Genomic DNA, 71718 nt, shown 5'->3' on the forward strand with positions numbered 1-71718 from the left:
CGTATGAATCAAAGCCCTCGAGTGAGGGAAGAACCACACTCATGGTTTATGCGCCTGCCATCATTTGGAAGGTGCTGGTCTTTTGTTGGTGTGGGCGGCTTTTGCCCCGACTGTGTTTCCTGACCATCAGTTTTCAAGACACGGCGAAAGAAGTCTTCGAACTGTTAGGGTAATTCAGCCGCACAAGTAGCAATGACCGCCATGTTAAGAGCAAAAAGGAGGCAATTCTCGCATGTCCGGACAGAGCTCTTAATTCGAAAGGCGCGCTGTACTGGAGCCGTGCCTCCAGGGAGTCACAGGGCCAGTTCCACGACCCCATGTTTAAAGTAATAGTCTTGTCTTTCTTCGTGAAATACACTTGAGCGAGCAGACGTAGTTTCGGAATGCTTCAACTATTCACTCGTGCGAAAACGTGAACTGAATTTTGATCGGGACAAAAAGTTTGAAAGGCAGGAACAGAAATAGAATATTTTGGCAGAACCAATGCCACTGACCCAGTCAGAATGGTTGAAGCTCCTTCACTGGGTCGCTTTGCAGAACGCTGCCATTGATTCTGGGCATGGAGGCTCAGTTAGCCACACAGAGCAACCCAGCGGCGGCGGGCGGCGTGTCTTAAAACATTTCAAAAAAATTACGCCCATCTTCCCGCGAGGGAACCCTGATGTGATGCGACGCATCAGGGTGGAGCGTTTGGACTGACGCTGGTATTGGGTTGCGTCAGTCCACTCGCTGAAGGGACTTTCGCTTCCATCACGTCTTCATCGGAAGATCTTGCACGGAGGTATCGTCAAGCAAAGTCAAGTCAAGTGCGAGAGCGAGCGCTGGACTGATCCGTCGCCGTGCGCTCCCCCGCTTATATTCCCGCTTTTGAAAGGAGAGGAGCCGGGAGGGAGAGTCGCGCGCATGCGCATACATGCGCGCACCCAGAGCAGCGAAGCGCACACGCGCAGCTGTTTTTATGATAATGAGACGGAGTGAGTGTGTTGCGCACAGCTGTCGGAGAGAAGAAGGGAGGAGAGTTGCGCATGTGCAGTGAGCGTTCGGACAACGCCGACGCCGGAGGGAGATACCCCCGAGCAAGAGATGCGTCGCATCTAATAATATTTAGGAATACATATACAATCGAAAATTATACAAATACGTTTGTTAAAAGGTTTTCAATCAGTGAAGAGTACGTTACAGCAGTCACAGTAGCTGCTAGGTTTGCAGGCCACGGGACCGGGACCCATATTGTAGTGTCACGTTTCGACATTACGAACCGCTACCACCCTTCGGATCGTATAAAGTTTGTTGCCAAAATAAAATTATTTCCGCCAATTTGTTTACAAATTGGTCGTGGTTACCGGGCTATATAAATGGCTGCCTTTCAATGAGCTAGCGAAAATATACGCGACAAATGTCGGTTTGTCCGTCCCTAAAAATAAAATCAGCCGAAGATCGTTTAGACGTACAGTTAAACAGAGATCGCCTCGAGCTGCTTCAAGCGCAACACAAACAAGATGTTCCAATGGACGGCGAGCGGGTAGTGCAAACGCGGGAAAATTCATTCGAATTAAGCAGACCTTCATTGACTCATGATGGGACGAGTGAGAAAGAGCATGACGGGTGGTTGGGGGAGACAGGACAGGGTTTTGCGTGGCAGGGAAGGAATGCGCACTCAAGGCAGCATATTTCCCTAGCGGCAATGGCACCGCAACAATTAACTGAACGCCGAAAGTAATGTACACGAAACATTCACGTATTGCGCCCTGAGTCGGGTAATATTGGTTTCCGTTTTCCATCCCGGTACCGCTGACGGCCCCAACGGCAAAATCAGGGGCCGAGGGCAAGACATGGTAAAGCAAGTAAAAGGCGCAATCACGCTCATGAGACCACACATGCTCCACGCTATCGATATGAAAACAGGCGCTATGAGGACGTGTTGTCCGCGCAGTCTAGTGCAAGCCAATTTCCTGCGTTCCGTGCGGATCGCGTACGGAAGTTGTTGCGTTGTGAATTTTTTAGGCCAAGGAATAACGGCAACACATTTGTTTTTTTGTACTCTCAGTGGCAACTATACCAAGCCCGTTATTAAACAGAAAGAAAGTGTGTGTGTGTGAGAGAGAGAGAGAGAGAGAGAGAGAGAGAGAGAGAGAGAGAGAGAGAGAGAGAGAGAGAGAGAGAGAGAGAGAGAGAGCGAGAGACGCTTTGTTCAGTCCGCGCACTTGTACGACACGGGTAGTATACACCATTCCATCCCCCTTTCCACATCAATCTATCATGGCAATTCTACGCGAATAGAATGCGTGCGCTTTCGCAGCTTATACACTGGGGGTTATTTTAAGACTAGAAGGGGGGAGGGGGTGCCCTCACTTATTTTGGGGGCAGGAAAATACTATGAAGGCGCCGGTGAAATGGTTAGGAGAAATCGGACGTGATACAGCCGGTTCTACGTATTGTCGGCCGCAAAAGTTTGATGGATGTGGAGTGCGTGGCGGAGCGTCGCTAATCTGGATTGCGGCGCAATCTGCCACCCCAGACCACCGGGTCGATTCGCAAGAAACTTGCGCGCCAGGCGCCCTTTGTGCCACAGAGTTTCATACGCTAGAGGGGACACTGGCGCTGCCATCGTTCAACCACCATGGGGCTGATTGAGTGAGGTAGACTGGTGATATTCGAACTTAGCTTAACTTCAGTCTTGGCGGTTATGTGCACTTGGATTCGGATTTTTCTGCGCCATCAGTTTCGGTTTCGGCGTCGAAAGCGTCGAGGGCTCGTTCCGGGTCAGAATTGCTGTTAGCGGCCGATTCCAGTGGCTGAAAGTATCAAATACTGCTCGACTGCAATGAAGTGGGGGTGGAAAGCAGTAGAATCGCCGTGTAGCCCCTAATCTATGTCTAGTCATGTTGTACAGCATTCCTGAAAACGGACGCGAACTCGAGATTTCGCACAATGCATATGGTACGAGCTCGCTGTTCCATCCAATGTCCCGTTCATGATGACGCTCGCGAGGACAACACGAGCATGGTAGCGGCTCCGCAAAAAAAAAACCTTTAGCAGCAGTAAGTAAAGCCTCATAAAGTTTTAAGAATGTAGCGGGGGCCACGACTGATCGGCATGTCAGCGCATTATCACGTTGTTCAGCAGCGAAATAGGCGAGAGTACGCGCACGCGCATAGGGCTATCGTCTGTATGAGTGTCGCCTGCTACACTGTTTTCTTGACAGTGGAACACCCCCTGCCGCTGCATGTGAATAACTTTGTTCACGCGAATCCGTGGTTATTTGACGCGAATGCGCATATCAAATGTGCGTGTGATTTTTTTTTTCGGTTCACTTGCCCCCTACCAGCGTGAGGAATGTCACGGAAACAATAAATATTAGTAGAACAGGATCAGTTTTATGGCCGGAATGCCCTTATGCCGCTGTGGTATATAATGTGATCAATAACAAATGTTATAACAATAATAACTTCTGTCCCACGGTGCTAAGCTACCTTTTGCGGTAGCGAAATGACCTTGCAAGATAAGAAGAAAACAGGGGGTGTGTTCTCCTGAGGAGAACAGCGGAGCAGACGACAGCCCAACACAGACAGTTATATGCGCATGCGCGTACTCTCGCCCATTTGGCCGGTGAACACCGTGATAAGGCGCTGGCATGCCGATCGGTCGTCGCTCCTGCTATATTATTAAAAATTTGGGAGGCTGTACATTTGTGCAGCCGTCTAATTCTTCTTCACAAAACAATATCGCGGGAGCTTCGTACGGCGGATGGCTCAGCACCAAGTTGATCGTGGTGAGCACCGCATCACGGTAGAAAGCAGCGGCGGAACAAACGAGGGTAGGTCGCATTCACAGAAAGATTTCGCCGGTGCAATCATCATCTGCTAGGCTGCCCTTTTCCGCCGGTAATCAGCTGCCCGCAATTATTGGAGTGAACAAGGTGCAAGCCCAATCGCTGTCACCACCCGCGGGACCATGCAAACTTGAGGAATACAGTGCAGCCGCCCTGCTTCAGCCGCATGGCATCGCCGACTTGCTCGCAAAAAAAAAAAGAAAATGCTTCCCCGCCTAATCTTCGGCTCCGGTAAGATCAGCCGTATATACAGTTTACGAATATCTTCCGGTCTGACAGAACAATTCTTCTAAACCTCAATATAAAATAAACGGGAAGATCAATTTGATTTCAGGATTATTAATTTATACAGTAATCAACATTACTTATATCTTCTGTATTAAAAAAAGTGCTTTTGTCAACGGCCTGGTCAAGCCAAGTTCGAAAATCACGCGTCCTCCACACCGGTCATGGCCACCTCCTGCGGGATTGAAGCCGCCATTCGGCGCCTCGCATAGACACTAGCGCCAGTGCCCCCTCTAGCGTATATTATTAGAAAACTCTACGCTTTGCGCATGCTTGTGCTCACTTCGTTATGAAGAATTTGTAATCACTCGGTTCCCGGGACATGGTTTTTATATTCAGGATAACCGCAGCGGCGCCGCGTGACCATGGCCGTGGGTTTGCTCTCCCTGGTGCAACAAAAATATGTAGTGTTCATCTTAAGCGCACAAAAAACACACCCGATCCCAATTTCTGTGCGTCAACGAATTCACATCGCCCCTATCCAGAGGCGCATGCACCAAAGTCACAACGGGGGCAGAAGACTAGCTAATGTCCGAACGCTACAAAGAAAACGAGACAGGGATCAACACGTGCGATATACAGATTGTGCGTGTACTCACCACGACCGGCGTATCATAGTTGTGGTTCTCGACTCCAGGGTACCACGATGAATTCTGCCACGAATCGCGGATACTCCTCGAATACCGCTGAATCCATTGCCATAGATCATTTCGCTACTACGCACCGCACTGAAAACCCCCTCACGATTGTTACGGACTCTCTGTAGGCATGCCTACACTGCCATCGTAGAGAAGCTCGCCTCGCAGCTATTCTCCCGAACGTTTTGAGCACTCTTCTCATAACCACCGAACCCTGACCACCACTGAAGCGATTCTCACCCACTCCAGGCACCTCCGCCATACACATCCCTCACGCACGCCCAAGCATACACATTGCGACACCTACAACACATGCTTACTACAACTGTACACGACTTCACCACATTGCTTCAATGCTCTGCCCGGACACTGGCCAGCCATGTAATACCCAACTAGACACTTTCTATCTTGTCAGTGAATGCGCGCACTCTCCACCCCTACTTCTCCGACTGGCCCCCACCCCTTCCCAAAAGCTTTGCGAAAAGGTTGCTGACCAGCTCCGACTGTGAAGATCAGGGTAGGCTGGTCGACCGGGCGCTGACGGCTACGTCCTCCCGCGGCCTCTCGTGGGGCGTCCTCTCGTGGGGTGTGGTCCTTTCGCGGACCACACCCCATTTCCTTACCTCTTTGCTCTATAATAAATATTAGTTCATCATCACCTCTACTAGCACTTGGTTTCCTAAGCGGAAGAGTAGGTTTGTGGTATGCTTATTGCTCAATACTTTAAATTTATTCATAATATTTTTTAGCCGCACGGCCGTGCATTCTGGTTGTAGTTCCTCAAGCATTGTTTGCAGGTGTTCTGCAGTCTTACTCATCAAGGCTATGTTGTTCGTAAACGTCAAATTATTCAAGTATTCCTCGTTTATTTTTATTCAAATATTGTCCCCGTCGATCTTTCTAGGTATTTCCTCCAGGCATGCTGTGAATAGTCTTAGGAATGATATCTTCCTTTCGGATCGGAAACATATTACTGTGCCTGTGAAGGGTTTTTCTGCCCGTACATTCTTATATATGTCTTGTAGGAGTCTTGTATCCTGGTTCTTTAGTAATTCTAGTATGGCTGCAGTACGTACGGAATCAAACGCTTTCTCATAACCTTTCAATGCATTGTACAGCGTTCGCGTATTCAGCAGATATTTCGATCACTTGATTGACGACATGTATGAGATTCGTGGTTGAGAACCGTTTCTGAAACTTAGCCTGCTCTCTGGATTTATGGGTATCCAGGCTGTCACCTTTACGGGTGGACTATAACTTTGGTACAGTCCAGTAGCTATAACTCTTGTCCAGTAGCGGTATGGAAGGTAACTAATACAATCTTTTGAATTCTTTTTCATGTAAAAGGCATCAGGTATCTCCTTTGTTCTCCTGCCTTTACGAGTCATCAAAACCGTGGTGCTATTACTCTACGGATAGCGGCCACAATTCAATTTTTCCAATCAGAGGATAAATGTGACGTGACCGCGCCCTTAAGGGTGTTTCGAGGCATCACCCTGTTTGCTCGATGTACTTTCTTGATTGATTGATTGATTGTAGGGTTTAACACGCCGACGCAATGCAGGTGATGAGGCGCGCCGTAGTGGAGGGCTGCGGAGTAATTTTGGCCACCTGGGGATCTTTAACGTGCGCCGAAATCTCATACACACGTGCGTTTTCGCTTTTCGCCTAATGACAAAAGCTGCCGCCGCGGCAGGGAATCAAACCCTTGACCTCGTGCACAGGAGCACAACGCCTTAGCCACTGAGCCACTATAAGCCTCACTAATTTGTTGTTCGCCGAGTATACCACATCCAAAGCCAAACTTCCGGCTATCATTTTTATTGTATGCGAAATTGCATGAACATAGGGTTTAGAATAAACGGTGGCAAAGGACCCGACCTTGCCGGGGTACAGAGCCCACGTTGACACGTCTGGTCGGTGAGGGGTGTGTACTGTGGTGAGGAAGGGCTTAACCGCCATTGAAAATCAACTACACAAAGGCAAGAAGTGCAAGTGGGAGCATCTGTGTGTCGAGATCGCGCGAGGTAAAGGCTGCAAGCGCGCCGTTTTTTTGGTGAGCGTATACAGTAACCCGAAAGACCACCGCCAGAAGTTCAAGACCCTGATGAGAGCGGCGCGCAACCAAACCAAGAAAGAGACACTGGTGGTGGCGGGAGCCTTCAGTGCCTCACATCAAGCGTGGGGCTACGTGTATGATACGGCCAAAGGCAAAGACCTGATGTAAGACTCAACCGAGCAGGGGTTCACCCTGATCGCTCACTCAGAGCAACCAATGCGGACGAGCGGCTCCTCGACTCAACGCGACACCACGCCGGACCTGACCTTCGTAAAGAGCGGGGGAGAGATGACGTGGCGTAACACCGGAGAGGACCTGGGAGCGACCACTACATCTTGGCGATCGAGTTGGTAGGCGGCGGCGGCCAGAAGATGGAGCAGTGTTGGACCAACTGGGACGCTTTTCGCAACCATAGGCGAGAAGACCCGGTGGCGGTAAAATACATTGTTAATATCGAAAAGTTGACGGCCGGCGTCAAGGAGGTGCGAGAGAGAGAGAGAGAGAGAGAGAACTTTACCGACACGCCTGCAGAGTGGTTAGGCTAACCCTTCAGGGGGTCCGTCACCGTGACGTGGCCTGGACGTCGTCGCGACTGCGTCCTGAGGGCCGCTTCCGAGTTCCGCCCATGTGTCCAGGGAGGCTTGCGCCCCCCTCCCCGGCGGCTTCTCCCGGTCGCTGCTTTTCGAGGCCCACCGCGACCTGCTGGACGGCCTGGAGTTGTAGTCCGTAGTGATAGCTCCTTGTTGCAGCCTACAGTTGCGGCGGGATCCTTGTCTTCTCGCTTGCATCACGTGGGTTCACCTCACAGTTCCACAGGATATGAGCTGCTGTAGCTCGCTCCTTTGCGCACAACCTACACATGTCGCTCTCATAAACACTGTGACAAATGTACTTGGCAAGCACCGGGGTTATCAGGGATCCAGTCCGCAGCTGTCGGTAAAGCACTTCCTCGGTGCGGGTTAGTCCCGGGTGCAGGAGTGGCATAGTTCTCCCGTCAAGCGAACTACAAAGTCGATCGAGACTCACGATGACATACCCAGTGTCAACAGCAAGCTGGCGCACTTGATCGAGGCAAAGACATCGATCAAAGAGCGGTGGAAGAAGCAGAAGTGGAACAAGAAGCTGCGGAAGAAGGTGACTGAACTGAACCGCGTGATTGCGAGGCACAGCGCGTTGCTCTGCAGACAGCATTGGGACGAGCTGTGCAACCGCATAGATGGTAGCTTGCATCAGGGCAAGCCCTGGTCGTTGATCCTCCATTTATTGGACGAGACCAAATCCAACTCGTTCAAGCCGAATCCCATGGCTCCGGTCATGCACGAGGCCGAAGAGAGCCTGGGCATTGACGAGCTGATTAAGAGGCTGAGTGCCAAGCACCTACCTGAAACGCAGGCCGAGCAACACGCAGCGTACGCAGAAGTCTCGAACGAGAAACTAGATTGCGACATCACCACGGCCGAGGTCAAGACCGTTCTGTGGGAGATGAACACCAGGTCGGCGGTAGGACCAGATGAAGTTTCGAACAAGGCCGTGCAAAATTTATATGATCTCTCAATCGAGGTGCTTACGAGATACTACAATGTGTGCTGGCGGAGCGGCAAACTACCGATGCAGTGGAAGAAGCCGAAGACGGTATTGATACCTTAACCGGGCAGGCCACCAGGCATCGAGAACTTACGCCCCATCTCGCTGACTTTGTGCGTGGGGAAGGTTCTCGAGCATGTGTTGGCGAACCGCTGGCAAGATTACCTAGAGCAAGAGCGGCTGTATCCTGACTCGATGATCGGGTTTCTGAGGGGCCTGAGCACCCAAGACGCGATGATACAACTGAAACAAGAGATCATCGAGAACGAGACGAGACACAGAAGGGTGATCCTAGGATTGGACCTGTACAGCGCCTTTGATCGGGTCAAGCACTCGGCCATCCTGGCGCATGTGACGAAGCTCAACATGGGCGAGAGAAGGTATGAATATATCAAGAACTTCCTCTCGGGGCGAAAGATCGAGCTGCACGCAGAAGAGATCGAGCTAGCAGAACGAGATATTGGCAGCGTAGGTGCGCCCCAGGGGTCTGTTATCTCACTGCTGCTGTTCCTCAATGCTGTTATCTCAACATCGCCATGATCCGGGTCGCCGAAGCGGTGGCTGGTGTCAAGGGCGTCCGGCCGACCATCTATACTGACGATATTACGTTGTGGACGACCGGCGGCACGGATGCGAGTATTGAGAGGAGGCTGCAGAGAGCAGTCTCGGCTATCGAAGAACGGCTTGACGGGACAGGCCTGCAGTGCTCGCCATCAAAATCAGAGCTCCTGGTGTACTTGCCTCGCAAGGCCGGGCGAGCTCGGTTTCCCACGAGATAGTGCTATCGCCTCATTCTGATCGCTAAGACCGGTCAGAGAACTTCGAGGTTCCTGAGATCCGGGAGCTGGGCATGCTGATCAGCGGCAACGGCAGCAAGGATACCGTGATGAAGATGTTGGCGATCAAGACAGCAAGTACACTGCGGCTGATCCAGCGCGTGTCGTCCAAGCAGGCGGGCATGCGTGAGGAAGGGCTCGCGAGGCTGGTGCAATCCTTCGCTGTCAGTCACACAGCGTACACGGCGGCTTACCACAAGTGGTCGAAGAGGTACAAGAACAAGATTGACACCATTATCAGAAGGTTGTACAACCGAGTGTTGGGGTTGATGGAGTCAACGAACACAGAGCGGCTGATGCAGTTGGGCGTTCACAACCCTCTGGATTAGCTCATTGAGGCGCAGCTGGCGGCACAGCGAGAGAGGCTGGCGGGAACCAAGACGGGCAGGGCCATACTCGAGACCTTGGGGTACGGCTATCAGGTAACGGAGAAGCAGCCTAACGAGCTCTGTGATAAACTTCGAGAAAACGTGCGGGTGAGTTCCATCCCGAAGAAAGTACATCCAGAGCACAACCGGGAGCGGAGGCGAGCTAGGGTCAAGTACCTCATCGAGCAGTACAGCGGTGATCCGAGAAGTAGATACATGGATGCAGCAGACTACGAAAAGGGCAAATACGCAGCGGTTATCATCAATGCCAGAACGGGGGAAGTGTCCACGTCAGCGAGTATGCGGTGTGTTAATGCAACAGAAGCAGAGGAGATTGCATCTGCCCTAGCAATGGCCGAGCCCTAGTGTGACACCGTCCTAAGCGATTCGCTAGAAGCTTCCCGAAACCTACCGAACGGCCGGATCAGTGACAAGGCAGCCCAGATCTTCGAACGAGTGGTTGCGCAGGAAGAATGATGTGTGGAAGTAAGGTGGATCCCTGCGCACGCGAGTGAATGCTCTCCGAGTGCACCCAACCACAACCAGACGGCCCACAGGGAGGCGCGCGCTATTACTCACCGCGCTCCGAATGTGGAGAGTCGTCCCGAGTGGGAATGGTGGTCGGAGACCAAGGACAGACCGAGAGGCTATGGCGAAATCTCAAGAACATGTGGCTTGCGACACGGGCGTAACCACCACCACATCGGTCGCTGGGTCGCGAGGAAGCGGTGTGGCTAAGACGGCTCCAGACAGCGTCGGCCACATCACCGAGAGTGTTACATGAGATGTTCCCAAACAAATACCCCGAGGCTCTGTGCAGTGTGCGCAAGAAGGGAACGGCCAACCGGTGGAACGTTATGTGAAACTGTGCCACCGAACCGGAGAGTGCCAGTTTCGGGATGTATCCAGCGAAACTTCAAGGAGCCATCGAGTCAGCCAGCAAGATAGATCACGAATGGGCCATCCAGCAGATCTTCACCGCGTTTGAAAGGCAAGAGCTCAAAAAAGAGCTAGTGCTCAGTAGGGATGCGAAAGGAGATGCAACGGTAGGCCGCGTTGAGGCGGGGCCGTAAATGGGCCCCCGCCTACTGCACGATCTTTGTCAATAAAGTCTTTTCCAATCCAGTTCAGGGTATAACAGCCCGCTGTTTCCGCAATTCTTTTTCAATTGCAGGTCATCCGTGATGCTTCAAATTTGTTATAACCTTTTTCGCAGTAAACACAAGGGTACGACCAGAGAAGTCACCTTTTTTCAAACTATCTGATGCGGAAAACTAGTAACCATGGTGTGGACGCAAGACTTCGTGAGAGACGAGTTCAGGCTATTGACAGCAATACCTGTTCTTACCATTTTTGAGGGGCAGGACGAATAACTCAATAGGGGTTTGTTAGACCTTGGGTCATACATCCAGCCGAAGCGCTTATCCTGGAAAGTCGGCTTCAAGTCCAAAAACTGGATAAATCCCGCTTGGGGAACCTCACTTGTAAACGCCCGACCACGACTATTTTCGTCAAACGCCTTCAAAACCTTATAGACATGTTGCTCAAAACTACATGTCCGTACAAGCAAGAAAATCATCAACGTACCTGAAAGTCTTGAAAACTAGGCGCTCCAGTTGTTTCTTAAAGGGCTGCTGAAGAGCTTTTCAAAAATATTTTTTTGGGGGCACTTTATTATTGTTTTCCTGACGCTGAAATAGGAAAACATCTTTATTTTATGCGTAAATACATCCAAACCATCTTTTTTTGTCAAAACAAACGACCCCTGCCCGCGGGGGCGGTGAGAGCCCTGGCTGCCTTTCACGATTAGCTGGTGGTAGATGACGTCATATTCGGAAGTGCTGGCGCTGCGGAGACCGCTCGGCCTGAAGATCTCATTCTGTTCCCGTTCAGATACGAGCAAGAGAGTCCTCTGGTTAATGGAGGGCTCACACAATCTTTCCTTAGAATAGGAGAGCCTGAGGGAAGTATTAACGCAACAGGTTCGCTTGCGGCGAGCTCTAGAAAGGGGTTCTCCCTCGACGACTCATGGCCGACTTGTTTCTCGGGTGCAGGGAAGCTGCTTTCACTACAAGCGGTAGTCACAGTTCCTAGCACAATTTTTTCAACCCACCATTATCTCCATTTTCGAATGTTGAACTTTGTTTTTACATTTGGACAGGCGGCAAGGAGCTCTGTGCAGTGGCCTGCGATGCGCACGGGCAGCGCGGCCGCCGCGTCGCGCAGACGTGCTGGTGCCGGGTCGCTGTTTGGCCGGTCAGCGGAACGTGGCATTGCTGCACACACGCATGCTTTAGAATAGGGGAGCCGAACATTGGCCGCCCCTCAAAAGGTAGAAGAACCCAAGCGCAGCACGCTGGTCCCTGACAAGCTTTAGAACGTCTTCCCCAACAGCGCCAGGCGGCTCACGTTGCAGGGGTCGCCGCTGATGTTGGAAACTTTAGGCTTAGCACCAAGGGAGATCTTTGGTCACTGCTATCTTTAAAGTTGCGAATGACTATCCTTAACACAGTTTTTCACCGCACCTTCATCCTCTTTCTCTCATGTGGATCCTTATTACTACGTTGATAGTCATTCTAGCGATCGGTGCTGTGCTCTTTCTTGCGCGCAGGTAACACCATCCGTCAGCCTCTCGCCGCATCTCGCGCTCGGGGAGGTCGGTTTGCTGCCGTCGACGAGCCTCCGGGACCGGTAGGCACTCCGCATCGCGATACAAATTCGTCACCTCTTTTGAAATCACCTTGGATGATAATCCCCACCCCAATGTTTCACTACACTATCATACTCTCTTACACGTTTACCTTGCTTTTCGCGACGGCCTTGATTCTGGACGGCAGCGAAGGGCGGTCGCTGCCGCGGCATGTCTGGTGGGAGCCGTTTCGACCGTACGGGCATGCGCGACCGGCGAGTGTGCGGAGCGCTTCCGCGCGCAGAAAACGCTTCAAGCTTTCAGCTTGCTTGATTTCTTCATAAAATCTAGCTATTCAGCTAAGCTGTCGTCACAGCCAACAACGTTGATTGGGAAAACGCGCAAGAAGTTCGGAAAGCCCAGAGCGCTGTGGTCCCACAAATTGTCTAATTCCCTTAAAATAATGGATCAGGAACTTGGGGTACCTCCGCATTTCTTTGAGCCCGTCGCTTCCCGTACGAAGCACAGAGCACCCGACGAGACAGAGCACCCGACGACGGCACCCCGCGACTACTTGTAAAGGCAATGTAGTAGCTAAGGGCGCTCGCGTAGGAAATCTCTGGTATCGAGGAGTCGCTTTAGGGAATCACGCAGTAGCATTACAGTTAAAAATTGACGCGGAAGCAACTCTAGACAATGATTATTAATAAAGTGCAGATTACACGTCTGCTTAATTCCGAACTTCGCCCAGAAATCTGGGACACAGCGACGCGGCAGTGCACGTTGCTGGCCGTCTTCCGAATATGACGCTACTTCCGGTCGCTACCGCTCAGTTTCTCGCTCTTCCGGCGTTGCGGCAGGGAGAAGTGGGCGGGGCGTAGGATCAACTTTGAGGACGAATACCGCTGTCCCCAAGCTAAAAATGACGAAAACACTTAACAGGCATAAGCTGACCAATGTAATCATTCTAAAAAAAAGTCTTGCCCAGTTTTAAAAGCACTTCAGTAGCCCTTTAGAGACAGTGTCAAGGCTGCTCAAAAATATTGCTAACTACAGGAGGCACACACGATCCAGTGTAAACCTTCTCCCCCAATAAACTAGGGTGGAGTTCAAAAAATATTCGACAGTTCCAGAAAGCTTCCAAGAGACATACTACAACTGTTAACAGACTTCTCTTCGTCATTGTGATCCGTAATACACTGTTTAGCACAAGTGAGTAAAGTGACATGGTGAATAGATTAAAAGTGGTCTATCACGTCAATACTAAACACAAAGCAATCACTAGGTGTTTCAGCAGACAAATATTCCACTACTTGCTCAGAGCCGGTCACAAGAAAGGATCTTCGATCGCCAAAAAACCCATTTGCATTTCAAGGAACGTAGAAACAGCGCCCTGCCAAGTACCCGGCTCCGTATGTAACACCCTGCAGTGAACATCTTGTTCGTGGGTATTGGCCGAGAAGAAAGCCTCGAGAATATCTTTTTTGGCCCCACACACCAGAGCTCCGAGGGCATCCAAATTCAGTCAGTGCAACGCGCTGTTTCTTCACGCTGGAAGGTTTGCGTGGGTACTGTTTGAAATTCTTATCAATTGCAGGAAGCGCCTTGTTCGACAGCACCTCCAGGATACCCGCACGCGACGAAATTAAGTGGTCGTACATCAAAAATACGTTAAGGATAGGTTTCCAGGGCGGGAAAACAAAACGTACAAACTACAGACAGACATCTGGCCGCTATAGAAACGCTACTTTTTGCGCACTGCCTGCCAAGAATCGTTGAATACATTCTAGTGTGTTTTAAGAGGTAATACAAAAGGCGAAAGTAGCAACTGTTTCTGATAAATAGCGATTATAAAAGTTTCCTCAGCTCTCTCACAGTTGTCAAACGTTCTAAAGTGCAGTAATCCCTCGTTATAACGAGGTCAGAAACACAGCTAGAATTTTCGTTATAAACGGTATTTCGATATAAGCGACCACTAGAGAAAAGCTGAACAGCTTTAATTAGACAAAAACTGCGAGGAACAAAAATACAACATTTTCACTGAAAGAAAACATTATTCACGTGGAAAAAAAGGCAGTGAGCGTTGGCTGTTTCTGGTTCTTGCGGGGACCGAACAACCGCTGCTCCAATTTGCCCGGGCATTTCATGAAGCTGTGGACACCGCACTTGCATTCAAAACTTTATTTCGCAGCTGCTGTAGGCACTCCCGCATCTGTACCATAGTTGGCACTTCATCTGGATCTTCGTCTGTGGGCTCTTCGTCCTCGTCGGGGCCACCAACAAGAGTGTCAATTATCCCCGCATTCGTCGCTGGGACGACGACAGGAGCGGCAGCATCAGCCAACGCAAACTCGAGCTCACCTTCTACCTATTAGCGAGAAATTCTACCTCTTTGCATGTCACGCAACGCTACGAGAGTTTCGCGCTGGAAAGTGACGCAAAATGCCATGGCCCGAGTCTGAGGTTGCTTTTGTTCAGCTCAAAAAACGATTAGCCCCATTGTGGGTACACAGCGCACTCATGAAAACTATGCGGATTTGCACTGGAGGCTTGGCAGTATTACCGGGTAATCAGTTCCCCAAGTGTGCAGCCTTTGAAGTTTGCAAAATAATAGTTTTTCGGTGCCCTGTTGTTAACGACGCTGCTGAGTCTACGGTTCGAGTTTCTGTGTTTGTGCACCATCACGACCATGCCATTGTCCAATGCCTAGGAACAAAATTTAATGGCTATACCTCGCATGGCTATACACCGTTCCTCAAAAGTCATTTTGCGTTAATCGAGCATAACCGACTGGATAAAATCACCGGGGTAACACCAGCTTGCGCTGACCCTCCATTGCGCTTGCGCGAGTCAGCCGGAGCCTGACTCGCGGCTGGGTCGCCGCCGCTCGGCGACGCCTCCACTCGCCACTTCGGTCTAAGCGGGTCAAGCTCTGTGCGCTTCGAGTAATGCGGCCAAAAATGCATGGGTTTGCGTTGCGACAAGAAGAAATTCCGAATGAAGCGATATTTAGAGCAAAGCGATTTTGTTATCAAGCGGGATTACTGTAGTTTAAAATGGCATCAATGGGAATCATATGATCACATGCCGATTTGTTTTTGTGTCTGCGCTTGCGTGGCGAGGCGGTGTAGCCCCAAGCTAGCACATCAGGATGGCTAGGTTCCGCTGTCTCACCCTTAAAAAGACGCTCCTCGGTTTTCTTTCACAGGACTCACGTCTGGGCTCCAGCGGCGCCTTCCGCCGCTCTAGCCAGGCTTTCGTCAATGCAGCTGCTGCTGCGTTCGGGACTGCGCCCACGCGTTTTTAGGTAATGGTTGGCAGAATATCTGATTTCAGTCTTTGTAAAGCCACGTGGGCGAATTCAAGTGACGTCCATGCGCAATTGTTGTGGTTGTCGGTTAAAGCTTTGCTTTCAAACCACCTTCAGAGCGTCGATTGGACCCCATTTTTTTCGGTGGTTTCCGGGGTATCGAGTTATTCAAATTTTAGCGATGCTACCTCTGTCACCCTCGGCCGCCTTCCTATTCCTAGCGCTGTAGGGGCACGACGTTGCCGACGTAGCTCCGAACCAATTTAAGTTCTTTCCTTTGTAACTCAGGATACGATGCTGCGGAAGGACTTCTTTTTTTCTCAAAAAATCATTGGCTTCTGCCAAGCGAGAGAGAGAGAATAACCTTTATTGAAATCAAGACAGTAATTAAGACAGCCGTCCACATTACATGATGCCTTGATCTCGGGCACCGCCGGCAACCCTTTAGATCAGGCGCAGCTAATCTCCGAGGCCGGAGCTGGACAACGCTCCCTCCCAAAGCTGCGTGGAAAGGGGGGTGTTAGGGGGGTCTAAGGTAGACGTATCGCAGCCGCCTACTGTGTGTCTGAGATTCCCAGGCTCTCCGCACAAGCGACAAAGTGTAGAAAAGTGTGTCCGGCCAAACAGGTGAAGTCTCGTGGGATGTGGTGAAGGTGTTGACCTGCAGAACACGCAATAATCTTTCCTGATCTCTTGGTAGTAATTGTGGGGTGAAGAGTACGTTTTACGGGACAGCTAGAGTACTGCACGATTTCCTGGTAGCTGACAAAAGGTTGCATGCACTCGGGCGCGGCTTAGGCTTCACAAGGGCTTGCTCGACAGGTCAAATCTCAAGCCACGAGGTTGACGATCATGTTGCCGGGGATTCCGCTGTGAGCTGGTGCCCATGCAATCCTGACTGGTCTCCTTGGTTGTGTCTGATTGATAACTCGAAGTGTTGGGACGTGCAAGCGACGGTTGGCAAAGTTGCGGAGCGCCTGCTGGTAGCCTGAGATTATAACTTTGGCGTCGCGTTGGCTAAGCGCAAGTGCTATCGCCACTTCTTCCGCTTGGCAAGGGTTGTTTCCGGGTATTGAGATGCTCCACCTGTGCTGCTTATTTAAAACGACTGGTGCTGCCATGGCTGCTCTTCTGGGGTAACAAGCTGTGTTTGTGTAGGTGGTAGATGGTGCATCTCAGTACAACCAAAATATAGTCAGCGCGGCGGCTTCTCTGCGATACTCATGTTGCACAGGGTACACATTGCGTGGTAAGACGGGCACTATAAAGAGTTTTCTAATGGAGTGGGGTACGTTTCCAGTAAAGAGAGGTGGTTGGCTGATTGGGGCCGACAGCGCCAGGCGGGAGAGGATGAACCTCCGCGTTTCGGTTGATCCCAACCTTAATCTTTGGCTAGACAGGTGCGCCTTTATTAACTCCTCGGCCGAGTTGTGGATGCCTAGTCGGATTAGTCGTTCGGTCGAGGTGCTTGCCGGGGGACCCATGGCTTGCTTGTACGCCTTCCTGATCACGATGCTAATTTTCTCGACCTCTGTGGCTTTAAGCAGGGCGTGAGGTATAGCTTACGTAATCCCAGACACGACTAAGGCCTGGACAAGGCGAAGCTGTCCGCGTACCCCATAGCCCTGGTTTTGGTCGTGATTCATCGTATCATAAGAGTAACCTCGTCTGTTATGGTTTTAAGCTTGCTGATCAGAAGGGTGTTGGAGCGATCCACCTGGAATATCATGCCGAGGATCTTCATGTTTGGAGATGGCGCAATGCTATGGCCCTCTAGGCGTAAGGTGATAGTGGGTGAACCTGGAGTGTGTGTTTTGCGCGGTGAAACCAGGAGTAGCTCAGTCTTCTGGGGAGCGCAGCTGAGACCACATGACTTTGCATAGCCAGCCACCAAAAGGGAGACAATGGGAAACAATACAACCCCCTGGGGTGGTACGCGCCCACCTAATAAGAAGGGGTCCTTACCTATTTTTCTGACTTTTAACACAGCTTTCTTTCGAGAGAGAAAATCTCTGATGTAGTTGTGTACCCTGGCTCCACATCCCAGTGTGTTCAACCTGTGCAAAATTTCTGTCTGCTGGACGTTTAACGTCTAATGCGTGGATGTCAGTGCGGGAGGCACGAGTCGCAGGGGGCATCACTTCCTTTTTAAGCTGAAGTAAGATATCCTGCATTTACAGTTGCGGACGAAATCCCACCATCGTTGGTGGAGTTTTACCTGCGTCTTCTAGATACGGTTGCAGTCTGTTGAGAACCACATGCGCTAGGAGTTCCCACACACGAAGAGAGAGAGGACTCAAGTTTTCAAATGCTGGAGGTTTGCCTGGTTTTGGTACGAGGCGGACCTCCACTGTTTTCCAATCGTCGGGTAGGGCGCCAGCCTTTCACATTTTGTTGAGGGGGGCGGTAAGTTCTAGCAGCGAACGGTCGTCGAGATTAATGCGTGCTTTGTTAGAAATTTGGTCAATTTCTTGAGCCGTGTGGCTCCTCAGATTTTTAATGGCCGCCAAAACTTCGTGAAGATGGAGATCCTCCTCGAGAAGCTCGTTTTGGCTGCCGGTGTATGGCCGGAATGGCTCCGAAGGTTGCGCAGGGAAGTACCGGGCATTTAGAAGCAAAAGGAGATCAGTTTCACTGCCTCGGGATTGGTGAATACTGTGGTCATGTTGCGGTGGAATTCCGTCCTACGGCTTGTCGGACTGATCAAACACCAGAGCAGTCTCAAAGTTTTAAGGTACTTAGTGTGCCTCGGAGCCCATCGCAGGGGGTCAGGAAATTTTCTCTCGCTAGCTTGCTCGCGTATTCTACCGCCTTGGCAGTGAGTGGAGCTATGCGATTTTTGTGTTTGTCATTCATACGCTGTTTTTATCACCGCTTCAACAGGCTTCGTCGGGCTTCACATAGGTTGAGAAAGGCGTCAATGCAAGGAGTAATAGTGGAAGTCTGTAATATTAGGGTATGGGTCTTCACATCCCGGGATAACTGCGCGATCCATTCTTGGATGGTCGAGAAATGGTCTTCCTTGCTTTGTTGACTTTCTGCTCGTGTTTCTCTTAGCTTCGTCCAGTCCGTTAGACAGTCTAAACCAGCACTGACTTTGTATTCCAACCCATGTAGAGTGGCGGCCAGAAGACCATGATCGATGCCATGGTATTCGTTCAAATTGGTGCCTGTAGCATGGGGGACGCTTTTTATGAAAGTGAGATCGGAATTGGTGTCTCTTGTCGAGCTCGTGCAGATTTTTGTACGCTTCGTGGTATCGATTGTAAGTGTGAGGTACATGTCTTCATTAAGTCTGTAGAGCAGGGTGCTTCTGGGGTTTGCCCATTTATAGCCCCATAAGTGGTGGGCTGCGTTTAAGTCACCCATTTAAGCAGTGGTTTGCTCTCTCCTTTGGAGCTGGCCTGCTCTATTGCATGTTTGAGGATGCCCCGCGGGCATCTTGGACGGCAGTAAACGTTTAGGAAAAACAAGGGACTCTTCTTTCTTTTAAGTTGTCGCGGTATCAGGTATATCAGGATAGCGACCGGCTCGGATTGCTGCAGTTGGTACTGTATAGCCACTAGTGTTTTATCCACGAGGGTGTGAAGACTGTCCCCTACTTCAGGGCTGTACGTGACATATTCGGGTAGGCGAGCACGTGTGTTCGTTTCCTGAAGCGCAACAATGTCTGGAGGGGGTATTCACGAAGATATGCTTTGAAGAAGAGAGCCGTACTTGTTTATAAACTTCGGCCGTTCCACTGCCTTACGGTGGTCTTTTCTGTATAGCCTTGGCGAGGGTGAGGCGTCTGTAGGGTAACAGTCAACCTCGTCATATACTGGAGGTAGCTCTTGGTGCATGTGGAGGTCGGTAGGCTCTGCTATGGTTACTTTCTGAAGCCAACGGAGGTGCCTGGCCCCAAGAGCAAAAAAGCGTTCCTCTAGCCTTGCATACCTTTCTTGAATGTAATTATCAGATTTGTGCTGCTGGGTTCCGATGTCTCGTTGAATAACTGGCAAGTGCTGCTGCATCGATCGCTGTATAGCCTCCTCTATAGTACCTTGTAGGGCTTGAATGGTCTAGGTTTCCATATTCGTTACATCTTGGACGGTAGCATAGGCCGTTGGAAGGAGACCCACCGGGTCGCCGGGTGTGTCACCTGCATGTTGAGTTGCCGCCTGTACGGTTTGGACAGTCTTGGTTTCCATAACCATTAGCTCTTGGACGGTTGCATAAGGCGCAGGAGGGAGACCCTCCTGGTATCTGGGTGTTACGCTTGCCTGTTGATGTGAGAGGTCTGGGGATGTTGTGGGTTCGTTTTTTTCTTTCTGTTTACGTTTGACGAGGGTTGGGGATTGGGGGTCTGCCTCGTAGAGTGTTTTATCTGTTTTACGAATTTCGATTCGAAGAGCCAAATGTTCGGCTCGCAAATTAGCTAGCTCCTTCTTAAGGGTGGCGTTTTCTTCGGCTACTCGTGCACTATAGGCGCGCACACTATCCCGTTCTGGAGTGACTGCTGCGTGTAGAGTTTTTAGACAGGTAACCTGTGCCCAGCTCACCTGTGGTAAGGTATACGAAACTGGCTTGCTTTTTCGCCCGCCACTCGTTGTCCGGCCTTCACTAGGAGTTCTGTCGCGGGAAGGCGTCCGTTTCTTTAATGAAGCCTTCTGCGTTGACCTGGAATGGTGCTTAGAGATGCTCCTTCCATGGTTGGCACTGCGCCTCGTTGATAAGCGAGAATGGCGTAAGTGCGAACCACCACCACGGATTTCACGGGATGGGAGAGCGGGTGTGTCGGTAGGACTGTTGCTGTTGGCGCTGAGGCTTTTGACGATTCCAAGGTGTGCAGGTTCAGTTTAGTGCAAGACTTGCCCGCCATCGGGTGGGAGCTCCAGCACAAGATACACTGAGGGTGGCACTTGTTAAGGTGAGCCCATATTTCCCGCACCTCGGCATTGTAGAGGGATGCGGGCACACATCCTCCCTGTCACCAGTCTCGTTGCATTTGCCGCAATAAGGTACCGCTCTCTTGTAGAAGCACCGAAGCGAGATGCCACTGTAGTTGACAAAATAGGTCACGCGCTTGCCATAGGTTGTTGTCACCATTGTTTCTGTATTTCCAAGCCTTCTGCAAGTCAAAACTTCATAACCTGGATCCTCGATGCGTTTAAGGACCGTGTCGAGGTTGTATCAAGGTCGATGTTATGAATTATTCATTTGCAGGAGTTGTCTGGAGATGGTGTGTAGGACGCTAACTCGTGAAACGTCCCACCAATGGTCTTGTTGATCTTGGCTAGCGTCGTAGCTGTTGTTTCAGAATGGGCACTCATGACAAGGAGGTTTTGTTCCCCGTCAATGCGCATCTAGACGTTGTCTGCTCGAACAGGTTGCTATAGGCATTAGTAATTTTTCGGCACTCACACTGGAAAGGCTGAGACCTTTGCGTGGCCGAAATGCCAGTTTTAGATGTTCGGCAGGTAGTGGAGGCTATCGGCGTTTGCGCTCTCTGGGCCGGCGTTTGCGGAGGGAGGGCTTCTCCGGCGTTTCAGCCAATTGCTGCTGTGCAGCAACGAGTCGCTGATCTCGGCGGTGCTTGGCGCGGCGCGTGACAAGAACCCAGGGCGCAGTAGTTCTTTCGTCTTCCTTCGAATGTGGAGAGGCGTCTTGGTTTTCGGGGGTTTCCATCTCCTGACCCTCCGAGCCACCGTTCGATGACTGGTGGGCTTCTCCACCGGCGGAGCGCGATTTCGCACTCGCCATCTGGAGCGTCATGACTGTCCAGGTACGGGATAGGCTGCACCGCTAACGTGCCAGGCTTAGCGAGGCGGCCGCCGCTTCGGTAGCCTAAACGTCCGCAAAGTGCAAAAAAAATGCACTTATGGCATAGCGCTTGGTATCAACGCTCCCCTGGTGACTTAAGGAACCCTACAGGAGCGTTGTTTTGGGTCACTGAAGGTGATTTCTGAGAGAGGTTGATCTTTAAACCAGAGCCAATGCAACGCAGTCGATCAGCTCGTCGTCTCGTCTTCTTCCTTTGCCAAGCGAATAATCTCTTTTTCCAAAGTTCACTACGCCCGGTGGTCCGGTTAGGCTTGTGGTTACTATGGTTAGTGCATATCGCGTTTCGACGAGTGATGTTATTATGCGGCTTTTCCTTGTTTCTAATTGCTTGTTTGATGCAGTGGAACTGTTTTAACCTGTGTCGAATAAATTTCTTGCCTATTCTGTTTTTGCACAGGTGGCTTAGCCGAATTTGGCTACGGTGATTTCAGCTTAATTACGTTTGAGCTCATGGCCTGACGTGCCTAGCAAGCTGATTTAACTTGCCATATTCTCGGAGCAGGCCCGTTATTATGCGTCTATGGCTTTGCATTTCTTCTAAAGGTGCTCTAGAACTTTTTGAAAGACGAGCGCGAAAGCATCAGAACTTACATGGCATATTTGGTGGCGAAAAGATTAAACTTGGTGAAGCTCCGTCTACACACGTCCGCTGTAGCCGGAAGAAATATTACAAGAACACATTGACACTAAGAAATAACAGAAAGGGGCTAGATATTTATTGTTTTGTTTACTGGGGGTGTATATAGACAACCGTCTCAATTTAGGTGTGAGCAAAGCAGAGAAGAGTGCTCAAAACTTTCGCGAAGATCATGGACCAGGGGAGCGCTCTGGTTTGGAGGGCGACGGTGGCGCAGGGGCGGGCACTGCGTTGGGGTTCACGGGCGTCTCACTTGGGCCTTGTTTTATTGTCTGGGCGAAGCTGCGGAGTTTGTAGATAACAACACCCTGCAAAAAAGTTTGTTATTAATGCCTGTTTTAACAAAGTATCGTGAACAAATGTAGGCATTACATTCAGGTAAAAGTGGCGTACAGTGGGATGCATTAAAATGCTTTGAATCATCACTTTCAAGTTCTTAACCATTATAACGTCATTCGAAAGAATTTTCAAAACAAATATTGGTTTCGAATTTATTGAATTTTTATTACTAAATTATTTTCAAGCCTTTTAATAAAAATATTACATTTTGTTACTACAGAGCATATCCACATGACGATATGCTTAGTAAACTGTTTCCGCTGGTGGAATTCCGCGAAACCTTGAGCAAAATCCGCTTTTTCATGTACTGTGTAATGCAGTTGACCACTACCACGGTTTTATCTGAACGCAACAGTGTCATTACTTTCAGGTTTCCCAATTTTACACATACAGTCACAGTGCGAAGAAGTACCGGCGGTACCAATAAACCCTAAATATCACCACTACTGAGTGAACGTGAAGGAAAATTGCTCATAATCAAAAAGGCGCCGACACGATCACCTAAATCATGCCCACAAAATGAACGAGTAAAACGGAGAGGTTGATCTATTGGGTCTGCACACAGTTAATACAAGGAAGGCTCAATTGAGCGAGTGCCCAAGAGCGGACTACAGTTTTTCGTGCAGAAAATTTACATAAAATATTTTCTTTCTTCTTGGCTGCCGTTGCACCTATGCCAAAGCCGATTACATTTGTTGACAGCTCGCCAAACTCGTACTGCAAAACGAACTACACATAGTGAGTCCTTTGTTATTGGTGCTTTCCGGATGCTGTTTTTTTTCAACGGTATACAGTTTTTGAGACGGAGTAAATCAAATACGCAGGCACAGGAGGTAGATTGTGTAACCGCCGTGCTGTGTAATTTACCATGCATAGTTTCGGAAACAGCCGAGAAAATATCTTTGAATTTGAAGCTATCGCTTGCGTCCCAGAAAAGACATTGGCGTTTTAATGACCTATGTGGTACACAATTATGCGTTCGCTTGTGTTTCTGGGCGGGTGACTGAGGATGGCCCACTCATGGCCCTTAATGCCCCTAGCATCTTCCCAGTAGCCTAGTTTTGGAGAACCATCTTAGTTGGAATATTTTATTCAGTAGTAGTTACCCAAATTATAGTGCGATATTTATGTTACAGCTCAGAAAACATTTGTGAATCACCAGATTACAAGAAGTTTAAAAACATCAAGAGTAAAAAGATATCGGTTCAGTGTTGTAGGATAATTTCTGATTTAACTAGTCAATGCGCTGATTGGATAGCATATAGGATTTGAAATATGCGAGGTTTTATCAAACTCCCGACAAATACAACTGGTTCAGATATTTATGACTGGAACATTTTTATTAAAAATTGGCTTCAGCAGCGGACATGCAGGTAAGAAACTTTAGACGACGCCCAGCTAGCCATCCACCGCAGCATGGAGAGACGTGTGAATGAAGTGACATGTTTTTTTTCGCGGCAAGCGGAGGCCAATGGCTACCACCTCCAAGTAACAGCGTTCAAGGAACCCCCACCAACGCCGTAAGTCACTGAGCGGCGCCGAGGGTAGCCAATGGTCGGCATGCACAGACTAAGCCCACGACAGGGGAGCACGCGAAGGCGGAGGAGGTGGCACTTGTGTGAAAAATACATGCGAGAAAGGTCGTACAGTTGTAGGAAAGGTCGTATAATGGCGTTTACAGCATCAGTAGAACTGACATCAGCGCCTCTCCTAAGGTTTTCTTTCTCCCAGGACTATGGAAGTGTCATATATAAAGCGTTACCTACACACATTCTGGTTTTCTCGTTATTCTCAAATTCAATGCAACGCATATAGTGGTAAATGTAGATTTGGAGATACATTTTTCAACCTAGTTGCAGTTGCTACGCTTCGTGAGGGACTGGTGTAGTGTTGAAAAGTACCCGGCAAGACTTTTTATACACGAGGGCTTTATTTGCGCTTACACCACGCGTAATTTTACGTCTTTCGGTAGCAACGCCGTTTCGAGAAGAGTACAATTGATTCCGCTAAACCTCATAGAAGACGGCGTTTAGAAGTCCGCAGCGAGGGTGTGCACAGAAAATAATAGTCAAGGATTCGACGAAGGTTCGTCTGGTCAGGCATTGTATGAAGAAACAGTAATGCAGTCTCTGACCAAGTCAAACAAAATTAGCCCCTTCTTTGGGAACGCTGAGTAGATGCGGAGCATCTCAGGTTTCTGTTGTGATTCCGTTGCGTTCGTAGAACGTCACCGAAGAACGGAGTGAAGTGGCACGGCCCCTCGATTTTGAAGCAGCAGGCTGCTGCTTCAAAATCGAGGGGCCGTGGAAGTGGCACGGCCCCTCGATTTTGAAGCAACGGCCCCTCGATTTTGAAGCAGCAGGCGCGGCCTGTCACGTCCCGGCGGCGCAGGCGGCTGGCGGCGTGATTGGATAGTTTACAGTTTCTGCCGTTTTCGTCGCGGGGGCGCCACCTCTACGGGAAAGATCGCGGGAGCGGCGGCGGAGACCGGAGTTTGTTTACACTGGCGGGACAACGTGTTGATGGTGTTGACTTCGGTAGCCGGCTTCGCCTGTATCTTCTTCGCCTCTGCATAACCGTGACCTATCGGTGAGGACATTTTGGCGCTGATTTTGTTATGCATCTTTGTGAGTGAAGGTTCTATAGTGGCAGAATGCCGCGCAACTGCTGTGTGCCGCTGTGCAGCACGAACGCGAAGAAAAACCCGTCCATCCGGTATCATGAGTTCCCGTCTGATTCGCAACGCCGAGAAGCATGGCTAAAAAACATTTCCCGGCAAGGAAATTGCAAAGGAAGCAAGTGGGAGCCGAATGATCGGTCTTTGGTGTGCTCTCTACACTTTACAGAAGATGATTACCGAAAAAATGTCACGTTGAGACTGCTGCTTCCGTCCGCAGTACCGACCGTCTTTCCAAACTATCCGCAGTACATGCGGAACGAAAATGGAGCGACAAGAACGAAACGACCACGAAAAAGTCGCTCCAGTGATTGTGGCGAAAGTGAGACAGGTCGTGAATGTGGAGGTTTCGATGTAAGCGTTGTCGCAAGCGAATCCCACGTGCTGTCCGACTGTGGCGCGGAGCAAGCGTTCGCTCCCCTAGCCTCGGCTTCCTGCGAAAGTGCTCCCTTCATTGAAAAGGCGTGCCAGACAACCATGGATTTGGGGGTCTTGATTGATGAAGCAAAAAAAACAGAGCGCCGGCTATCAGCAAAAGTTGCTCGACAGAAAGCTGCTCTGCAGAAACTGCAAAGCCAGTATGATGACTCGAGAGAGCAACTCCAACGATACGAAGCCAACGAATCCGTCCAAGCCTTCCTACAAGTAGTAGACGCAGCAGAAGAAGGCGACAAAACTGCTTTGTTCATTGCAAACCAAGTCAGCAACTACAGCAGAAAGAAGCCCTCGTACAGCGACAGTATTCTTCGGGAGTGCGTGCTGTGGAAGGCGTGCTCTAATAAAGGATATGAATACGCCAGGTCGAGGAACCTTCTGAAGCTTCCCTGCCGTGCCACACTGCAAAAGTACGTCGGTAAATCAACTGGAGAAATTGGAACAACCAGTTTGATCAAGGAACGCCTTCGCATCGAGTACAATGGAATCAGTGTGGAACAAGAGGCCTACTGTTCTCTCATTATCGATGAAATGGCAATTCAGCAGAAGGTGATTTACGACAAGCAAGTCGACAAGATATTCGGCCTTGTGGACATGGGAACAGCTGAGAATACAACCACGGTTCCCGAGGTTGCTAACCGCTTGTTATGCTTTGTCATGAGAGGCTTGTCAACGGCGTAAGTAATACCAGTAGGCTACTACTTTACTAGGGCTCTGAAGCATGACAAGCTGTTTTCCATGACAATGGAAGTTATGGAGGCAGCTGAACAAGCCGGTTTCCGAGTAGCAAGGGTTGTGACAGACAACCACCAGACAAATGTAGCTCTTTTTAAGGACCTTTCCGAGGATGGCGCACTTGCGCATGCAGTGCCTCATCCCCTGCGAGAAGGAGACCCTCTCTTCTTGTCGTTCGACCCAAACCACCTCATCAAGAATCTTCGCAACAACTTTCTTGAACGGGAACTCAAGTTTGATGAGCACCTTATTCGCGGTGGATTCTACTTGAAGACGTTGTTCGAAATGCAAAGCCAGCTTCTTGTAAAGCCGGTAAGGTTTTTGACGCGAGCTCATGTTGAGCCAAACAACCTCGAAAAAATGAAGGTGTCAAGAGCTACTCAAATATTTTCTGCTCCAGTAATAGCCACACTTGAATTCCTAGAGAAGAACCCACAATGCCATCCTGACGCTTCTAAATACCAAGACAGCACTGCCACAATCACTTTTATGAAGGTGGTGGCACAGTGGTATGCCCTCCACAACATTGGAGCCGTAAAGCCACGTGGACAGGACGAGCAGCCTTTCGTTCTGACAGAAGATGAACGCCTTTCTTGGTTGGAAGTTGACTTTGTCCGGTACGTTGAAGAGCTTCAAATGAATGCTGGCAAGTCCAACCAGAAGCTGACCAAGGAGACATACGAAGCAACACTCTTGACAACGAAGTCAACCGTCGCACTAATTGAGTACCTGCTTGATCACATCAAGTAAGTGTGTTCAAGTGGCAATATTTGTCTTAGTAATGTACAGAATATTGATGAGATACTCGTATTTTTTCAGCTTCCGTTACGTTCTGACACGTGGCCTCAACAGTGACCCTGTGGAGTCGCTCTTCAGCTGCCTGAGACAGTTTAATGGTGGAAATGACCGAGTCGATGCCAGGACTGCAGTCTTTACCGCGGAAAAGCTGCTCAAGGTAACTTTTTAAATACTTAGCGCTAAGTATGCTGACTTCATGGTATGCTAAAACACCAATTTGCAGGTTGGCATTTTGCAAGGCGCAAAGAGTGGAAATGCCCCCACAACGTCTGAGATGAGGGCATCTCTCAAGCTTGCCACACATGAGGAAACATCTGCCTGTCCAGCAGCTGTTGACCTTGCAGCCCGCTGGCTCTCAAGTGAGCTCGGGTTCGTCAAGCTTTGGTGTGAAAGGGGAGCGCATATGCACTTTGAGCTTGCGCCGGTTGCTTTTTTGGCCGGCTACCTTGCACGCGTATGCGAGGAAAAGGTAAAGATTTTCGTTTATTGGTGAGCTTGATTTTATTTTGAATGTTTTAGGGATTCTCGTGAATTTGGTGACGCTAAAGGTTTTCGTTATAATGTGCAATTCCTTCTGCTTATTTTTGTCAATACGCTTAATGCCATGGTTATTTCGTGTTGTTTCCAGGTGCCCTGCGAGTCTTGCCAAGTACTTCTGCAGACACTGAAGCCGACTGGGGACATTTATGCCCTAATCTCTAACCTTGACAACGGAGGTCTGAAGTACCCTTCAGCGGAAATGGTTGGCCTCTGCAAACTAACGTGCATTTTTGTAGAAAGAGTAATGAAGTCTCCGGAAGTTAGGCGGTGTGGCAACATTTGCAGACTGTTGCAGACAGCTCTTCTACCTCATTTAACGCAATGCCCTGCACTGATCTGCGAGAAAGGCGACCCCAGTCACACGGAAGACATGTGCAGAGTAATCCTGCAGAAACTGCTGCGTGTCTTGCTTGGCAGCTGGGCTGGCAACATTAATTTGACTGTGGAACGCCTTGCTAAGCTTGTGCATAAGCCCCTGTCAAGGAAAGTTCTGCGCATGTGAATACAGTTTTTTTTTTCTTTACGGAACTACTTTCAAAGTCTGCACGCAAGTCTGTCACAGAACGTTCTCCTGATGTAAAGGCTGTTTTTCTTTCTCCGAAAACAAAAAAATAAAAAATGTCAACAACTTTTGTGGTGCTTTATTAATGTACGTTTTAATCATCTTAGCCTTAGCCTGCTTTATGATTTGACGGCATGTTTATTTTTAATATTGTCTCGAAGTGAACCGGCAGCTTGTATATCAAGAGCAAAGGGTATCGAGAAAATATGCTGTTCAGGTATAAAAAACGAGAAACCTTTTTACTTGGCAATCGGGTTATCATTTGTGAACATGCACGCAACGTAAGCGCTTTGCGTAAATAGTCGCTAACTGATGGTATTGTGGGGCTCGGACGAATTACGGTCCCATTCGTGCGCTGTTTCGGACGAGTAAGGGGTGCGCTTAAAATTCACGGTTCTAACTTTTGCAAAACGGGGATACACCCACCAACTGCGAGTGCAGTGCCGCGACGCCGTGAAATGCAACGTCGAAGCTGCCGGCGGCTCGCCCCGGATCCGCCGCTCGCGTCCCGTAGCAGTAGCGCCACGGCGGCGGCGAAGTGAACTAGGCGCGTCACGCTGCTTTTACTCCACGTGACAGGCCGCGCCTGCTGCTTCAAAATCGAGGGGCCGTGGAAGTGGAGTCAACCGCTGCAAGCGCTGAACCGAACGCGCGCAGCGCGCTACCCGATTTACCTTCAAGGTTGAAGGAGAGGAGATGAGAGGAGGAGAGATGCGCAAGCGCCGAGCATTCGCGCCGACGAAGCTCAGGGTCCGGCGCTCGCTTCACGCGTTTGCGCTCAGCGCCGTGTGCCCTTCTCCGCGCAGCTTAGTCTTCAGTGGATGTAGCGTCGCTGTTTGTTTGTGCGGTGGTGCTGATGCTTGCTTGCGCCAACCCACTAACTGACGGAACTGTCGCTTCCATAACATTTATCGGAAGAACGGAGTGAAGTGGAGTCAACCGCAGCAAGCTCTGAAGTGAACGCGCGGAGCGCGCTACCCGATTTACATTCAAGGTTGATGGACAGGAGGCGAGATGAGGAAGATGCGCAAGCGCCGAGCATGCGCCGCGAAAGCAGAAGCGAGAACGCGGGAGAAGCGAAAGCAAACTGCACGCAGCTGGTTCAAGAGAAGAAGTGGCGGGAGTATCGCGCAGCTCTGGGAGAGAGTGAAGGAGGAGAGTTGCGCATGTGCAGTGTGAGTGCGGACACTCTCGCGGGACATGCCCTTACTATAAAATGCTACGCATCTAAAAAATAAAAAGACGTTTCGGAACCCCTACGGGTTCCTTGTTCACAATGAGGCAAAATGAACAAGTTTGGAATTTAAAGTTGCAGTTCGCGACGCAATGACTGCATGTATATCAAAGGTAATGTCCCTTTTATTTCGATTCATCGTGTCGGAGTGTGTTTGTATGAACGATCATTCTAGTACACGACGTGATGTCACGTTTCGTTCGTTGAACAAAATCGCACCGTTGTCTCAGTCAATATCGTTCTTGTGCTTGTACGTCTCGGTGTGTGTGTTGGCTTGCGGTGAGCTCTCCTTAACTGTGGGCCGGACCCACGGCGGTGTGCGCTTAGGCTCCGCCGTTTTTCGGCTGGAACCACGGGCAACTTCACTGGACCCCGTAAAGACCGACATCGATTGTTTAGGCAACTTACAGGGAAAACATGGACACCAGAATCATCCAGGTGGGCCGATGTTTAATAGCTTTACGGCCGACGGTCGCCCGACCACGTTGGCGCCACCGTTAAGCCAAACGGCGACGCTGACGCCGGGTCCGTGGCACAGGCCTCCCGAGGCAACATGGCAACCTCTACAATCAACCAGCGTGGATAAGACCCACATGCCATGGCGTAGGACACGGTTCCGATTTCCGAGACGCCAAATTCTGCTTTTATACCGAGATTTCAGAGCCAGGCTCTCAACGACGCGGTAGTACGCCTTTCGCAAGCCAACGCGAAGAAGCAGCGTTGGACGCGACCCCGGCGTCCGGCACGCCGGCAGAAAAAGACGCAGCGTCCCGCCTCGCCTGCCGCGGGACGCAAAGGCAAGCTTTTCACCAAATGGATGCCTCGACCCTTCCCAAAACCTAATCCGGACGACTATGTAATAGTCGTAAAGCCACGTGAGTGCATCTCGCTGCATGAAGCTTTCGCCGAGAACTGGTACGGAACCGCATTCAAGGCGTACGTCGGGCCCGAGCGACCTGAGTCTTTGACACTTCTTCCATCGAGAGAGAACAATCTGATCGTCATTCATACCTCGGACACCGACATGACGGACAAGATTATCGGGGTCTTCGCGCTAAACATCGAGAGCAGGGAGATCCTGCTACGCGGGTATCTAAGACAAGATGTAGGCAATGATTGCCATGGAGTCATCGTGGGCCGCAACACAGATACGATGGAGACGCTTCGCGAGAGCGTGCGTTGGACATCAGGCACGATTGTCGAGGTGCGCAAATTTGGAACATCGAAAAAGGCGCGCGTGACCTTCGCTGGCCCGAAGAAGCAGCACTTTGTTCACTACGACACAGTGTTGATCACAGTGCAACCCTACTACCGAACGATTCCTGCCTGCGGCAAGTGCGCTGTCGTCGGCCATCGGATGGATGCTTGTCCCAACCCAAGAATGAATACGTGTGGCATATGTGGACAGCAGGTGCAGCTGGTGGAAGAGGGAATGCGGGCCCCTCATGATTGTGTACCAGTGTGTTCTGTGTGTGGCGGAGCGAACGCCACTCTGTCACGCGCGTGTACGGCCAATTACCGTATCTCCAATGGGGCCGCCCAAAACGAAAGAAAATCGAGAATGGCGGCCATGAAATGTCGCCAGCCTCAGACTCGCGATGAGCCTGGTCGGTGAGGATGTTTGGTTGGAAAACCTTACATTAACCTAAACTTTTGCTACATTCGGTGCACATCCAACCACTTCCACGCATCCCAGCCTTGTACAGGGGTATGATGAAAGAACAATAGCTGCAACACTGCATATTCCACTTCCATTCAAACATTGCAGGTGTTTTTGTCTAGCTCCTTACCGCAAGACCAGCGTGAGCTGATTAGAAGCGGAATGGAAGCTGCTCCGTTGGGGCCACTGCGTTTTTTTTTCACTTTTGATATTTTTAATATTTTGTTACCCCCGTTCCCTGAACCAAAAATAATTTTTGCTATACAAATGTTTTCAGCGTCCACGTTCCAAGAAGCAAACATCATTCAGTCCAGCATCGACTTTAGAGTATAAAGGCTTTGAATCCCTTTCGCTGCAGCTTATCGCCCGAACTAACCAACACCCCGAATCAACGACCTGCCACAATGACATATAAAGCCACGGAAACACACAGAGTCTCTTTGTCTACTGAGCCACAGAGATTAAAGACCCTCCTGTTAGTGTTTCTCTCTTCGCAGACATTCAGTTCTCATGAAGCATATATCGTAAATGCAGCAATTATGATGTTCCGAAGTGTTCTCCACGAGTCAAAGCAACGCTATCCCATCGTACATCGTATGATCCGAACATAAATGTCATCTGCAACTTTATTTAGCCTTCTACAGTTTGGGCTCCCTTCTCCAAAGCTGAGCCGCCACAAAACTTACCATCGCTCTTTTCTTCTGTGCTTTATCGCTGGTTTGACGGGTCCAACGGTGGTAGAAGAGGTCACTTAATCAGCGTGTCGATTTTCATTACTCGCTGCATGCATCCCTCGGCTCCGCGAAATTGCTCCTCGCTGTTGTTTGCTATTACTTTTTTCCCCTTGGGTAGCAGGAATGCCCTGCAGAACCCCACCAAAAGTGGAATGTGTGCTACCAAGCATAACCAGCAGTCGTGGCCACCACGAATGTTCTTCGGCTTAACCGAAGAGTACGTGTAAGCCGGTTCGACTGATGGGTATTTCTATTGATTGGCTCTTTAAAAACCAAACAAACAAACAAGAAGGCTGGTAAACACAAACGCTTACAACTTATTCTGTATTGACAGTAGTAAACACGCCAACCCTGCACTCTTCATCTAGTGTCCTGAGGGTTACAATTGCACATGTTTATATATTACCTTAGAAGTTCCTCTTTGGGGTTGCTTATGTCGTTTACTGTAAAATATATACATGTCTTGGCAGCAATAATGATGTCGATAGCATTAGGCTGTTTCTCTTAAAACCTCTGAGAAAAGGAACGCAAGAATACGGTTTCAGCACACAGGCCTCACATAATATAAAAAATTCAATCTGCGGTTTGAGCCTTCCTATTCCGGTCCCGAAGGCACTAGAAACTCCTCGCCAAAGAACGACTTATACCATATGCAAGCTAAACCTTGAAACGTAAATACAGCTGACAAGTTTTTAATTCAGTCTCGGAGAATTATTCACAAGTACTTAATTGTTAATTAGCAACAAGGTTTTCGCGGTTCTGCCGAGGGTTGGATCGCGTTCCAACAAACGAACCGGCCTATTTAGGACGTGTCTGGCCGGTACCCCAAAACGTCTCGAAGACAGATAGATCTTGATGATGATGACAGCTGCTCTCTCGCGAGAATGGAAGACAACCCTCCCCCTCGCTAGTGCTGGATCGGGAGTGCCGCCATCAAAATTCCTCAACCTCGCCTACCTGTGCGGGAGCCCTGAACTTCGGAAATACGAGCAATCCACTACGGCCACCCCCATTCAAATCACCCAGTGGAATTGTCGGGGCTTTAAAGGGGTCCTGAAATACCTTCCGCCGATGCGTGGATGTACATGTAACCAAATAAAACAATGTATTAGCAATCTCCTCCCGCAAGAATTTTGTTGAAGCGATGAGTATTAGCTGAGAAACCGCAAATCAAAAACCGCGCATTATCGTCGCGCCGCGTTTCCTCCTCCTTTCAACTTACTCTCCGCTGTTGACGGTCAGCGAGCCTCCCCTCCCATGATGCTGCGCTCCTCGGCGGTGACGTACTTCCGCTATTGCGCTGCTGACACAGCCGTCTGCTACGGGCAAGCTTTGTTGACATCATGAATCCGGCACTCCGCTCAAGGCTGGAAAAGCGAACGAAAAATCTGGCCCCGTGTGTGCGTCGGCCTGGCCTTGCCCTTTCGCGGTGTACGTTGCTGCATAACTTTGCTATCGGCGGCACACGACTTTTTATCGGCGGCGAACTCGCAGCCGCACGGGGAGGATCCTGCGCTCGCTCCCTTGGATGCACAGTGCACTGTTTATCCAAAAAGCGCCCTATCAGATGTGGCCCCGCTGGTGCCGGGTCTTATTTTGTGGCGGTGGTAATTCTTGCCGGCGGCATGTGAAAAAGACATTTTAAACCGACACAGAACCCGAGCACAAAACGCCAGTTCAGCTTGGGGCGACGCGTGGTGGAGAGCGGCAACGTTGGCAAAACATGCTCCGCCACGGCTCTGAGCTTCCTCGCGCTGGAGCGAGCACCATTTCTTTGACAATATCAAACATCGGTTGCCCTGGCAACAAGGCACAAACCGCTCTAGAAGTCAGTTACGGTTGCGTGATCCCGGTTCAGCTTGGCGCCCCACCTCGCGGCATATGGGCACTGCAGGCATACTACTCACTCACATTTGGAAGTGCGAGATGCCTTTGGCATTACAGGAGGCGATGGTGTGTGTGTTGTGGACGCCTTTGTTTCGCGATGAAATGCGACGTTGTGCTTCTGCGGGTGGATAGTGCTTCCCATGGTCTGGATTATCTTTCTCAAGCGGCGTACGACTCAACCTCGCATGGAGTATGCGCAGTGTGCGTGGGTAAAAGCCATCTCGGCTTGTGCGCCAGAGTTAAGTGACTTGCTGTTCGTCCCCGCAAACCGCGCGCGAGGTGAGTCCGAATTTACGAGGGGCAGGAGGAGGCAACCCATCGTCTATCAATCGCGGTTCGGACTTGCAACGCATGTTGTGACGTTGTATTCGTTCGAAACGCATCTCAGGATTGTTTGGAAGTTGAATAAAATGTATGCGTCAAACCCGGGCATTCGGCTTCAGGGCGTTTTTTGCGATTGCAAGAAAAGTGCCACGGGGCTTCAACGCTTTCTTTATGGAACGTACTCAAGTAAGATAATATTCATGTCGTGTTATGGCCCTGTTGCATTCAATACAAACGGTTAAGCGTTTGTTTACACTTGTTTCGTTTGTCGTAAAATGTCCAAGCACTCCGGCACTCCGCTGGCAGATCAGCCGGCGAGCCGACACTGAGCAGACGACTCATCTCTTTGCCGGGAGTGCGTGAAAAAGCCGCCCAATAGCAGGATGTCTAGCTCATGACGAACATCTGGGGATCGATGATGTAGACATGTGAAGATGGCGGCGTCCAAAAACACGAAGGAAAGGGTGAGAAAAAAGCGACAAACTTTGCAACAAAAGTGTGAGCTTTCCGCTGCGCGTAAAAGAGTAATACTTGGCACAGATGATGTTGACGACCCAATCTAACGATTGCGCTAGTCAATTTAGGGTGCTCAAAACGCCTTTCAGGGCCCCTTTAAGTACAGCACAAAGCGGGCTGCCTTCCGACTTTTCCTCACGACGTTTGAAAGCCTTCCTGCTATGGTAGCCCTTCAAGAGCCAGGCAGTGGTGCCACGATCACAAACTATACTACGTTTCAGCAACACCCCTTATCCTGCATCTGCGTGCGTAAAAATAACACGGCCAACTTAGTTGACCTAAACCTTAAGCCCAAATTCTCGTACGTGATGGTAACACTTCTTCCGCTACGCCAACAGGACCCCCCACTACATGTGCTAAACATCTATTGCTTGCCGAGACTAGCCAACATTACCCGCCGCGGTGGCTCAGTGGCTAAGGCGTTGCGCTGCAGAGCACGAGGTCGCGGGTTCGATTCCCGGTCGCGGCGGCCGCTTTTCTGATGGAGGCGAAAAGCAAAAACGCCCGTGTGTACGAGATTTCGGTGCACGATAAAGATCCCCAGGTGGTCAAAATTAATCCGGAGCCCTCCACTACGGCGCGCCTCATCGCCTGCGTTGCGTCGGCGCGTTAAACCCCACAATCAATCAATCAATCAATCGACTAGCCAACATTACAGTCACTGACCTTTTAAACAGGGCCCTAAAGGCTGCGGGCAAGGACCTGCTGGTGAGTTCTGGGGATTTTAAGGCCCCCCCAAACACGTTGGGGATATGTCCGTGAAGAGCGGCATCGACGTAAGTTGGCGGCACTTATGTCCGTGCTAGGCCTAACTCTTCACACCGACCCTGCGTACCCAACTCACGTGGGTACTTCTGTCACCCGGAACACATGTCCGGACCTTACGCTCATTAAAAACAATCAATATGCACATTCCTCCAACCAGCGATTCACAGCTTCGATGGCGACACGACAAAACTGGCGTGCAAACTCCTAGGCCAATACCTATGCACACAGCAGGACCACCGAGGGTCCGCGTACTCGTATGCAGGTAGCCAGAAAGCGGAGCTGAATCAACCGTTCCAGTTATACGATCTGAAGGCGGCACTAGCAAAAATAAGGCGAGGAACGGCACCAGGACGGGATCACATCACAGTGAAACTACTTGCCAATCTTCCCGACTCTGCCTACACTATGCTCCTTGCTTACATGAATTATATTTGGCTAGGGGAAACACCCCTCTCGATTGATTGGAAGACGGCCCTCGTCACCTTCATACCCAAAGTGGGCAAAGCCATTGCACGGACAACCTCCGCCCCATCTCCCTTACCTCTTGCGTGGAAAACTTAATGAACATTATGGTGCGCGACAAACGGTCCTAGGTTTTGGAGAACAAAAATGCATTTTCAGACACTTTCAGACATTTTGAGACACTATCTTCGGGGTCCGCCCGCAGCGGTCCGCGTAGGATGTCTTGCTCCAGCTCGATCGTGAGATTCTCAATCCCGTCGAGTACCCTCTCAGTGACAAAGTTGTGCTCGCTTTGTATTTGAAGGGTGCCTTTGATAATGTGACTCACAAAATAATGCTTTACTGACCGACAATCATAGATTCGAATTCAGGACATGGAACACGGTCCTTACCAATCAGGCACGCGAGAGACCCCGCAGGGAGCTGGCCTCTCACCCCTCCTATTTAATGTGGCAATGTTAAGTCTACCTGCTCAGCTGGCGAAAGTCGAAGGCATCCGGCATGCGCTGTATGCAGACGACATCACCATCTGGACGTCACATGGTTCGTCAGGAGACATGGAGGCCAACCTGCAGCAAGCGGCGGACGTCGTGGATGACTACGCCCGTCGCTGTGGCCTTCAGTGCTCCCCGTCCAAATCGGAATTCGTGCACATACGCCCCTCACCAAAGTGCACCACCAAAATCCACCTGTCCCTTCACGGCAGACCCATACCCAAACGCGATGAGATCAGAGTACTGGGGCTCTTCGTTGACAATCATCGCAGAGCAGACACAACATTGGCCAAATTGCATAACGTGGGGGACCAGGTGGGCCGGATGATCCGCCGGGTTTCCAGTAAGCACGGGGGTTACGATGGAAAGATGCCTTGCGCCTGGGACATGCATTCGTAACCAGCCGAGTCATGCACTCGACTCCATACTTCCATTTACTCAGGTTTAACTAGGATGTATTCGAAGTCATTCTCCGTAAAATCTACAAGCGCGCTCTCGACCTTCCGATGAATACCTCCAACGAACGCCTTCTAGGCCTGGGAATGGTGAACACATTAGAGGAGCTGCGTGAGGCACACTTGACAAATCAATACACGAGACTCTCTAAAACGCCGACAGGTTGCCGCCTTCTTGCCCGACTACACAGCCATCACCCAATACATACGAAAAAGGCGTCCAGATTCCCGACGTCTGGAGATACGCCTTGCATATGCGTCCTCTTCCGGCCGACATGACACGCGATGACCACAGTGGCCGACGCGTAGTGCGGGGACCAGCATTGGATCGCCACTATGGTCGAAAAAGTGTTGTCTTTTACGTAGACGCCTCCGGCCCGCACCACGGGGGTTGGTACACGGCCGTGGTCGTCCCCCAAAACACGGCAGTGAACGGACTCACTTTCCTTCCACACAATATGACACCCACAGAGGAGATTGCCATCCCCCTAGCCGCCGAAGACCAGGACTCGTGGGTCATTATCACCGACTTAAAGTGTGCCTGCCGCAATATCGAACAAGGATGAATTCCGTACTTTGCTTACAAAATTCTGGAAAACAGTAACTACCTGGGTGCCCCCGAGAATCGAACGATCATATGGGCTCCGGCTCACACAAGGCGGCTGACGCCGCTGCCCGCGCTCACTTTCCGGGAACCATCCTCATCCCCTACCGATCCGGACCTAGAACCCAATGCCGATTGCACCTTTAAGGAGGTCCCACAGTTTTATCAATCCGGCCATTCCGTCTATCCAAAGCCCTGTAGGGGACTCACGAAGGCGGACGAGCGCATCCTCCTTCGCCTTTATAAGAAAACTCTCTTGTGCCCGGCAATATTAAAACAATTCGACCCCGCTTGCAGGGGGAAGTGCCCGCACTGCAAGGAAAATTTATCTGACATTTTCCGCATGCCGTGGGCGTACCGAAAAACCCCAAACCTACGCCCTCTACCTAACCCCTCCCGGAAAGACTGCGAGGCAGCCCTGCTCGGCTGCTCTGACCTGGCGGCCCAACGGGCCCAGTTCAGGTGGGCCCGCGCCACGGCCGAGGCCATTGGGCTCCCGTAAGGGGCAGCCCACCTAGTCATTGTACGGGGCGGTCTCTTAAGGACCACTCCCCACCCTCCTTGTACAAACTTCTGTAAATAAATATTTTTCAGTCAGTCAGCCAGTTCCTCAGTGTTCGCCGAAGGCCAGCACACACCGGGAAGTTCTTGGACTTCCAATCGAACGGGTGCACCCGGTCGCGTATTCCCAAACCATATCCCCTAGGGGCCCAGGGCGACCACACCACCTTCAAACGGTGACGTCACAACGTGACGTCACTTTCTCTTCGTGCGCGACTTCGATTTTTGTTTCTCGTTTTGGGCGGCGGCCGATGGTTTCGCTCTGGGCACAAGGCTGGGGCTGCGGCGCTGGGGAGCTGATGCACATTTAGTAGAAGTTCAAGGCCCAACCATATGCAGCGTACTTTCGGCGTTTTCTCGCGTGGCGACGCGAGCTGACGTGCGAGCAATGGGATGTCTACGAGTCTACGCTCGCCAGTTATGAACGTCGACGCAGCGCAAGAGAGCAGCGGAAAGCTGGCAGCAGCGGTCTGGTTTCACGTCCTTCTCGTGCTTTGGGGTCATTCCTTTCAGCAGAAGAGAATCAATATCTTTTTAACTTGCGGTTATCGGCTGCATTGAGACAAATTGCGAGCTATTTCTGTTGCAAAGCACTCATTCATTTCTGTCTTGTTTGGTTTTCATTGGGGTGATCAGGTATTTGCTATAGCTTTTTTGAGTTAAATTAGGGAGCTGTGGCTACGTCGCTTGTAGTATTAGCATGACGGGGCTTGGTTGCAAGATTGGTGCGTGACGACCAAGACTTATGAACGCCAGAATGCTAGCGGCGCATGCCTTTCCATTCGTTCCTACCGTGGATTGCGTAGGGAAAACCGAGGTTTTGCGACAGCTTTTCTCGACTCAAATAAGGGCGCTGTGGTTACATCGCTTGTAGTAATAGCATAACTGCACTCGGATCCAAGACGGGTGCGTAAGAAACGAGCGTTACCACGGCTCAAATCTCTGAAACATCACCAAAGGAAATCACTCGGCAATATTCGTTGGCAGACTCTGTTCGGGTACCAAATTCTTGGCAACCGCGTCTTCTCCTGGCGTGTTCGAGTGGTTGTGCGCTTGAGTGATGGCGTTTTGTTTTGAAAGTCCATGATTAGAATATTGGCAAAACATCGTTTTTTTTGCAATGAGGGTTTCACCGGCTTTTTTTTTTCAAGGCAAATAAAGGGAGCCAGAGTGCCCTGCCGTTTATCCTACAAGCGACGTTCGACGGTACCCCCAGTATCATGGCAGCCCCGAAATTCGCTTTGCTCACACTTTGAATTCATAAATCGAGTAATGAAGCGGAAAAGCAAGTTTGGTTTATTCGAACGATTTCGTGTTTTATAGTGCCCCCAGCGCTTGTCCGGATACAAACGATGGTTTATTCACTGAGAAATAAATTATTTTAAGTTGAAATTTTATTTTCCCGGTAAATCGCTTGTTTTCGGGGTGTGCAATGACATCACAGGAACCGACCACTCTGCAGTCTAGAGTACCTTGATTCACGTGTCCGCCGTACAGGGTAGAGACATGTATATGCTGGCGCCGCCATTTGGGGTCGCTCGCTCGCCGCCGAAGCAAGTCACTGTGTGAAAACCGCTCTATAATAGGTTGAATCAGCTTATCTTTTTCGCGTTTGTAGGTCTCGTGGGAAACGAAAAGAACAACGCGTTGAGCACGTTGGCCCGATTGCGGCGGCACGGGACCGTTCAAAGGGTGTCTCCAGCCTGTACGGCGGTGCTGATCGTCAGGTACACTACGGTTGCGTTCCTATGTTTCTTTACGTTACCTGAACCTAGATGGCGCCACCATATCGTGGCAAGCCTTTCGTTTGTCTCTGACCTAGCTTGTTTTTGTTCTGGGAGAAAATAATCGTTTCCTGTAACAGTGCTCGCTCGACAAATATGGTCACAGAAGACACCGTTGCTTGCGTCAATCGGCCAGTGTCGTCTGAGACAACCCCAAGGCTCGCAGCACTGCGCCGCTAAACCAAGCATAGTGCGCGCAGTACCAACAGCAGTACGCATCAGTACTTGTATGTTTACATGTGATTTCGTGCATCCCACTGTTTGTCCCACCATTCTTATTGCTTTGTAAACAATGTGCCCTGATGTTAAGCGCAAATCGCTCGTTCGGCTAGCTTCTAAGCTCTCTCTAATTTGCGTCTGCTTGTGCCGGCCTCCGCGAATCGCAGAGCTGGCGCGAATGACACCATAGGTGCCGTTGCCGGAAATGAGCTCGTGGGTCACATGGCCATACCCTTTTTTCCTAATTATGTAGCTGATTTGACTGAATTTTGCGTTAAAAGTGGTATCAGTACGATTCTATGTATGTCAGCTGCCCCCACAAAAGAGCTGTCGTGTCATCGCTGGGGACGCGTGCGAGAAGAATCTGCAAGGACGGGAACAATCTGAAAATAAAACTAAAAGTAGTACGCAGGAACATTTGTGGCAATGGCTACCCACAACATTTTGTGAAAGAATTGAGAAGCAAAAACTACAACCTAAAACTGCCAATCGAAGGGTCTTCACTGCTACTGGCGGTATTTCGTATGTACGGGGTATAGGCGAAGCTTTGGCACGTATTTTCGCGGAGTATAACCTAGGCATTGGACACGTGCCGGCCAGCTAGCTTCCGAATAAGCTGGTGAAAGCCAAGGACCCGCTGCCCGTTAATATTTCTTCCGGTGTTTTCTAACGTGTCGCCTGCGTTAATTGCAACCATGTTTACATCGGGAAAACCACAAAGTTTTCCAGAAGGATGAAAGAGCACCAACGCGATTGGAAAAACCATAAGGTGACCTCTAATGCGATTGCCGAGCATTTGCACAAGCACAAGAACGATATTGACTGGGATAACACTGCGTTTCTGTCCAAAGAACGAAAAGTGACATCGGTTCTTTTACAAGAATCATGGTTCAGGCAAACACACTCAGATACCATAAATAGAAATGAAGGGACGTGACCATTGATATACATGTGGTCATTGCGTCGCAAGCTGCACCTTTAAGTTCGAAACTTGTCCATTTTGCCTCATTGTGAACACGGAACCTGTGCGGGTTCCGAAACGACTTTTCATTTTGTCGCCTTGGACAGTGACTGAATTTCTGTTTATTCAAAGCACATTGCAGCACCAGCGATGTACCGAGCACTTGTTCAGAACTCACGACAGGCGGCGCAACCAGCGAAAAGTCTTGCGGTCCGGTGTTTACATAACAGGCCTTGTACGGTGGCGCAATTCTGGCATTTGCTCCACTTGGTAAGGTGATTGCTTACAAAGCCTACATGTTACTTTCTTCTCCAGGTAAATTGAAAAGGTTCCTCTCTGTTATACATTTCCCGTGCTTTCTTATAGCTCCTGCTGTGTTCGGCCGGGATTACTGCACTTGTGTCACGTCCTGCTCCGCTGTGCGTGCAAATAGGGCTCACAAACGTTTCGTAATTAATAATATTGCACACCGCATTTAGTTTTCTATTTCTGGTGTAAGTTAAATAGATAATTTCGGCAATTGCAATATTTCTTTTGGCGGGGAGTAATCACACCTGAAAGTTGCGTGAGAGAAGGCGAAATCTCTTTTGGAGGTGTCGGCAGGTGTCAGCGGAGCCAGTGCAGCTTGTTCGTAACATAGCTTGGTCGGTTGTAGAATAATCGTATTTTGAAGGTTAAACATGGCACGTCTCACGGCTGCTCAACATGCAATTTCTTTTTTATGGGGAGATATTGCTGTGGTTTCTCGTACTATCAAAATATTCGTGAGGTTTACTGCGGTTCTCGTTTAAGAGAAAGGCGTTTAGGCGGCGTATTGAGATTACGTTAGCCGAAAAATTAGGCGCAACAATGTCGTTAGATTTGGCTCGCGGCTGCGGCCATGCGGCCAGCCTGCTTGAGTGAGATGCTACGTTTGAATTACCCGCTGGGGCAATGTGGGCATATGAGTGATGTTTTTGAGGTCAGTTTGAAAACTTACAGTTAGCCTTTGCTTGTAAATCACGCTTTTGCACAATGCTATAGGGGAACATTCACTCTTTTTGCCTGTGTTACTGGTCCCACTCTACACCATGTAACTACGTTTTCGTGCAAGTTACAAAGATCGCTTCTTATTCACCCGTGTAATTCTAGTTCGGAGCTTCTTGTTAAGTTCAAATGCGTACAGGAGCTCAAAATCCTGTTGATGAATTCTTGCTAATCAGTTGTGACAAACCGCGCTTGTACACCGAAAACGGGACTTTCCCTAGCTCCCCAAACTGCTCCTTCAGCGGCGATGCAGCAGAAATATTTGTAGGAAAAGCCCTTTCAGATGCGCTATGCCAGCACAGTTTGGACATGTGAAATTTAACAATCTGTGGGTGGGGGTGGGGAGACACACTGAGCATCTGTTTCCGCATATTTCGCGGAAGCAGATTGAAATTGATAGATTGAAATTGATTCTCTTCTGCTGAAAGGAATGACCCCAAAGCACGAGAAGGACGTAAAACCCGACCGCTGCTTTCAGCTTTCCGCTGCTCTCTCGCGCTGCGTCGACGCCGATATCTGGCGACCGTAGACATCGGCGCTGCTCGCCCGTCAGCTCGCGTCGCCACGCGAGAAAACGCCGAAAGTACGCTGCGTGTGGTTGGGCCTTTAACTTCTACTAAATGTGGGTCAGCTCACCAGCGCCGCAGCCCCAGCCTTGCGCACAGAGCAAAACCATCGGCCACCGCCCAAAACAGGAAACAAAAATTGAAGTCGTGCACGTAGGGAAAGTGACGTCACGTTGTGACGTCACCGTTTGAAGGTGGTGTGGTCGGCCTGGGCCCCTATGGGATATGGTTTTTGAATACGCGACCGGGTGCACCCGTTCGATTGGAAGTCTACGAACTTCCCGGTGTGTGTTGGCTTGCGGCACAAACTGAAGGACTGACTGACTGACTGAAAAATATTTATTTACAGAAGTTTGTACAAGGAGGGTGGGGAGCAGTCTTTAAGAGGCCGCCCCGTACAAAGACTAGGTGGGCTGCCCCTTACGGGTGCCCAATGGCGTCGGCCGCGGCGCGGACCCACCCGACCTGGGCCCATTGGGCCACCAGGTCAGAGCCGCCGAGCAGGGCTGCCTAGCAGTCTTTCCGGGAGGGGTTAGGTAGAGGGCGTAGGTTTGGGGTTTTTCGGCACGCCCACACCATGCGGAAAATGTAACATAAATCTTCCTTACAGTGCGGTCACTTCCCCGTGCAAGCGGGATCGAAGTGTTTTAATATTGCCGGGCAAAACAGAGTTTTCCTATAAAGGCGATGGAGGATGCGCTCGTCCGCCTTCGTGAGTCCCCTACAGGGCTTTGGATAGACGGAATGGCTGGATTGATAAAACTGTGTGACTTCCTTAAAGGTGCAAGCGGCATTGGGTTCTAGGTCCGGATCGGTAGGGGATGAGGATGGTGCCTGGAAAGTGAGAACAAGGGCCGCGGCGTCAGCCGCATCGTGTGAGCCGGAGCCCATATGATCGTTCGATTCTCGGGGGCACCCAGGTAGTTACTGTTTTGCAGAATTTTGTAAGCAAAGTACGGAATGCATCCTTGTTCGATATTCCGGCAGGCACCCCTGGAGTCGGTGATAATGACCCGCGAGTCCTGATCTTCGGCGGCCAGGGCGATGGCAATCTCCTCCGCTGGTGTAATATTGTGTGCAAGGAAAGTGAGTCCGTTCACTGCCGTGTTTTGGGGGACGACCACGGCCGTGTACCAACCCCCGTGGTGCGGGTCGGAGGCGCTTACGTAGAAGAGTCATCTTTTTCGACCATAGTGGCGATCCAATGCTGGTTCTCGCACGACGCGTCGGCCCCTGTGGTCATCTCGTCTCATGTTGGCCGGAAGAGGACGCACATGCAAGGCGTATCTCCTGACGTCGGGAATCTGTACGCCTTTTTTGTATGTATTGGGTGATGGCTGTGTAGTCGAGCAAGAAGGCGGCAACCTGTCGGCGTTTTAGAGAGTCTCGTGTAGTGATTTGTCAAGTGCGCCTCACGCAGCTCCTCTAATGTGTTCACCATTCCCATGCCTAGAAGGCGCTGGTTGGAGGTGTTGATCGGAAGGTCGAGAGCGCGCTTGTATATTTTACGGAGAATGACTTCGAGTACATTCTTGTCAAACCTGCGTAAGTGGAGGCATGGAGCCGAGTACATGACTCGGCTGGTTACGAATGCATGTCCCAGCCGCAAGGCATCTTTGCGTCGTAACCCCCCGTGCTTACTGGAAACCCGGCGGATCATCCGGCCCACCTGGTCCCCCACATTACGCCATTTGGCCAATGTTGTCATTGCTCTGTGATGTTTGTCAACGAAGAGCCCCAGTACTCTGATCTCATCGCGTTTGGGTATGGGTCCGCTGTGAAGGGACAGGTCGATTTTGGTGGTGCACTTTGGTGAGGGGCGTATGTGCACGAATTCCGATTTGTACGGGGAGCACTGAAGGCCACAGCGACGGGCGTAGTCATCCACGACGTCCGCCGCTCGCTGCAGGTTGGCCTCCATGTCTCCTGACGAACCTTGTGACGTCCAGATGGTGATATCGTCGGCATACAGCACATGCCGGATGCCTTCGACTTTCGCCAGCTGAGCAGGTAGACTTAACATTGCCACATTAAATAGGAGGGGTGAGAGGCCAGCTCCCTGCGGGGTCCCTCGCATTCCTAATTGGTAAGGACCGTGTTCCATGTCTTGAATTCGAATATATGATTGTCGGTCAGTAAGGAATTGCTTAATATAGTTGAAGGCATTTTGGCCACAGTCTACTTGTGAGAGATGTTAGGATAATTTCGTGAGTCACGTTATCAAAGGCCTCCTTCAAATCTAAAGCGACCACAACTTTGTCACTGAGAGGGTACTCGACGGGATTGAGGATCACACGATCGAGCTGGAGCAAGACATCCTGCGCGGACCGGTGCGGGCGGACCCCGAAGATGATGTCTGAAAATACATTTTTCTTCTCCAAAACCTAGGACAGCCTGTCACGCACCATCGTGTTCATTAAGTTTCCCAGACAAGAGGTAAGGGAGATGGGGCGGAGGTTGTCCGTGCAATGGCTTTGCCCGCTTTGGGTATGAAGGTGACGAGGGCCGTCTTCCAATCAATCGAGAGGGGTGTTTCCCCTAGCCAAATATAATTCATGTAAGCAAGGAGCATAGTGTAGTCAGAGTCCGGAAGATTGGCAAGTAGTTTCACTGTGATGTGATCCCGTCCTGGTGCCGTTCCTCGCCTAGTTTTTGCTAGTGCCGCCTTCCGATCGTATAGCTGGAACGGTTGATCCAACTCCCATTTCTAGCTACCTGCATACGAGTACGCGGACCCTCGGTGGTCCTGCTGTTTGCATAGGTATTGGCCTCAGAGTTTGCACGCCAGTGTTGTCGTGTCGCCATCGAAGCTGTGAATCGCTCGTTGGATGTGCTTTTGTGTCTCTATTCGAGTGTTGGTCGGATCAATCAAGGCGTGGAAGAGGCGCCAGGTACTCCTGCTGGACATTTGTCGCGCGGGCGTGTCGCATCGGTCCACCCAGTTAGAGTCAGCGAGCTGGGACACGTACTACGACGCTCACCGGGTGAGCTCGGGGATGCGAAATTTCTGTTTTCGGTTGTGTTTTTGTCGCCGCCAACGGCGGACGAGGCTGTGCCGAGCATCCCATATGTGAAGGAGGTAGTTATCCACCTCCTAAATTGTATCCGACAGCTTAATGTGTGTTTCCGTGGAGCGAAGGGTCGAAACCAATTACTGGGACCAAGCGTGGTACCCTTTCTCCTTAATGGGGGTGGAGGTAGTGTATATTTGTCGAAATGTATTCCAATCGGGTAATTTTAATTCTGTTTAAGCTCTTGCCAAGGGGCGGGTGCGAATGGTGGTGTTGAGTATGCACTGGTCGCTGCCGAAGGTCGCCTCGGTGTTGACCCAATCTGCATATTTGATGTTTTTAATGAGCGTAAGGTCCGGAGATGTGTCCCGGGTGACGGAAGTACCCACGCGAGTTGGGTACGCAGGGTCGCTTTAAAGAGTTAGGCCAGCGCGGACATAAGTGCCGCCAACTGACGTCCACGGCGCTCTTCACGGACATATCCCCAAAGTGTTTGGGGGGTGCTAAAATCGCCCAAAATCACCGGCAGGTCCTTGCCGCAGCCTTTAGTGCCCGGCTAAAAAGGTCTGTGAATGTAATGTTGGCTAGTCTCGACGAGCAATAGATGTTTAGCACGTGTAGGGGCGGGTCCTGTTGGCGTAGCGGAAGAAGTGTTACCATCACGTACGAGAATTTTCGCTTAAGGTTAAGGTCAACTAAGTTGGCCGTGTTATTTTTACGCACGCAGATGCAGGATAAGCCGTGTTGCTGAAACGTAGTATAGTTTGTCACCGTGGCACCACTGCCTGGCTCTTAACGGGCTACCATAGCAGGAAGGTTTTAAAACGTCGTGAGGAAAAGTCGGAAGGCCGCTTTGTGCTGCACTTAAAGCCCGGCAGTTCCACAGGGTGATTTGAATGGGGGTGGCCGAATCGGTTTGCTCGTATTTCCGAATTTTAGGGCTGCCCGCACAGGTCGGCGAGGTTGAAGAATTGTGATGGCGGCACTCCCGATCCAGCACTATCGATATGGGGGTTGTCTTCCATTCCCGCGAGAGAGCAGCTGTCATCATCATCAAGATCGATCTGTCTTCGAGACCTTTTGGTGTACCGGCCGGACATGTTCTAAATAGGCCGGTTCGTATGTTGGAACGCGATCCAACCCTCGGCAGAACCGCGAAAACCTTGTTGCTAATTAAGAACTAAGTACTTGTGAATACTTCTCCGAGACTCTGAATTAGAAACTTGTCAGCTGTATTTACGTTTCAAGGTTTAGCTTGCATATGGTATAAGTAGTTCTTTGGCGAGGAGTTTCAAGTGCCTTCTTGACCAGATTAGGAAGGCTGAAACCGCAGATTTAATTTTTTATATTATATGAGGCCTGTGTGCTGAAACCGTATTCTTGCGTTCCTTTTCTCAGAGGTTTTAAGAGAAACAGCCTAATGCTATCGACATCATTATTGCTGCCAAGACATGCATATATTTCACAGTAAACGACATAAGCAACACCAAAGAGGAACTTCTGAAATAATATATAAACATGTGCAATTGTAACCCTCAGGACACTAGATGAAGAGGAATTTTCTACGGTGCAGGGTTGGCGTGTCTACTACTGTCAATACATAATAAGTTGTGAGCGTTTGTATTTACCAGCCTTCTTGCTTGTTTGTTTGGTTTTTAAAGAGCCAATCAATAGAAATACGCCTCCATCAAACCGCCTTACACGTACTCTTCGGTTAAGCCGAAGAACACTCGTGGTGGCCACGACTGCTGGCTATGCTTGGTAGCCCACATTGCACTGTTGGTGAGGTTCGGGAGGGCATTACTGCTACACAAGGGGAAAAAAGTAATAGAAAACAACAGCGCAGAGCAATTTCGCGGAACGGAGGGATGCATGCAGCGAGTAATGAAAATCGACGCGCTGATAAAGTGACATCTTCTACAACCATTGCACCCGTCAAGCCAGCGATAAAGCAGAGAAGAAAAGAGGGATGGTAAGTTTTGTGGCGGCTCAGCTTTGGAGGACGGAGCCCAAACTGTAGAAGGGTAATTAAAGTTGGGTATGACATTTATGTTGGGATCATACGATGTACGATGGGATAGCGATGCTTTGACTCCCGGGGAACACTTTGGAACATAATTGGTACATTTACGATATATGCTTCATGAGAACTGAATGTCTGCGAAGAGAGAAACACTAACAGGAGGGTCATTAATCCCTGTGGCCCAGGAGAGAAAGAGACTCTGTGTGTTTCCGTGGCTTTAAATGTCATTGTGGCAGGTCGTGGATTCGGGGTGTTGGTTAGTTCGGGCAATAAGCTGGCAGCGAAAGGGATTCAAAGGGTTTATACTCTAAAGTCGATGCTGGACTGAATGATTTTGCTTCTTGAAACATGGACAAGGAAAACATTTCTATAGCGAAAATTATTTTTGGTTCAGGGAAAGGGGGTGACAAAATATTATAAATATCAAAAGTGGAAAAAAAAACGCAGGAGCCCCAACGGAGCAGCTTCCCTTCCGCTTCTAATCAGCTCACACTGATCTTGCGGTAAGGACCTTGACAAAATCACCTAAAATGTTTTAATGGAAGTGGAATATGCAGTGTTGGAGCTATTGTTCTTTCGTCATACTCCTTTGCAAGGCTGGGATGCATGGAAGTGGTTTAATGTGCACCGAATGGAGCAAAAGTTTAGGTTAATGTAAGGTTTTCCCAGCAAACATCCCCGCCAACATTAATTTTAGATTTATTTGTTGTTTTCCCTCCGCGTAGTCTGCAACTGTTCGGTAGTGAGACCCCCTTGCAGGACAAGACAGGTCGTGTTATTAGGCATAAACTTACGAGACGTTATTAACATTTTTTGGGTAGGAGAGTGCGAGCGTCGTTGCTTCAAGGTGCACGTAATCTGGGTTTGCGTGCTTCCTAGTTGGTGCCTCGTTCTCTTCGAGACCTCTGTTTGCGAGTGTCCAGGGGTTGTAAACGTTCTTTACTTTGGGAGAGAGTATATTACCGAAGCGTTTAAGCAATGTACCGCCAGCAACAATGTCCAGTGGTGTTTACGCCTCTTTTTATCCGATGCTTCCGATAGTCAGATTGCCAAGGGGATGGCTCCAGCTTCTACTGTTTAGTTCATGTATGTAGAAGGGTCCTGCACACACACGAAGATTGCAAGAGTAGTCAACTGCGACGATTTCTGCCTCCTACTTTTATAATTCCGGATTTGGTGTAGACTTTTTTTTATGGTAATGCAAGTTCATCCGATGAACTTGATCATTCCATATCACCTGAACTTCGGCAGGTTTGGATCCTTGTTTTTGATTCAGGAGGCTAATTTTGATGTGGTGTCGCTGGTATAGTTAACACATTCGCGATGTAGGCGGGTCGCCTGTCTTCCATATAAAGCCACGTACCGAATTTGTCTTCCAAGAAACAATTTGTGCCAATAGAGCGATTTCTCTACTGAATTTCTTCAAAAGCCTTTACAAATATAAAGTCGTGAATATATTCACCATCGTCGTCTTCATAATCACCATCAAGAGCCAGTTTAGGTCCATCGCAAGACAAGGGCCTCAGCCACTTCACCTGCCTTCTATGCTTAGCTCCCCAAGTCTATCCGTTGCCAACAGTTTCTCATTTCACCCCTACCTGAACGTAAAGGCCTTCACCTCCTCGTAAACCCTCCCCGGGGCGTCGATTTTGTAGCCCTGGTCGTCCATAGTTTGTTAGTTCGCAATGCGATAAAAATTGCGAGATGGAGATCTGCCTTATCTCCTATCCTGATGAAGGTGCTCGTTTTTCTTCCGTGCGGGTAATTTTGTGGTATGGTAGGCAGTCGGATATCCGGCTCATGGTCAGTGGCTGAATGATCATTATCGTTTCTTCTTCCATTCCTCTTCTTCAGTTTGGCCAATTCATAAAAAGAGGAACTGGTTCAATATTTCGTCTTTCTGGCGATTCTGAAATCTTCTCTATGACTTGACCCTATCACCACGCCGAGCATTTTTTAGAGAAAACAGCAGCACAAAATTAGGCCCAAGGAGTCCGACTTACGTAACGGTTCTATGAAGGACCCCTATACCTACTTTCGGAGGTGACGTTTACCTTGGCCACGTCGCGCCTTTTGTTGTTTGCCCCACAGAATTTGAGGAGGAAGCAGAAAAGCGGAAATAATGAAACGTGGTTCGCAAATTTATGTAATTAGATTCATTAAGGTGTTTATATGTCAGTTTGTTTCTCCTTATTAGGTATGGCTTTCTTGGTTTTTGAGAGACTCCAGTTAGTCATTTGCACCTTGGTCTAGTTTTGCTAACAAATGCTGGTGCGCAGTTTGTTCTGGTACTAAACATGCTGCGGTTTCTCACTGGTTAGGGCGTTGTGATGCTGAGCCAAAAATGGGGGTCCGGATCTCGTCCCCGGCCGTCCTTTTTCGTAATGGGGCATATATAAAAATGCGTTTGTGTCCTCTTTTCGGCAAATATTGAAAATTTTGAGGTGATCGAAATTAATCCGGAACGCTCCACTACTACGCCCCTCATAGCGCAAGTGTGACTTCTGAAAGTGAAGCACCAAAAAGTGGATTTTTAACACGCTAGCGTTATTAGGCTCATTTTTGATTTCCCCGTGCTTCGTAGCCATCCGCTATCAGCAGTGCTCCTCATGCGTCCGCGAAGTACGTCATAGGTGGTTACAGGAAACTACAAGAGAGGCAGCCTGATAAGACGGCTCACCGGAATCGGGAAAGACGAGCGGCGGCAATTCAATTGTGGAAAGGAGGACAATGTTCCTACGCCGGAGGCAAAGGGAAAGACAAGCGATCTGAGCTGCCACCACGCCTGCGCACTGAAGTTACTGAGCAGGCACGTTCGTCACCCATGCCCAAAACTTACGCCCCCACCAGAGTTTCTCTCCGACCACCTAAAATGAAGCCAGCTAGGGTCCCGCTATGCCAGCGTTGCCGTACATCCACAGACTCGCGTGCATCTGGGCACCCAAATGGCTGCGCGAACATTGTGTGAACTATCTTTAAAAGGTGGCAGCAGATTAACGTTGAGCTCTCAAAAACCAAGGAAAGCGGACATTGTACCCAGGAACGAAATATATGTGTCCTAATACGATATAAACCCTGGTATATATGGCGTCATACTACACAAAATTAAATAAACTTCACCATTTTTGTGGCCATTTTCACCGCCAACTCCGTTCGGAAAATTATGAATGGCGCCATGCGGCAAACTAAAAAATTCCCTAAAATTCGGTCAGTATGAGATCCTCTAAACAATTCACGTAAGGTTCGCCGGCGTGGCCCTACAGAGAACTGACGGGGCAAATCTCACAACCGTCAAAAGTAAACTAGCTCTAACCATTTAGCCCACAAAGTAAAACGCCTGCAAAAGGAAAGTGTTGGAATGGCCTAAAGAAATTATGTAACTTATGAAGCACTGATCATAGGCCATGTATCGTACAGCCTGCAGCACCAGACACAAGTTACGCGCACTGAAGAAGGCAACATAAACACTAATAATCAGGCAGCATATAGGGCAGCCCTTAAACTTCACATTTTCACAACCATGGCAAAGGCCTTTAAATTGTCCCTTATTTTAACTGTGTAGAAATCGGAGAGGTCCTACTCGTAGCACAAAAGGAGTGTCTGGGAAAATCGAGATGGGGACTGGTCATCCTATAAATATAGGCACATGTAAAAAAAAATCTGGATGCCCCGATGGAGAAGTCAGTGATCACAGCCCTTTCCCTAGTGAAAAACATAGGTCCAAACCTACACGATCACAGGTGACAATCTAAGATCCAATTTCTTTTAGGATAGTTTCAAAACCATGAAAACAGTTTAGGCCAAGGGCGGGACGCCGGAAGTACGAGGCAACGATTGTCATACTGGAGTAATGTGGCAATCGCTGTGATTACTTTCCCTTCGTACACACGGGAATTGAATCTTCTCTGCGATTCCCCCAGCAGAACAATCGAAAGATGCTTAGTCATCATTACATACGCTCAAAAGGCTAATAAATGTTTGGCATCAGGCAGCGTACCTAAACACTTGAAAATGATTCTCCAATGCACAATGATTGAAGTTCACACTACATAAATTAACACACGGAAACAAGGGTCTGGGAGGGGGTGACACAGAGGACAAAATACACTGAAACTCTCATTCCGTAATGCCCGGTTGACCAGGACTATCATGCTCACCCCTCCGAAAAATATAAAAACGACTTCTCATCCTACGCCTACGAACACCATCCTTCCGGCGCCACACGGGGATAGCTCCACTTAAGAATATCAAACACTGGTCAGGATACAAACCAACAAATGTGTTCACAAATCTAGATGGGCGAGGTTGTGTGCAAAGAAATACCCGGCATGGAATTAAAGCTGTGCTAAATACGGGCAGACATTCACTTACTTCTGTATATACCTTTTCCCGAAGGTTCTATAAATCTTACACAACAGACACTTCTCTCTCCCTACCTCACTCCCTCATCGCACCCCCCCTCTAACTCTCGCTCTCTCTGTTTGTCTTATCAGAAAGCCAAGCTTCAGTCAGGCCAGCACGATAAACACTTTTGACACTGTTGCTGTCTGTCTCGAACAGACCAACACCCCGACGCCGTGACTTTTCACGCACATACATTAAACCATTCAAGCTTAGACGGCCTCTGAGTTTCCTGTGCCGCGGTGATTAAACCTATTGCGGCTATCCTAGCTCTCATTCCTGAACTTTAGTGCGTAGACAGCATCAATTGCGAATGCAGCAACTCCGTTCTAAAATGCTCACTCGACGCCGGAGTAACGCTTGCGCGTCATACATCCTAATGCCTAAACGTAAATGCCATTTGCAACTTTTTTTATTTTGCGGTGGAGAGACACTTTGTTGTGACGGCATCAGTTGCGGACACAGCAGGCGACCGTGTCTGCCTCTAGTATCGTACCGCCGATAAGGCATTGCACGAACTTCGCTCCACTGGCGCGGCCTCTCCTGATAATGCATGTCTCCTTCCCTCTCAGCAGTAGTATTGTTGTTCTGCTTTCAAAAAATCTGTTGCCGCGCAGCTGCATTACAGATTTTACCGACCCTCGCATCTTGCCGTGTCAGTCGTGGCTTCCGGGGGCCAGTGGTAACGTATTTTGGGATGGCTGTAGCAACCGGCCAGCACCAAGAAATTTCTTGGTGACTTGTCCTTGCTAAATTGCATAAAATACAGGTCAAATGACACCGGGCGGAGACAGAAGGGTGGAATGGAATCAATGATTTGTATCTTGTGGATGCCTGAAAACGAGACTGCTAGCTCAGAAGCTTCTCGCAATCTGAGAGGAAATGGCATAGAGATGGATGGATTGATGGATGCAGTGAGGATGCATCATTATTGGTAGGAGTTAAAGCATGATTTGTCATAGACACGAATTCCGAGGCATATAAACGTCCATGTACACCCTCTCGCCATCGAGGGATTATTTATTGCAATATACATACAGACTTTGGACTGGGCTAGTGCTAACAGCGCTACATGCAAGGCTAGCCCCATATGCATCACCGGGTACAGCATTTATAGTGCCGTTTTTGTTGCACACCCATATACGACACTGCTCTGGTCCAAGCCAGATCGAACGAGGGCGCTATAAACACGCAGAGAGAGTTTCTTGTCTGCACTATACGATTGGTGGGAGAGAACTCTAAGAATATTATATATTAAGCATTTTTTCCTAAGATGTTTCAAGTGTGGAACAAATGTTAATTTGTTATCGAAGAATATGGTAAAAAAATTGTACTAATTTTTTACAGGAATCGAGAAGCCATTAAGTGTAATATCTGGGCACAGATGTATCCCGCGCTTCCTGGAGAACACTACACAATATTTTTTTTACATTGAGTTTAAAACCACTCTTTAAAACCACTCTGTCTGCACAGCTTGCAAGCTTTTTAACACCAAGATGGACCTCACGTTCAAAAATTGACATATTAAATTATTTAAAAGATATTTGTATGTCGTATACGTACAATGAGTAAGGAATGGTAGGTGATAATGCCTAACCAAGAGAGTTCATTTTTAATTATAAACAGAGTACAGCTTAGAACTCCAGCTGGCGGCACGCCGTTTTCTGGCAGATGAATCCTGAACAGTGCGTTACTCACTCTCACGCGAAACGTTCTTTCAGACATGTAGCTAGCAAGGGTGTTTAGCATATGGGCCGAAACGCCGAAAGATTTCAGGTCACTCAGGATCCCGTAACTTCAAGCGGTATCATGGGACTTCTCAAGGTCGAAAAGCACCATTGTACAAAACTGTTTGTGAATGAAAGCGTCGTTCATGTATTACTCAAGGGCGACAAGTTGGTCTTATGTGGATCGCCCGGCCCTAAAGCCTGGCTGGCAGCCCTCGAGAAGACCGTTGTACTCACGAAAGTACACAAGTCTCCTGTTTATGATCTTCTCGAGGAGCTTGCACAGGCAGCTTGTAAGAGCGATGGGCCGATAGCTAGCGGGCAAGGAACGGTCCTTCCCTTCTTTCAGGAAAACCACTAATATGGCCTCCCCCCAAAAGGGTAGAATGTGCCCCGAAAGCCATATTTTATTGTATAGATGTAGAAGTATTTCAAGTGTGTCTGCATGTAGGTGTTGTACCATAGTGTATGTGATTTTGTCTGAACTTGAAATTGAAGGCTTACATGTGGTCCGAGTGGCCTTCAGCTCATGACGTGAAAAAGAATTGTAGGAAGTGGCCGACTTGTCGCTATAACGCAAGGACTTTTTCCTGTAAATGTTTTGTGTTTGATGAAAATGTTTGTGCAGTGCGCTGAACTAGACTGCTGAACTGTTTGAAGTGCTGTGCAAGTGTGTTGCGCCAGGTCTTTGAGTGTGTTCCCTGTTGTGCTAAACAGGGGCAGCCTGTGTGCCTGTTGTCCTTCTTGCTTACGTATATGTTTCCAGACTTTGGTGTGTCCGCGTATGAATTAGTGGATGTCAAGGTGTGCCAACTCTCTCCTTTTGCCTCACGACGCACACGTTTCCCAAAACACCTGGCCCCTTTGAACAAAACGAGTTTAACCGACGTGGGGTACCGATGAAGGGCACCCCACGCGTTGTTCAAGCCTCTCGCGCCAGCATACAATTCTCATTCAACCACGGTCTACTCTGGTTGTGCGGGGCACCAGAGGCGTAGGGAACGGACTTTTCGGCGGGTCGTGGATGTGAGCTTTGAGGAGTTGGGAAGCTTCTTTAATGTGTGGGAGTCTTGTGGTTGTATAGTGTAGGTTGTATGTCTGTAAATGCATTCCAGTTAGCTCGTGCTTCATTGAACCTGATCTTGGAAGATAGACTGCGTGGGTGGTTACCTATATATGTTAGTGAGGTGGGGAAGTGGTCACTACCATATGGGTCAGTGCCCGCGCCCCACTCGATAGGATAAAAGCCAACTGCGGAGCTAATAGCCAATTCAAGAAATGAGGGTGTGTTGTGTCTTATAATAACGTATGTGGGCTTATTTGTGTTGAAAAGGCATGCTCCTGAAGATGTAAGGATATTCTGTATCAGCCTACCTCAGGCATCCCTGCGAGAAGAGTCCCAAAGAGAATTGTGTACATTAAGGACGCATGTTCGGATGTATGTTTCGGGCAGCTGGGCGACAAGCGCCTCGAAGACAGAGCTCGAAAGTGCAATATCAGGAGGAATGTGGATGGAGCATACCGTTATCAACCTATTCAGCATTATTGTGCGAATTGCTACAGTCTCAATGACAATGTTAAAAGTGACAGAGTGGGATACTAGGAATTTCCGGGAAATTATTGCCACACCGCCAGAAGAGTGTGTGCAGCCATCCCTGCCCTTTCTAACGAATATGTAACTACTCAAGAACTTTGTGTGATTGGAATTCAATTGTTTTTTTTTAATACACATTACACTTGGCTGATTAGCATGCAGATATTCGTCTACATCGTATAGGTGTTTGAGAAGGCCTCTACAGTTCCACTGAATTATGTTTTCTCATCCCATTATGAAGTGTTCAGAGCTACTGGAGTGTGTTGATGTATCGTCTTTCGGGGCTTGGAATCTCCGAGGGGGCGCTTTCGGGCTCTCCACAGGTTCGGGACCGTTCCTGCTGCGACGCAAGCAGGAACGGTCCCACGTCCATGTCATCCTCGAATGTGCTAGGGGTGCCTGATGGACCAGGCCCCTTGGACTTGGCATCCATTCGGATTCCTTTTGTTTTCTAAGCAGCTACCGGCAAAGATATGGGGAGCACCACAGGTGGCACGGCCGCTGCGGAGGAATGGTGATGGTTGATAGGAATGGGAAGGAAACTTCGGTGCGGCCCCTTTTCAGTGACCGATCACATTTTGAGGGGTTTTTTTATTTATCCATACGGCATAGGAAAAATCAGGTGACAGGGGTACTTTCTTCGTCAGCCTCACCCTGATAGCACAAGAGGTCTCAGAGCTCCCTGCCTGGTAAACAGTCCGGGAGTCTATCCGCCGGTTACTCGCCCTATACCTATAAGCACATCGCCACGGTTAGATACAGCTCATGTTGGGGGCTCGGGGTCCGGGGTGCTGCCATTGCCGTAACGAAGATTACTCAAGGTGCCCCGTGAGTGGGGAAGGGACCCTCGTAGCTATTCTGAAGTTTGTTAATAGGGCCTGTGGAGGTCAATGGTAGCCACAGCCTGATAGGTCGCCAGCATCGTAAGTTGGGGTTTCTGTAGTAGCGTGGTGGAACACGTGTGACGACCTTGATCTGCCGTACGCGATCGGTCAGTTTGGTGGCACTCTTCTGAAGCGTGGCGCGTTCTTAGTTTGGTAAACTCTCCATGAGGTTAGGGCGGTATTTCAGGATGGTAAAACATGTACAGAAAAGTTCTCGTTCTCACAGAAAAAAAGGAACGGTAAGAAGCCTGCGCTACTCTCCGTCGACCTACTATACGCGTAGATATGCAAAGAACTCACTTCCAGTTTCAATGGTTCCGTTAAACGTAGACAATGAGTTTGTCGCCCAAGGTATGATTAAATCTTCCAGTTAACCCTGACATTTTTGGATGGTATAATAGATTTTCGCTGTGAACGACTGGAATTAGGTGAGCAGATCTTCCACAATGCAAGAAAAGAAGACTGGTTCCCGGTAGCTCAACGGTTCCATGGGTGCAGAGTGCCACAGAATAGCACGTTTGAAGAAGGGAGAGTGCGCTAATACGTTCAGTGGCAGTGGCCAGGGCACCTCTTTCGGCATACCTGTGAGATGGCTGGCAGCGACAACAAATCAACGATTCCCTTTGGCCGTGTTCGGAAGTGGACCGTCAATGTCAATTTCAACACGCCGAAAACGCGGAAGTGGTCTTCAATGGTCTGTGCTAGGTGTGCAGAGGTTAGCGAACCTGGCACTCTGCGCACGAGCGTACGTATTTCATAACTTATGTTTCTAGAGTTTATTTGCGTAGAAATAGCAGGAAACTTCACAAAGCTTATCTTCTGTGTGTTCTATCGAGCACCTTCAACACCAATGGGATTTTGTACTGACCTCTACGACACTTTAAGCACCATTCATACCAAATTTCCTGATACTCCCATCTTTCTTTTTGGGGACTTTTACTTTCCTGATGTTACTTTCTGCTGCCCCTCCATCACTACCAAAAACTCCTGTGAATCGGCTAACTTCTCAGACCTTTGCGCAAATATTTTTTAACGCAAGATATTAAAAACCCAACAAGAGTGAGATCTTCTACGTGTAATATTTTCGACCTGCTTTTAACTACCACGCCAGATTTTGTTTGACACATACCTTACCTACCGTGTATCAGCGATCAAAGCCTACCTAATATTTATTTGAACTTACCATGCCGTAAGTCCCGTTATAAAACTAAGTTTAAGTGTAAATATGCTAAGACAAATTTCCGCACTATTAACGACGGCTGAGAACTTTTGCTGGATACTTTTTTGTTGGCTTCGATAAACGGTCAGTTAATGATAACTGGTGCATGTATCTAAATGTCCTTCACAGACTAATTGAATCGCATGTGCCACGCAAAGGTATTACCACTAATCGCCATTTTCCTTAGTATACACGCGCTATAAAACGGCTTGCCCTAAAGAAAAGACAAACACTTCAAAAAACAAGTTTTCCTAAAGTTCTGAGCACTGGTTAGCCCTAGGAACGGCCTGTGAGACATACAAAAACTCCATAAAAGATGCGAAGAAACAATTCATTAATGTCACATTAGCATCGCTATTATAAAACGACCCCAAAAGATTTTAGAACACTGTGAACTATACGGACCGCTCAAGTTTATCTATTTTTGATACTCACTGTAACCTATCGCTGAAAGTGCTTGGGCTGAAGCGCTGAACAATGTATTTATGAAGGCCTTTTCCAGCACTTCTAACCGACCATTTCGCAAGTACAGCATTGATGCAAGATTTCCAATGGATTCTATTAGTTTTGACTTTGATGGCATAGTACGTATTATTGATTGTCTACAATTATCTCCTACGAGTGGTCCGGGCAATATTAATGCTAAAATTCTTAAAAACACAAAGGCCTATTCAGCCTTTATATTAACTAAAATATTTAACCAATCACTGGAACACTGAAATCTGCCGGAGGACTGGAAGATCGGTAAAGTGGTTCCACTACATAAAGTCCGGTCACCATCATTCATTAGGCAATTACCGCCCAATTTCATTAACCAGCATCTGCTACAAGATCATGCAACATGTCACATTTTCCCACCTTGCAATCTTTCTTGAACCATTGTTTTTTCACTCCTATTCAACATGGGTTTCGAAAAGGCTTTTCCTGCGAAACTAAACTCTTAACATTTACAAACGACATTCATAGTTTGCTTGCTCGGGCTTCTGAAGTTGATTGTATATTTCTAGGTTTTGGCAAGGTGTTCCACAGTTGCTCAGCAATTGCTTTTGTAAAAATTGTGTTGTCCTAATGTTGACCCTTATTTATTAATTCGGATTCAGTGTTTTTTTACTCATCTTTGCCACTATGTGCATGCAAACTGCCATACCTCTTCAACAGTTCGTATTACCTCCGGTGTTCGCGAATGCTCTGTGCTTGGCTCATTAAACTTTCTAATTTTTTTTTGATCTGCCTATAAACCTAGCATCTGCAATAAAACTTTTTGCGTATGATGGTGTACAATGACGTGAAGTAAGAAACCCCAACGATGTTTTGGTGCTGCAGAAAAACATTAATGCGGTGTCTATTTGGTGCTCGCAGTGGTAAATGAAGCTCACTTTGGGTAAATTTAACGTAACAGGCTTTTCTAGCCGTCAATTCTCTTGCCGTTCTTCCTGTAGTATTACAAATTTCCTTTTGCAATCGGTAACGTCGTATAGATAGCTTGGCGTCATTTTCAGGGGGAACTTGTCATGGAGCATGCACGCCACTACTATAACGGCCAGTGCTAACCGCATGCTTGGGTATATCGAAAGGAAATTTTTCAAAAGTTCTGCATCCAATAAACTTTCTTTGTATACGTCACTAATCCGTACCAAACTCGAATACGGTGCCGCAGTTTGGGACCCTTTTTCTAAAGTGGTCATCGACAACCTTGAAGCAATGCAACACCGGGTAGCCCGTTTTATTCTTTCGAACAACGACCTGTCTTCCAGCGTAACGCTCAAGAAAAACACCTTATCTCTTCCGCCCCTTTCATTGCAGAGGAACATTTCGCGCATGTGCCTTTGTTTTATATACAGGAGCTCAATACCTAACTTAGGAACACATTATTCACGCCACCAAGTTCTATATCATCCCGCATAGATCATTTCTGAAAAGTTATCGTGCCTCAATGTCGTACTGCTTCATACTTCCATTCATTCATTCCTAAAATATCAGCGGAGTGGAACCAACTGCCATCTTCCTTGATGCTTGTATCCAAAGTTGAACAATATTGTGTATTTTTTAGCTTTGTTTAATGGAGTCAAATTGTATTATACAAAAGTGCTACATTTTAAACACGTGGAAATCAATATTCCGTGCACGTTTGTTTTACTCTCGTTACATAAGTGGGTTGTATATTTCTGCCAGTTTTATTTTGCCATTTGCCGAGATTGTTTCTGCGAGTTTTGTAGCTTTTTACCTATTTATTTTGTACCACACCCCCAATGAGTCGTGAGAATATCTGAAATAAAAATAAATAAATATTCCTCGCCAGTAGCAGAGCGAACGGACCGTTGATTCGTTTTTAAAAGTCTGGCGCAGGCATACTGTGCGTCCGCTTAGTAGTACCTGCACACGCTGCAACGTAATTCGGCAGGGCTGTACAGTAACATCTTCCTACCTTCGGACAAGCAGTTGCATGATAGAGCAGGTCGTCATGTATTGTGCTGTGTGAAGACTAACGGTGCTGTGCCCGAGACGCTAGAAATGTCGAGGGAATGATAGGTATTGCAAGGTAAAGGCAGTCTACGAAATCTTGCGCTGTTTTGTGCGCATATCATGCACTTCTAGTGAGGCCACGGTACAGTCTGCTGTGGACAGGCTACCAGTGTGCGTGAAGACGGATTCTCGATACCGGAGGGAGGGCGCTGCGATAGCCGAAGCGAGCAGAAGTGCTTACCCCAGCTGCGGCTTTTCTGATCACTACGCAGTGTAATGAACGACAAATGGAGCTTTATTTGTATGAATGTGTCCGTAAAGGTGCGGTGAATTGATCTGTACCAGTTGTTACCAAAAGGTACGGTTTTTTTGCCATATTCTTGGCACTTTTACACCGCGGGGATGCAGTGGCTTCACTAAGCCTAAGCGTTAAGCTTGTTAAACCTGCCTCCGACGCCGAGGAATTGTCACCCATGGCTGTGCCTACTCATATGTAGTCCGAGTCCGTTATCAGCGGGATGTGTGTAGAGGTGGAAAGAGAAGGTATTACGCCAGAAGAGTTCTACGCAGACTCGGGATGGTGGAATATTGGCCTGGGTGTAAAGGCCCTAACCGGCGAGGGTTATTTCATTCAGCAGTCGAGATCCGCAGCGAAGAAGTATGCCAGGAACGCGAGGGGTTTGGCAATGAAGGCAGCAAGGTCACGCGACGTTCTACTGAAGGAGGACATCAAGATCCGGGTGCAGCCCCGGGTGCGCCTGAATATTGCGAAGACCGGCATGACTGCAATGGCGTCGGCCATAACGGCGGCGGCGAAGGTCCCTAACTGGAGGGAGCGGCGGTGTCGTTCTGCCCGAACGTAGAGCGGAACATTTTAGTGATGAATACACTCGATGACAGTCGAGCAAGATTGTACAATCACATTAAGTCCATTTGCATAAGCGTCCAGGAGCACGAGGTCGGCACGTATCGAAAAGCGCCACACGGAACCGTGAAAGGAGTGATCAGAGGTATACCAGTATAAGATACGCGGCAGGACATTGAGCAGAACATCGTAAACTCAAAAAATACTTTGGCCCTGAGCGCGCAGAGGAGCGCGAACTCGATCTCCATCATCGTAGCATTCCGAGGTCAGAAGTTTCCGAAAAACGTGTGCTATGGTCTGGTAATAACCAAATGCATCCTTCACAAGAAGCACTTTGACGTGTGCAGACAGTGCGAAAAGGTAGGGCAACGTCGTTACATCTGCTTGACGCCAAACGCGAAAGGGCCCTTCGCCTGCGGATATACTTACCCAGGGAAGACCACGACTGTACGCCGAAATGCACGCTGTGCGGGGGAGCACACGTGACCAGAGACAAAACGTGCAAGAAGAAGTGAAAGACCCCGCATGTCATGCGGAGGAGACAAAGGGAGCGCAAGATGGCTAAAGAGCGATTGCAGTGCGGGCGCAGCTCGGATCGGGTGATTTTCCGTCGCTGACGTCATCGCTCACGTCATCTGTGGAGGCCGCCGCAGCTGGCCGGCGCGCGTCGCGCACCCCATTGAAGCGTGGGAGCAGCGCCTGCACACAGCGCAGCGCAAGGAGAAGGCGGTCGCAGTCACAAGACTTTCTGAGCTGGGCCAACATTGCCAAGAAAAAAACCAAGACGATTGATGGCAACAACAATAAGAACGAATACGAGGGAACGAGAGCCATAAGGGAAGCCTATGAAGCGCTAAGGCGCGAGAACGCCGAGCTGAAAGGACCGTCAACAAGATGTCGGAAGAGATAGAGGATATCAAGAGGAAGGTATGGAGACTTACCAGCACCGGTACCGAAACGGCGTTAACGGCACCTTGCGCGACCGGCGTGGGCACTGGAGACGGTACGTCAACGACCCCCGAGACGAAGGGGCCGGCAGCCAAGAAAAGGGCGATCGAGAGCCCACTGGACAGGAGACTTAGCAAGCAGATCGACACCATCGAGGATCGTTTGAATAAAATCGAGGCACGCTTTGGCAGTTTTAAGGCACCCATGGGTACGCACTTCACCGAGCTGGAAGAGTTCATCAAGGCAACGATCCCTATAACGGAGACCGATAACGCTAAAAGGCTTACCTTCTTTGAACAAATGCTACGACCGATGGCGACTAACTTTACGTCTGCGTCAGGGATGGCGCAGTACCCTACAAACAAGAGACGACGCAACGATGCACGCTGATGCAATCATGGCTTTCCCAGCAGCAGACTGACCGTGTGACAGTAGAACTGCGGAGGGTCCGCGAGGAAGAGGGCAGTGAGCAGCACATCTCAAAAGTTAACGTGGAAATCAGACGTCATAATGCTACAGGAGACGTTCCTCTACGAGCCATCGCTCGTCCCGTATCGAGTCTATACCGAGGCTCCGGCGGCGGACAATGGGAGCAGGGGGATCTGCACGGTTGTCCGGAAGTTACTCACGTTCATGGAGCACGAGATCGCCGCATGCAACATCGAACACCCGTTCGTCGAGATAATCCCGGGGAAAAAACGCAAGGGCAGCCTGTTCTCCTCAATGGCTATAGTAACCTGTCTCAACGGAAGCGTAAGTTCAAGATGCCCTGCCCAAGGCGTGCACATCTCCAGGAAGCCACACGATGTTAGCCTCCAGCGACTTCAAGGCGATGCACCCGGCGAGGGGATACAGCAAGCACACAGCCAAAGGCCGAGATGTGTTTGAAGACGCGATGGACCTCGACTTTACACTGATACGGATAGGCTGCATCCGACTTGACTCGAAAACTCGGTGTCCGGGGATACGATCCCGGACCTAACGTTCGTGAAGGACGACGAGATGGGCGCAGACTACCTGGCGCAACACAGAGGGCGATCTCGGTAGCGATTACGCCATCGTGGAGATCATAATTGTAGAGATCATAACATGTAGAACTCCTCCGCCACTGTCACTCTTTTATCCCTATTTGGGATGACATTGCCTTGCTTATCTTTAAGTGCATACATCTATACCTGTACGGAAGGGTGTCAGACAAGGAGACACAATCTCTCCAATCTTATTGAAAGCATTTTTACAAGAAATGTTCAGAACAATAAATTGGGACAAGGTGTAAGTGTTATTGGAGAATACCCAAGTAACCTCTGATTTGCTGATCACGTTGCCTTGTTAATTAAGTATGCGGAGGAATCGCAAAGCATGCTTACCGCGCGAGACACACAGAGTAGAACCGTGGGCCTGAAAATTAATATGTCGAAAACTAAAGTAATGCTGAATAACCTCGGGACAGCACAGCGGTTTGATATCGGTGGCGAGGCCATGGAAGCAGCAAGCGAATAAATCTACTTAGGCCAAGTTGTGACCCCTGATCCCAATGATGAGGCACAGATAATTCTAAGAATGAGAATTGGGTGGCGTGCATTCGGTAGGCATTTTCAGATGATTAATGGCAGTCTACCATTGTCCCTTAAGAAGAAAGTGTATGACACCTACGTCGTACTGGTACTCACATACTGGGCCGAAACTTCGAGGTTCACTGAGAGAGTTAAACATAAATTGAGGGCGACTCAGCGCGCAATGGAACGGTAGATGATAGGTGTAACATTAAAGGACAAGAAGAGAGCGGAGCGGGTCTGGGAACAAACGCGTGTTAAGGACAGAGAGTAGACATTAAGAAGAAGAAATGTATCTGGGCAGGGCATGTAATGCGAAGGCAAGATATCCGTTGGTCATTAAGGGTAACAGAGTCGATGCCTAGAGAAAGCAAGAGTTGCAGGGGGCGGCATAAAGTTAGATGGACTGATGAGAACAAGAAGTTTGCGTGGATAAATTGGTCGCCGTTAGCAGGGGACCAGGGTAATTGGAGACTAATGGGAGAGGCCGTGGCATAGATAGGCTGGTGATGATGATGATAGATTGATGGACTGGGTGGCCATCCACGACCTCCTGTCGTCGGAGATCGAGGGCATCGAGGAGTGGACCACGAAGATCCAGGAGTGGGTAAAGGAGGCAACGAAAACGACTAAGATGGAAGCGAAGGTTCTGTGGGTCGACAACCGACTGGCTCACCTCATCGAGGCCAAGCATTCTATAGTAATCATGTGGAAGACGCAGCTGCTTAACCGCAGGTTACATAAGAAAGTGGCGGAGGTCAACCGAGCCATCGAAGACATGTGCCGAATGATCTGCGTGGTGGAGTGGGAGGAGATCTACAACACGGCGGACGGGCAGATGCACTGCGGCAAGACCTGGAATATGATGCAGTATCTGCTCGACGAGACGAACACTAAAGACGCACAAGCGCGATTAAATGGCCAAACTCATGCAATGGGCGGTTTGCGAGCACGTTGAAGCAGAGGTCGGCAGAAGAATCGACAAGTACCTGCCGGTTCCGCCAACGGAGGGGAATATCTCTTACAGGGGCCTTGCCAACAAGAAACTCTTCACGAGCAGAGCGGCAAGTCCGCAGCTGGATCGGAGCGCATTACAACCAAGGCGCTCAGTATCCTGAACGACGCGCCCATAGAGAAGCTGCCCAAGTACTAAAGTGCTGGAACTCGGGAACGCTGCCGAAGCAGTGGAAGACGGCGAGGATCTCCATCCCCAAGCCGGGCAAGCTGCTGAGCACGGACAAAATCCGCCCATCCGACAACGTCGTGCATTGGCAAGGTGCTAAAGCCCGTCATCATGAACCGGTGGCACGACTGCCTGGTGCGGTGCGGCGTATACGCCGCTTATATACCGGTATATACCGCGTATATAGCGGTGGGGCATACACCGCAGGACGCAGTGATATTACTCAAGAGTGAGATCGTCGATGAAGTCAAGACACAAAATAACAAAGCCATCTTGAGGCTGGGCATGCAGAGCGCCTTCTACAAGGAGAAGCACTCTGCAATCCTGGCCCAGGAGGTGAGACTCAGCATAAGGCAACGCTCATACAATTACATACGAGAATACCTGACGGGTCGGACGTCCGGGCTTCATGCAGGCGATACTGCACATGCAAGAGCAGAGGCGCGGCAGCGTGGGGACCCCGAAGGGGCCCGTCATCCGACCACTGCTGTTCAGCCTGGTGATGATCGGGGTGACCAAGTGGCAAGAGAATATCGAGGGCGTGAGGCACACCATATACGCCGACGATATTGTGCTGTGGTTGCCAGGAGGCAGTTACGCTCACATCCAGGGCAAACTGGAGGAAGCAGCAAAGGCAATCGAGGACCAGCTCGAATTTTCCAGCGTGATACGCGCGCGGAGCAAGTCGGAGCTGCTGGTGATACCACCGAAATGGGCGAACCGAAGCAAGTACAAGCCAAGAAGGTGCGAGATCAAGGTCGTTACGAGGAGCGGCCAAATGATCCCCGAGGTTTGTAACACGCGGGACCTGGGTTTGGTGGTCGAGTGGAGAAAGTGGAGACAGAGTGAAACTGCCGCCTGGCTGACGAGATGCGACTCATCATGAGAATCGCCAACTGCAAGGTAGGTAGGGATAAGGGAGGAGAGCCGGATCAGGCACGTCCAATCTTTTTGATTAGTCACATCGTGGATGTTGCAACATACCACAACTGGCTGCCGACCGAGCACCGTCTTAGAGCGAGCCGCATATAAGACGGCGCTTAGGTTTTTCTAGGGCTCGAGTAGGACCATGTTTCTGAGCCTTGGCGTGCACAACACGCTTGAAAATACCCCGGAAGCCCAAGATGCCGCCTAGCTGGAGCGGCTAATTACGACCGAGGATCAGGCAGATTCTGCGGGACCTGGGGTACGCGACGGTGGCAGGGAACACGACCAGCAGAGTCCCCATCGTCGCGAGACCTGCTAACGGATCAGGGTGGATATTCTACCGGGGAACGTAAATCAGGAGTAGAACAGGGGCCGACAAGCAGTTAGGGCCAAGGCCCTCATCGATCTACACGCAAGCGATGGGCAGGGAGGTATGTGGTGGTCGTCGAGGCATCGTGAAACCGGTCGTCGTCAAGGCACCGATCGGTGACATGAAGGCGGCTGCGAGCGTTCCAGTAAGAGCGGCGTCCGAGTCTGAGGAGGTGGCCATCGCCCTGGCTTTTGCCGATGCCGGGTGCCAGACCGTGATGAGTTGCTCGAGGAATACGGTGCGAAATTTCGCCACGGGCAGAGTATGCAAGGAAGCCGGGCGCGTGCTGCGCACGGTGATTTACTGCAGGAAAACAGAAGCACACCTCTCACGTGGTTTCTGGCTCACGGAGGGGAAGACGCGTAGTCACGAAGGACAACCACAACTAGAGGGCAAACGCGGCGGCGCGAGCGCTAACCAACCGCACCGCTGCAACCAACCCTCCTGTTTGGTGTGAAGTCAATACCGCACGCTATACCATAATAAGGTCAAAGTTCCACCGCCCGGCTCGAAGTACTCTCGCCCCCTCGCCCGAGGCTTAGCCGCGCAGAAGCAGTGGTGTTACAACAGCTGCAGACCATGTCATGGCTCACGCCGGTCCTTATGAAACACGTATATCCAGAGGCCTACCGAACCGACACGTGCGGATGTGCCAGCAGGGGAGGGAGGTCTCCTTTCACGTGTTGTGGATCAATATTAGGTTTCCGGGGTGACCGATAAGAAGAGGAAGACTGCTGTTGAGGCTAAAAACTGCGATGATTAGCTCTGCCAAGGAAGAACAATTATGGGCCACCCAGAAAGTCCTGGAGCCTCTCGAAAGGCATACGCCAAACGAAAACGACGTGGAGGCGCCTCCAGGGGAGACGATTCGCGGATGTAGCGAAAGTGGACCCCAAGTATATGACCCCGCCACTATGACATAAAAGCCCGCATCGCTGTAGGCCATCGAACTGCGTCCTATAAATAAAGTTGTTTCTATCTATCCATCGAGACCGGGCATCGGCATCACTGTGTTTGCGCGGAGTCTGGTATACGACTTGAATGTCGTATTCCTGAAGTCATATTGCTCAACGTCGAACTCAACTGGAACGATATTTCTGTGACGACCGCCCACAAAGAGCATGGCGGTCCCTGATGACCTGTAATAAACGACCGTCCAGGCAAAGACGAATCTGTTTTATTTCAAAAAGGATCTCTAAACTACTCTCTTCCATGACGGAAAAGCTTCGCTACACCTTCGCTGTAGTGCGGTTGGCGCATGCAACCACGTATTCATTCAAGCCTGATTTGTGCGAAGGGCACACCAACGCTACTGGCATCTGGTTGCGCTTTCTTAGGTGCATACGGCTAAAAATGGCGCAGTAATGGTGGTGACTGATCCGATTTAGAGGAAATCCCCGAGGAGGAGTAGATTCTGCGAAGGAAGGGTTGACATCTACCTGAATGCACCTTGCGCCTGCAAAGGGAAGCGATACAACTTTCTTCGTAGGCGAAGAAAAATTTGTCCTTGACCAGCCAGGAGCAACTTTTTTTGAACTGTGAAATTTCTGAGAATTCTGTATATCTATCTTTTGTGGCTGCAATCAGGTGGATGTCTAACTTTTCTTCGGATAATGGCAGTGACGTTGCCAGCTTTGAAATAGCTAAAATGACCTTCCCCAAGCAGGCGACCAGACGTTGAGGTCTTCGTTCCCGAAGGGGCGATGGTTGAAAGGTGAGATAATGGTGGTAAAGTTTTGAATTATCGTTGAAAATACCAATACAGGACAACAGAGCCTTGGAGGATTTTCAGACTGGTTGGTTTTGGAAGATTTTCCGGGTCAGCAAGAGTGCCTTCCTTGGAAACGACGTGGCTGGATCTTCTTTGCTTCTCGATAGCTAAGCGACACCTCTTAAGGATCAGTTGCAAACCAGCCGATGCGAAGAATGTCAACAACTGCACAAAGCGCTCAAGGTGGTTGAAACCTGGTGAAAACTGAAGAAGACTTCAAGACAGAAAAGCCCCATTTTTCAGAGGGCGCGTAAAACCTGGTTAATTCACTCCATGCTTGCTGTATTATTACAAAATTAGAAAGCCATCAGGTGTAACAAGCGAGTGATGTGCATCACCCAAGGGCACCAACCAGTCGCCCTACCGCAGGTTTACTCATGAATACTCGCCACCATGTGAACAGTTGAGAACGTCGTCGATCGGATTTAGGAGGTAAACGTCATTGCTTTTAGCTTGTTCAGGCGACGGTAATTAGGGCAGAGCCGGATTGCTCCTTCCTTTTTTGAAACAAGTATATTGGAGAGAACCACGGGTTGTTTGTGCAAGCGCCAAATTGCGTCCCGCACCAGCTGTCCCCTACTTGCTTGCCAATCATGTGGCGCTCCGGGCGTGACCCGCGATGTAGTCTCTGCCGTTGTGGGTCGAGGGAGCCAGTTTCATTTTCTTGGCAGACAAGGGACCTGCGTGCCCAGGTGACTTGCTGAAAATGAAACAATCCGCGAGAACGTTGCAGAAGGGCGATGAGATGGTCGCGTATTGTCGGGTTGAGGTATTTGTTTATTTTCTGCAAGAACACATCTGAGATTGGCGCACACTCAGTGTCCTCGCATGGAAAAACGGCGGTTCGTCAGGCACGACCTTCATGTCAGCCCCTTCCCCGAATCCCAGACATTCCCTGTGGACTACTGCTGTCGGGCGAGAACATGAATTTCAGATCCCCAAAAAACTATATCCATACCAGACGCCAAGAATAAAGGGTCGTACGGACAGGAATTTGCAGGAGAGGTAGAAAGTAGATGGTGTAAAAACAACATGGTTGTCTGGACGGGCATCGCAACAAACATTCACAATAACTGAAAAGATGGTGGAATAATATTGATATCTTTTGAAGCACTCAAGTGAGTCGAGAAATTATACTTGCCAACGTTCTCCTACTCGAGAGGTTCTACTTGAACACGCGTGCATTCGTATATATCGTGATACCCGGACATAAAGTCCAACCCCATAAAGATTGCAAGAGAATGTAACGTGGAGACAGTGAACCAGAAGACGTACGTGATGCCTTTCATGAAAGCAGGAGCGGTGCACATGGCTGCGGTTTCACCTCTTGCGCACTTACATTCCAAACTCAATTGGCACCGAAGGGTCTTCCGATTTACGAGGTCGGCGGGAGGGTCCTTCACCTTACTTTGTTGCAGCGGCTCCCATATAAACAAGGGCCAAAAAAGCAACACCTTCCACCGTCACTTGTATAACGTGAACGGGTCAGAGATAAGGATTTAGGCTTGTTTATGCAGGTGTAGTTCTTCAATTGGGAGCTGCCGCTGTCAGTTTTCCTCGGTGGTCGGATTTGGGTGGTGCCGAAAAGCAAGAAAAAATAGCAAGGGAAACGGCCCATTATGGCAAGCAAGTACGAGCGAGCAGAAATGTTAGAATTAAAACCAAGGCAGAGAGCAAAGCGCGGTAGCTGCGACGGCGAAAAAAAGGGTAGCGGAACCTGATAGACGGAATGGTACCGGCCGCAATTCGTTTCGTCGCTGCGAAAAAATTGTACAGCACGGCGCCCGCGTAGTTTCGTCCCCGCGGCAGATTTTATTATTAAAGGTATGACGACTGCTTGAGGCTTTATTTGTCAGCAATAGGAAGCCTGGATTTCCCTCCGGTCTTTATCGTATTCCGTAAGTGGGGCGAATGGGACACACGGAGCTGCGACGAGAGCAAGGGCGGCACCTCGAAAAGGGCGATTGGTCATCAATGTAGGGACATGTTGTTGCGCTCACTCATCGTGCGCGAAATATGCGGCTAAGGTTAATACGCGAACGCTCCATGTATGTTATGAGCAAGGCGAGGCCACCAACCGGAGAAACGTGCGACCTGCCCGGGAATGCTGCAGGGGTAACAGATAGTGTGGTTGCCTGTTGCCCGCCAAGGATTTAGCTGGTGAGGTGCCAGTAGAGAAGGCGGTTTCTCCCAGTTGAGTTAAGTGTTTTGTTAGGAGTCGGACGCGCTTCTCTGAAGCGGTCGATCGACTGAAGCGCAAATCATTGGCACCGCGGCAGGAAATGCGAGGGTTGCTACAATGGGTACCATTAGGGGCGATGCCACTTGGTGGGGCGGCATGCTCACTATTATTTTTTTTAATGGGCTTTGCCAGTTAAGAAGATAAACGGGATGCCAAGGGTGAAGCCACTGACATAGTAACGTGTAGGGTGGTAGGCTGGGAGAAGCGCCTCAGGAAACAGGTTTTTGACCACGCGTCATACAGTTGAGGGCTATGCAGGTGAGCCCCTAGACCATAAGAAAGCAAGGCCAGCTTCACGATAATATATTCTGATGTGCCAGGTGGCGAGGCTATTTCCAATTTGCTGGGGAATGAGGAAGAGCAACGGTAATCTGTCGCATCAGCGTGCTTCGAGGTAACACACCGAGACAGCGTTTATCAGTGCCTCCGCTCTTTTGGGCTGGAGATTGTGCAAACGATGCGACAATTCTGGCTACGAGCCACGAGTGCAGAAAACAAATATCTTAACATCAATGCACATAAAGTAAGCGCCCTAAAATTACTAAGGTAGCGCCCGTCTACTATCTCGCCGCCTTTCGCCCTCACACGCGATCCTTCTGTCGTCCTTCTTTTGCTCTGTTATTTTTCTTCGGCTAGTGCCAACCGCCATTGGCCAACCGAGAGGTCACGTGGTAGCTGCGGTTTGTTTTTCTTCCTCAGCGGCCGCGTAGGCTCGCCGGCTGGGGAATTCCACAACGCCGCCGGTGCGGAGCCATATTTAGCTACGCAGCTTCAGTGCCGGCTTTATCGTAGGCGCCAGCGAATAGCAATAGCAATAACAAATTTTCTGGTTTTTCCGAGCAAATGTCGCATGGGTGTCACTTTGTGTTGCTTAGCGGTGCCGGTGTGTTGTACCTTAGGCAGCGCGAATAGGTTCAGGGACGACAAACGACTTCGTTATTCCGTTTGGCCCTATCGGAAAACGCATCGGTGCTGGAGCTCCGCTTCCAGCGAAACGCCTCATTATGTGACTAGCTAATGCTGAAATACGCCGGAACGCGTGGATCCGGCGCGTGCTGGAACGTAACGCAGGAACACGCCGGAAAACACGCCGTCTCCAGCGTATAGCGTCGTCGGGGGTCGCGTGAGGCTTTTTTCGTTAATAGCCGTGTAATTACAAACCCGCATGGCTGTTAACATGAAATACAGAATTGCTTCCTTCGGGGAATTCTAAGTAGCGCTACAAAATTTAGCCAGACTCATTTCGGCACTTATCAGCTGTTTTCGCCCTGCTGAATGCGTCGTTTCATCATCGCGTTCCGTCAGTAGCGCTCAATCTGTTCATAAAAGAAAAGTTATTCTTTCGGATAAAAAAAGATTAAACAGCATCGACAGTAACCGTTCGAAAATTCGTTCCTTATATTTTAGGGCCATTAAAACACAAGTAAACACATACTTCTTGAATCTCTTTTATTTTAACAGCAAAACTGGAGAAATAAAATGGAAAGTCAATCCTTAGCAGGATTTCTAGCCTTGATCCGCTGACAATGCATTCGTAGAGCAAGGCCTGGAAGGGTATCCTGTAAGGAAAAGCGCATGTCTCCGTGGCGTAGCACCATCTGGAAGAGTCGCAGGGGTCTTTTCAATTTCAGTCGATTGTCGAAGCACATCGCATATATTTTCCAAATCACGCTGCCTCCGAAATTTGTCGTATCCACTCCCACCAAAGTGCTAATAATCCCAAGCACCACGGTTTGTCGTCGCTAGAGGAGTACTTACTTCGAGATGCTTGGAATGCGGACCACTGTTCTTGCTTTTACGACAGCTTTCGTAGCTTCACATGTTGCTGCTGACACTTCCCGGAGACATAAGATGCACGTTTTTTGCAAAACAGTTACGCGCAACTTCAACTAGGCACAGCGCCGATGTGAAGTGGGGACGGGCCAATCAGCCACGCAGCCACCTACGAATTTTGACAGAAGGGCGAAAATCAGGGAGGAACAAAGTGCTCCCCGCCCGATCACGAGAACTTGATCGGCGCCCCGACCCCTCCTCACCCCTCTCGATTCTCGGTATTGTGGGCCCCCCGCCCCGCGAGTGCTGTCGCGTGACAGGCTTTCGGTGTGACGTTGCATCCCCGGACTTTCTTCCGAACGGCCGGGCTGGAGCCAAGGCGGGCGTTTTCTTCCTTTCTACGTTTATTTTTTTTAACACAT

At 49.5% G+C, this 71718-nt stretch overlaps 2 protein-coding genes across 3 annotated transcripts; both read left to right on the forward strand.

Moving 5' to 3' along the window:
* The first annotated feature begins 24715 nt into the window (after positions 1-24715).
* On the forward strand, positions 24716-28215 carry LOC144164368 (uncharacterized). 2 transcript variants are annotated; one of them, XM_077694877.1, is made up of 4 exons: positions 24716-26933; positions 27007-27142; positions 27209-27454; positions 27614-28215. In XM_077694877.1, exons 1-4 carry the CDS (start codon positions 26191-26193, stop codon positions 28025-28027), a joined length of 1539 nt encoding a protein of 512 aa, XP_077551003.1. In that variant the 5' UTR covers positions 24716-26190; the 3' UTR covers positions 28028-28215. The 2 variants fall into 2 exon arrangements, with proteins under 2 accessions (XP_077551003.1, XP_077551004.1); XM_077694878.1 differs by having other exon boundaries at positions 27209-27344; positions 27614-27753.
* A 1659-nt stretch (positions 28216-29874) lies between these two features.
* On the forward strand, positions 29875-30936 carry LOC144163923 (uncharacterized). Its single transcript, XM_077694580.1, is given in 1 exon segment — positions 29875-30936. A coding segment is annotated over 1 exon segment (1062 nt).
* Positions 30937-71718: the final 40782 nt, after the last annotated feature.

Source organism: Haemaphysalis longicornis, unplaced genomic scaffold, assembly GCF_048455015.1.
Source record: "Haemaphysalis longicornis isolate Haplotype H1 unplaced genomic scaffold, Haemaphysalis longicornis Haplotype H1 scaffold_13, whole genome shotgun sequence".
Lineage (NCBI taxonomy): Eukaryota > Metazoa > Arthropoda > Arachnida > Ixodida > Ixodidae > Haemaphysalis > Haemaphysalis longicornis.

Excerpts from the sequence above, each read along its gene's own strand:
- LOC144164368 (XM_077694877.1), top strand. The coding sequence starts at position 26,191 with ATGACAATGGAAGTTATGGAGGCAGCTGAACAAGCCGGTTTCCGAGTA. Across the intron at positions 26,934-27,006 it reads TACCTGCTTGATCACATCAA|CTTCCGTTACGTTCTGACAC; the intron begins GTAAGTGTGTTC and ends GTATTTTTTCAG. Across the intron at positions 27,455-27,613 it reads CACGCGTATGCGAGGAAAAG|GTGCCCTGCGAGTCTTGCCA; the intron begins GTAAAGATTTTC and ends TGTTGTTTCCAG.